The sequence below is a fragment of the Andrographis paniculata genome, unplaced genomic scaffold (assembly GCF_009805555.1).
Source record: "Andrographis paniculata isolate CXL003 unplaced genomic scaffold, ASM980555v1 Contig89END, whole genome shotgun sequence".
In the NCBI taxonomy this organism is placed as follows: Eukaryota; Viridiplantae; Streptophyta; class Magnoliopsida; order Lamiales; family Acanthaceae; genus Andrographis; species Andrographis paniculata.
Genome location: NW_026137627.1, coordinates 1,322,636 through 1,391,911, shown reverse-complemented (window position 1 = coordinate 1,391,911; position 69,276 = coordinate 1,322,636). Strand labels below are relative to the sequence as shown.

At 34.3% G+C, this 69,276-nt stretch overlaps 9 protein-coding genes across 15 annotated transcripts; 5 read left to right on the top strand and 4 right to left on the bottom strand.

The window, feature by feature from the left end:
• Window positions 1-23,372: 23,372 nt before the first annotated feature.
• Window positions 23,373-27,408, bottom strand: LOC127243097 (E3 ubiquitin-protein ligase SP1). Its single transcript, XM_051262961.1, has 11 exons — window positions 27,090-27,408; window positions 26,901-26,953; window positions 25,810-25,934; window positions 25,625-25,720; window positions 25,313-25,450; window positions 25,106-25,171; window positions 24,855-24,967; window positions 24,632-24,742; window positions 24,493-24,536; window positions 24,304-24,412; window positions 23,373-23,705 (listed from the first exon to the last, which is right to left on the bottom strand). Exons 1-11 carry the CDS (start codon window positions 27,161-27,163, stop codon window positions 23,603-23,605), a joined length of 1,032 nt encoding a protein of 343 aa, XP_051118918.1. The 5' UTR covers window positions 27,164-27,408; the 3' UTR covers window positions 23,373-23,602.
• A 437-nt stretch (window positions 27,409-27,845) lies between these two features.
• Window positions 27,846-32,014, top strand: LOC127242885 (elongation factor Tu, mitochondrial-like). Its single transcript, XM_051262603.1, has 12 exons — window positions 27,846-28,147; window positions 28,404-28,479; window positions 28,594-28,686; window positions 28,769-28,843; window positions 29,074-29,178; window positions 29,254-29,344; window positions 29,423-29,628; window positions 30,203-30,286; window positions 31,069-31,131; window positions 31,214-31,276; window positions 31,414-31,654; window positions 31,741-32,014. The coding sequence occupies exons 1-12, from the start codon at window positions 27,966-27,968 to the stop codon at window positions 31,809-31,811; spliced, it is 1,350 nt and encodes a 449-aa protein (XP_051118560.1). The 5' UTR covers window positions 27,846-27,965; the 3' UTR covers window positions 31,812-32,014.
• Window positions 32,015-32,093: 79 nt separating this feature from the next.
• Window positions 32,094-35,050, bottom strand: LOC127242886 (uncharacterized). The gene is made up of 5 exons (XM_051262604.1): window positions 34,646-35,050; window positions 34,076-34,253; window positions 33,496-33,895; window positions 33,122-33,190; window positions 32,094-32,832 (listed from the first exon to the last, which is right to left on the bottom strand). The coding sequence occupies exons 1-5, from the start codon at window positions 34,727-34,729 to the stop codon at window positions 32,358-32,360; spliced, it is 1,206 nt and encodes a 401-aa protein (XP_051118561.1). The 5' UTR covers window positions 34,730-35,050; the 3' UTR covers window positions 32,094-32,357.
• Window positions 35,051-37,306: 2,256 nt separating this feature from the next.
• On the top strand, window positions 37,307-42,539 carry LOC127242895 (BTB/POZ and MATH domain-containing protein 2-like). 3 transcript variants are annotated; one of them, XR_007836901.1, is made up of 5 exons: window positions 37,307-38,067; window positions 38,968-39,316; window positions 39,835-40,111; window positions 40,224-40,320; window positions 42,107-42,255. XR_007836901.1 is itself a non-coding variant. In XM_051262615.1 (4 exons), the coding sequence occupies exons 1-4, from the start codon at window positions 37,640-37,642 to the stop codon at window positions 42,277-42,279; spliced, it is 1,227 nt and encodes a 408-aa protein (XP_051118572.1). In that variant the 5' UTR covers window positions 37,309-37,639; the 3' UTR covers window positions 42,280-42,539. The 3 variants fall into 3 exon arrangements, 1 of the variants encoding a protein (XP_051118572.1); XR_007836900.1 differs by having other exon boundaries at window positions 40,215-40,320; XM_051262615.1 differs by lacking the exon at window positions 40,224-40,320 and having other exon boundaries at window positions 37,309-38,067; window positions 42,107-42,539.
• A 1,509-nt stretch (window positions 42,540-44,048) lies between these two features.
• Window positions 44,049-45,800, top strand: LOC127242896 (sm-like protein LSM2). Of its 2 annotated transcripts, none has more exons than XM_051262616.1 (3): window positions 44,049-44,172; window positions 44,250-44,408; window positions 45,491-45,800. In XM_051262616.1, the coding sequence occupies exons 1-3, from the start codon at window positions 44,170-44,172 to the stop codon at window positions 45,629-45,631; spliced, it is 303 nt and encodes a 100-aa protein (XP_051118573.1). In that variant the 5' UTR covers window positions 44,049-44,169; the 3' UTR covers window positions 45,632-45,800. The 2 variants fall into 2 exon arrangements, with proteins under 2 accessions (XP_051118573.1, XP_051118575.1); XM_051262618.1 differs by having other exon boundaries at window positions 44,050-44,172; window positions 45,512-45,800.
• Window positions 45,801-47,247: 1,447 nt separating this feature from the next.
• On the top strand, window positions 47,248-57,041 carry LOC127242815 (mediator of RNA polymerase II transcription subunit 33A-like). 4 transcript variants are annotated; one of them, XR_007836893.1, is made up of 15 exons: window positions 47,249-47,713; window positions 47,887-47,997; window positions 49,041-49,388; window positions 49,875-50,188; window positions 50,264-50,355; window positions 50,811-51,171; window positions 51,616-51,826; window positions 52,334-52,448; window positions 52,699-52,860; window positions 53,059-53,728; window positions 53,834-54,040; window positions 54,119-55,243; window positions 56,393-56,561; window positions 56,653-56,720; window positions 56,961-57,041. XR_007836893.1 is itself a non-coding variant. In XM_051262512.1 (14 exons), the coding sequence occupies exons 1-13, from the start codon at window positions 47,439-47,441 to the stop codon at window positions 56,521-56,523; spliced, it is 4,122 nt and encodes a 1,373-aa protein (XP_051118469.1). In that variant the 5' UTR covers window positions 47,248-47,438; the 3' UTR covers window positions 56,524-56,561; window positions 56,653-56,721. The 4 variants fall into 4 exon arrangements, 2 of the variants coding, with proteins under 2 accessions (XP_051118469.1, XP_051118470.1); XR_007836894.1 differs by lacking the exon at window positions 56,961-57,041 and having other exon boundaries at window positions 47,248-47,713; window positions 56,383-56,561; window positions 56,653-56,721; XM_051262512.1 differs by lacking the exon at window positions 56,961-57,041 and having other exon boundaries at window positions 47,248-47,713; window positions 56,653-56,721.
• Window positions 56,625-59,664, top strand: LOC127242857 (protein PALE CRESS, chloroplastic). The gene is made up of 6 exons (XM_051262568.1): window positions 56,625-56,720; window positions 56,961-57,155; window positions 57,332-57,418; window positions 58,878-58,928; window positions 59,095-59,274; window positions 59,434-59,664. Exons 1-6 carry the CDS (start codon window positions 56,625-56,627, stop codon window positions 59,662-59,664), a joined length of 840 nt encoding a protein of 279 aa, XP_051118525.1.
• A 286-nt stretch (window positions 59,665-59,950) lies between these two features.
• LOC127242816 (CSC1-like protein At4g02900) lies at window positions 59,951-64,143 on the bottom strand. Its single transcript, XM_051262514.1, has 11 exons — window positions 63,830-64,143; window positions 62,841-62,990; window positions 62,627-62,762; window positions 62,287-62,388; window positions 62,082-62,201; window positions 61,929-62,009; window positions 61,482-61,822; window positions 61,152-61,397; window positions 60,669-60,993; window positions 60,341-60,574; window positions 59,951-60,221 (listed from the first exon to the last, which is right to left on the bottom strand). The coding sequence occupies exons 1-11, from the start codon at window positions 64,141-64,143 to the stop codon at window positions 59,994-59,996; spliced, it is 2,277 nt and encodes a 758-aa protein (XP_051118471.1). The 3' UTR covers window positions 59,951-59,993.
• Window positions 64,144-65,884: 1,741 nt separating this feature from the next.
• LOC127243035 (EID1-like F-box protein 3) lies at window positions 65,885-67,054 on the bottom strand. Its single transcript, XM_051262873.1, has one exon. The coding sequence runs from the start codon at window positions 66,953-66,955 to the stop codon at window positions 66,131-66,133; it is 825 nt and encodes a 274-aa protein (XP_051118830.1). The 5' UTR covers window positions 66,956-67,054; the 3' UTR covers window positions 65,885-66,130.
• Between the last annotated feature and the right edge of the window lie 2,222 nt (window positions 67,055-69,276).

The following is a 69,276-nucleotide window of genomic DNA, read 5'->3' as shown; positions in this document are numbered from 1 at the left end:
ACTGTGTATTGTTGTAGTAAGCCGACAGGCGATGCTGCTAAAAAGAGCCGCGCACTTTTGTTTCGTACCACTCACCTCTGTTCTTTTTGTACTTTATTAGGGTTTCTAATTATATTTTTTTTATTCAAATATTATTTTAATTTATTATTTTTACAGAAAAATATTTTTCCACTCTATCATGTACTACTAATATAGTTCATGTGATAAATTTTATAAATATTAATAATTCAGGTTTATCTGAATTATAGTAAAAAAAATTTGCAGTAGATTAAATTAAAACTCTCTATCCGTCTTTAAAGGTAACATTTATTTTTTGCATAATTGCATTTAATATTAAAAATATTTTTATATTTATATAATTTTTTTTTTAATAAATATCATCTATTTGTATTACAAGATATTAATAATATATTTTTGTATTTTTTTCATAATTTGTTCTATATTTTGATATAATAATTAATATTTAAAGATCAACAAGTAAAAAAGTAAATTGGACCCTAGAGTCGAACGGATGTAGTATTATATTAATGGATTAGTTGGCGCTAAAATAATAAAAAAAAAATCTAAAATAAATTTTAGTTTAATGGATCAAGAATCAAGCATTTTGATAAATATAAGTTAAAATAAAAATAAATTGTTAATTAAGTGAGTACCATATAAACTATAAATGAAAAAAGAAATATTTATATGAAATAATAAAAAAGATTTCTTAGAAATGACTAATGTAGTATATTTCAATATTCTCTTTTCCAATTTATTCTTTTTTTATTATTATATCCGCTAAATTTATCTCATTATTAATTTTTTAGTAAAGTTAACAAATCAACATTTAATTATTATTCTCAATTCAACACTTATTTACAGCAAATACCACCAACTTTATTACATTATCTCTATATTTACTTTAATTTCTAACTAAATTTTTAAAAATATTTCCAACTACCTATTATTTTTTCAATAAAATATTTATTTTTCTTAAACTCCGGACCAAGTGTGCTAATTTTAATGGACAGAGAGAACAGTAATTAACCACTATTTTTAAAATTTTAAATCTATTATTTTAGATATAATTAATAAAATATTAGTCCATAAGTAGTTAAAATTATTTAAAAATATGAAAATCGGACTATTAAACAAATCAATAATTTTGACAATCAATTTCGAGAAGATGAAATAGTACTAGTTGTCATGGAAGGTTTAGTTGAGTTGTAACGGCTATTAGCCGAAAGCCGACATGAGCCGAGCCAATGATGAGATCCGGCGTGATCCTCTAAGCTTATACTTCTAGAAGCACGCACATGTTCACCCACTATTTCCAACACTCCGACTATTATTTATTTATTTATTTATTTTAAATAGGATTAAATTATAAAAAGAAAAAAAATTATTTTTTTTGTCGACAATAAATATATTAAATAATATAAATGACTATCTTATTTAAAAAAAAATAAATTTGTAAATAAAAAATGATGAACGGAGAACAAAGAAATTAGATCAATAATTTTGACATCATCTTAGATGACATAAATAATTATCAAAATTTTTAGGTGATTGATCATTTACATAATTTAATAAGATGTATTAATTGTTTGTAGATTATCCTTACAATATTATTTCCTCCATCGCGGCTATTTGTGTTTGAATTATCGCAAACACGAAGAATATAATTAGTAAATAAGTTAAAATATATTAATAAAAGTAATTATATTATTATATAAATAAATATAATCTAATTTAAATTTATAATTTATATACTTTTTTTCGTCCCATAACAAAATATTTATTTTTTCATTTTAGTCTGCCTCGTAACAAAGTATTCATTTCTTTTTTTTAGTAACTGTATTATCCACCTAACATTACAAATAACCTTACAACTTACAATACATTACACAAATGCCATTACCTTTATATCACACATACTAATAAGTTTATTTTAGTTATTTATACTTTATTCCTACTATATCCCAAATAATATTAATATTTTTAAAATTACGTGCAAAAAATAAATGAATATTTACTTATGGGATAGATGAAGTATTTAATTTAAATTAAAAAAATTATAAATTTAAATTAGATTATGATGTGTAATTTTATTATTATTTTTTTTAAAAAAAAATTGATATAAAATATATAACGGACAGAAACTACATATGCATACAATAATTGGGATACGAAAAGTATAATTTAATTTCATTTAATCATATAAAATTTGTATACGCATTATTAATTGATTACATTACTATCAATTGACATGAGGGTATGATTGACCAAAATAATAATATAAAATTGAGTTAGAAAAAAAAAATCAGAATATTACTTTAAATTAAAATTCAAACTAAAATATAAATCAACTCCCTCCGTCCCAAATATCATGTTCACGTTGTCATTTCTGTCCGTCCCACATACCATGTTACTTTCCTTTTCTAGAAAATGATTACACACTTTAATCTTATTTTAAATTTTATTTTTTTAAATTTTAATTAAAATAATTAGTTATTTTAATCTTAATTTATAATTATTTATATTATAGGATAATTATTTTCACCAATACATTCTTAATTATCTACTAATTACACCCCTCCTAAAATACCATGTCTACAGTATAGCAGACACGGTATCTGGGACGGAGGGAATACTTTTTTCTGTTTGGTAAGATTAGCATATTTGGATTTGACACAAAAATTAATCAATTACTTTTTTTTTTATATAGAAAATGTGAGAAATTTAAAAGATGATTGAGTTGTTTTTTTAAAATATAGTTAAGAACTAAAAGAAAATTGTTCTTAATTTGAACCCATGATCACAAAGTCATAGATCAATTCTCACACCATTAGGTCATCCATTATCGAGTTAATTTAAAATATTTAGTAACTATAAATTTGATGTTTAGTGTTTTAGTTTAAAATATTTTTTTTACTCCCTCAGTCTCATAAATATAGTCTTAATTGGGTCGGGCACAAAATTTAAAGAATATTGATATTATATTGGTAGTTGGTAAAAAATATGAATAAATGACTTTTTTGCCATTGTTAGTGTATTAGTGTAAAAAGCAGTGACAATTATGTAATAAAAATGAAAAAATATGGGTAGTTTTATGGTGATATGGTTATTTATGAAAATAAGTAAACAAGACTATTGTATTGGAACGGAGGGAGTATAAGATATAAAAATTTGTATCAATAATATGAAAAATAATATTTTATGTTAAATTACTCCATTTGTCTCATATAAGTTATTATTTCATTTTTTGGAAATATGACTATACACTTTAATTACATTTTAAATTTTAAATTTTATATATTTTAAATCTTAATTAAACTATTTAGATATTTTAATCTTAATTTATAACTATTTTTACTATACAATAATTGTTTTTACTAATACATTTTTTTATTACTTACTAATTATATTTTATTTAAAATTCAGTATCTACAGTAATAAGCTCATATTACATGGGACGGAGGGAATAATATATTAAAAATTATACTCCATCCGTCCCAAATCTATTTATTCATTTTCGTTTTACACGTAATTTTATAAATATTAGTATTATATTGGAATATAGTAAAAAAAATAAATTAAATTAACTTTATTAGTATTGTATGATATAAAAGTAATGATATTTGTGTATATTATAAATTGAAATGATATTTATAATGTTAGATAAATAGTACAATTACTAAAAAAGAAATTAAATAAATACTTTGTTATAAGATAAACCAAAATTAAAAAATTGATAAATTATTAAAAGATGAAAGAAGTATAAAAAAATAATATTGTGCAAACAAAACCCTAAAGAATAATTTGACAAAAAAAAATGACAAATAAGCAAAACTCACTTTTTTGAAATGACAAGTTGTGCTGATATAATAAGTAAGTTGGGTTGATATCCCTTCCCAATACAATAGTCTTATTTACCATTTTTGTTCGTTCTAAAATAATAGTCTTATTTCCATAAATAACTATATCATCATAAAATTATTTAAATTTTTTTATTTTTATTACACAATTGCCACTATTTTTTACACTAATACACTCACAAACTCACAAGGTAAAATCCGAAACAATCCGAAATCCGAAATATAACATTTTAATATATTTTTTTATTATATATATTTAATATTTTATTAGAAAATATTATATTTTAATATAAAAAAACTCAAAATTATTAAATATATTTTAATATATTTACTTTTATATATTGTATATATTTAATATTATAAAATAATAATAAAATATAAAAAAAAATTACAATTAAAAAAATAATTAAAAATATTTAAAATTTCGGATTTTTCGGTTTGGTTCGAATTTTTTAGTTTGAATTTTGGATTTTTGGATTTCGAATTCGATTATTTTGGTTCGTTTCGGATTATTTTTTCAAAAATTTCGGATTTTCGGATCGGTTCAAATTTTGCCAAATCCGAATTGAAAATCCGAATGTTCACCCCTACTTCTATAGTCAGTCAGCCTAAGTAATGTCTATTTCGGTGTGTTTGTTTGGATGTTTGAATTTTGATTTTGGGATTTGAATAGTAAAAATTTGAATTGTAATAGTTGTATGATATGATGTTTTAAATGTAAAAATTAATTTTAGTATAATATAAAAAATAAAAAATAAGTGTTTGATTGCGGTATTCCTTCCGTGCCACTTAATTTGTTTCATGTTTCTATTTTTGTCTGTTCTATATAATGTCATTTTTCTTTTTCGAAATATAATTATATACTTTAATCACATTTTAAAATTTTTAATTTATAAATTTTTATTATAATTAAACTATTTAGTCATATTAATATTAATATATAATTATTTTTATTAAATTATAATTATTTTTACTAATATATTTTTTAATTATTTTTACACATTACCTAAAGCTCTGTGTTTAAGCTAAATGAGATAATTTAACTGAGACGGTGGAAATATATATTTTTAAAAGATAAAAAACAATTATGTTTAATTGATATTAGGTGAAAAACAGCAATTAATTATGTTATTCAAAATTATATATATTTTTTATTTAGTTGTCATAAAAAATATTTTATTCATTTTAGTAAAAATAAATTATCTTTATTTTTTTTGTGTAAATCAAATGATGTGACGATATAAATTAGGGATATTTATATATATAAAAAAAGTGAGTTCATATATACTAAAAAAAAATGTATACATTAACTCGAAATGAACGAAAATAAAAATATATATACATTAACGTGGGACAAAAAAATACTCGTATATGTTTTTTTTTTTTTTTTTTTTTATAAGAGGTAAGGAAAAAAAAACTGTTATTACATGTTTACATTAAGATAAGATAAGCGTGTTACTGTAGATACGAGAATTTAGGTAAAGTATAATTAGTACGTAATTAAGAAGTTATTAGTAAAAATAATTATTATTTAATAAAAATAATTATAGATTAAGATTAAAATAACTAAATAGTTTAATTAAGATAAAAACAAATTAAATTTTAAAATTTAAAATATAATTGAAGTGTATAATCAATTTTCAAAAAAAAAAAAGATAAATTATGTGGGACAGATAAAAATAAAAAATGAGACAAATTATGTAATACGAAGAGAGTATAATAGAGACAATATATTTTTATTAAAAACTAGTAATGAATAATACTCCCTCCGTCCCACATACAATGTGTACGTTGCCGTTTCTGTCTGTCCCACATACCATGTCATTTTTCTTTTTTGAAAAATGATTACACACTTTAATCTCATTTTAAACTTTTTAATTTTATTTTTTCAAATTTTAATTAAACTAATTAATTATCTTAATTTTAATTTATAATTATTTATATTATAGGATAATTATTTTCACTAATATGTTTTTAATTATCTACTAATTACACTCCTCCTAAAATATCGTATCTACAGTGTAGAAGACACGATATATGAGACGGAAATAGTAATAATTAAAAAAAATATGTTTGTTTTTTGAAAAAATAAAAAATCAAAATTACAGTATTTAGCTCGGCATCTAATAAAAGTATAATGATATTTATTCTTACAAAAAAAATATATATATTAAAATATTATTTAAATTAAATTTTAAATAAAAATAGTGTACGTTTATTTTGTGAAATTGTTTAAATAAATATTTTTTATATAAATTATAAAAAAATATATAAATAATACTATCTTCTACCCACATACCGTGTCTACAATAGACACGTATTTTAGGAGGAATGTAATTTGTAGATAATTAAGAATATATTAGTGAAAATAATTATTCTATAATATAAATAATTATAAATTAAGATTAAGATAACTAATTAGTTTAATTAAATTTTTAAAAAAATAAAATTAAAAAGTTTAAAATGAAAGTGACATGTATGTGGGAAAGACAGAAACGACAACATGGACATGGTCCGTGGTACGGAGGGATTATAAAAATATTAAATGTGTAATAATTTTTTTTTTATTTAAAAAAAATATGTATGTATTTTGACAATGATACGTGGAGTAATAGATACAAAGAGACGCAAAATGCAAGTCAGTGTCAACAATTTAAATACAAAAGAAAGAAGGTTTGAGAGAAAATTATTCCAGTTGTCACAATATACACACTACAACGTGCACATCATATCACACACACACACACACATTTTATTTATTTTTAATAAATAATCGAGACAATAAATAATTTCTTAATCGAAATGGAATATTCGAAATAAATATTTTTATATTCTCTTCTATAACATACTCCTAATTTCCGATTGTTCTTCTTAATTTTATTTCGATTTATCTCGTATAATTTTGAACTTTTTTTTTTTTGTTTTGAAAAATAATTGTTTGATTCGATATCGAATTTTATTTTTATTTGATTAAGTATGAATTTTTAAAAAATTGGATAAAGAAAAAATTAAAATAATACTCCATCCGTCTCATAACAAAGTATCTATTTTTTTATTTTAGTCCATCCCATAACAAGGTATCAATTTCCTTTTTTAGTAACTGTACTGTCTACTTAACATTACAAATACCCTTACAACTTACAATATATTACACAAATGTCATTACCTTTATATCACATATATTAATAAGGTTATTTTAGTCATTTCTACTTTATTCCTACTATATCCCAATTGTTAAGCACAAAAAATAATAATAATAGTAAGTGGCAGTAGGATTCTGGGTAGGGTCTGAATGAAAGCCAAAAGGTCTGGAGGTCGGGCAGAATAAAGGTCGGGAAAAGGAAGAAAGGTAAGATCTCAAGAATTGATCCAAATCCAGACTCAGGTACTACCAAGAGATGGTTGTCCGTGATCAGCAGTTCGGGCTGTATTCAGGTCGGGCGGAGTCTAAAAAAAAGGTGTACCCAAGTCGGGTAAACCGTAGATCGGATGGAAGGCGAAGTCGGGCAGACGCGGAGGTCTGTCAAGATGAAGGTCGGGCAAGGAAGAGGTACGGACAGACGCGGAGGTCTTCGGTCAAAGACGGAGGGCGGCCCAAGTGAGGTCGGGCGAAGAAGCAGGTCGGGCGAAGGACGAAGTCGGGCAAAAGAAATTTGGCAGTGGACAGGCAGGTCGTGTAAGAGGTGTAGGAACACGCCGGTGAGGGCTGTTCATTCCCACGGATCGTTGTTGGATGCCAACGCGTACATACATGGTATTAAACGATCCTAAGCATGCTCCTATAAGAATGAACTAGAGATGTACCCTTTTTGGAACCACCAACAGCAATCACGAACAGGTTGATTCCGCTAGAGACCTTCCAGACTGTTCCCAAACCCCGCTCGAACACCGGATGGGCGGCGATCTATCAAACGGAGGGAGACGAATTTTGCTCTTCGTGAAACCCTAGAGCTGACGGCTTGCACCTGTGGTTTTCGCCTCTTTTTAAAAAAAACGTCACTAGGGTTTGACAAAGACCGCATATTAATAAGTCTCCCAACAGGTAATTGGGCCAGACCGGGGATCTTTAGAAGGTGTTGGGCTCGGGCTCCCTTATAGATCCAAATCTCTATATTCAGCCCTGAATATAATTCGAATCATAAAATATTAATTCATTCCATTAAAGAATTAATATTGCACTCCCAGCCCAACCCAAATTGAATCTGGGCTTCTATTAAACTTAATTAATTCCCCATGTTTAAGATGTTCCACATCCATTAATTAATTAAATCTTCTGACAATTTAATTAATTAATATCTTTTAATTCCTTAAGTAATACCACTCAAAACTTATTATTGTACGGATTAAATCCACCTGCAGGGTTTATACAATAATCCTTATTGAGTTCCTTAAGGGGATGTCATCAACCTGGATGTCCAGGACATGGTGCCTTAATGATAATAAATTAATTACTATGCGAATAATGTAGTTGCCCAAAATACGAAGCATGTTGAATCACTAAGGATTCTCACTTATGGTAAATTAAAGCAACGAACATTTATTCCATATATTTAATTTATTTCATCTAAGGTTAAGAATTAACAGAGTTACCGAGATCTTGGTTCTTCAATGTCAGAATAGAAGAACATATCTCAACTGTGATCCTTTCAATGTGACGCAGCACATTAGTGTAAACTAATAGTCAAGACAAACTAATTCCAAGTTTACACTACAACTTAAACCGATGGTTTTGTCCATAACCATCTCAGTTGTGAAACCCATTTATATTTAATAAAGAACTGACAACAAGATCTTCTGTGTGATCTCCACACACCATGTTGTCTACAATATTAAATAAGTGGACATGCTAATATATATAAAACATAAATAAAAGCAACACAATGTGAAATAACAATTTATTTATTCCAGTTAATAAGGAAATTGAATAATACAAAAGCGTACTAAAAGTTTGCTTTACAGTATAATCCAACAATCTCCCACTTATACTAAAGCTAAACTTTTAGTATACAATGCAAAAACATGCTCTCCCACTTATATTAAAGTCTAGCTGCAATGTATCGTAAACCAAGGCCCTCTACGTGTTTCTCGAAAACCTTAATGGGTAAAGTCTTCGTGAAGGGATCTGCCAAGTTGTCCAACGATGCAATCTTAGTGACAGCTATGTCTCCTCGCTTTACGATGTCTCGTATGATGTGGTACTTCCTTTCTATGTGTTTACTTGCTTTATGAGCTCTAGGTTCTTTTGAGTTTGCCACTGCACCAGCGTTATCACAATAAATGATTACACGCTCAGGCAAACTCTCAGACACCCCTAAGTCATACAAGAAGCTCCTGAGCCATACAGCCTCTTTTGCTGCTTCAGAAGCAGCAACATACTCGGCTTCCATGGTAGAATCTGCGATGCATTTCTGCTTTACGCTTCTCCATGAAATAGCTCCGCCTCCCAAGGTAAACGCATAACCCGAGGTTGACTTTCTCTCATCTCGATCACCTTGAAAATCTGAATCAGTGTAACCCAAAGGAACTAGATTGTCAGACTGGTAAACCAAACTATAATCTCGAGTTCTTTTCAGATACTTGAGAATATGTTTTACCGCAATCCAGTGTCCTTGACCAGGTTTGGACTGATACCTAGCTACCATGCCAACAGCATAGCAGATATCAGGCCTCGTGCACAGCATGGCATACATGAGACTTCCTACAGCCGAAGCATAAGGAATGATAGCCATCTCATCTATCTCCTTTTGTGTTTTAGGACACATATCCTGAGATAGAGCAACTCCATGTCTGAAAGGTAAGAATCCTTTCTTGGAGTTCTGCATGCTGAAACGGGCAAGCACAGTATCAATGTAGGCGGCTTGAGATAAGCACAACATTCTTTTCTTCCGATCACGAGTGACCTTCATACCAAGAATGTACGATGCATCTCCCATGTCCTTCATTTGAAACTGTTCAGAAAGCCATACCTTTACGTCTAATAATATCTTGACATTGTTTCCAATGAGAAGAATATCATCTACGTATAGTATCAAGAATACCACTACGTTTCCGTTGCACCTCTTGTACACACAACTTTCACTTGGACATTGCTCAAATCCAAAGGATTTGATCACCTCATCAAAGCGAATATTCCAAGATCTGGAAGCTTGTTTAAGTCCATAAAGAGACTTCTTTAGCTTCCAGACTTGATGCTCTTGGCCTTTCTTCACATAACCCTCAGGTTGCTGCATATAGATGTCCTCATCCAGATTCCCGTTAAGGAATGCTGTCTTGACATCCATTTGCCAAACCTCATAGTCCATGTGACTTGCTATGGATAAGAGTATCCGGATTGACTTTAGCATGGCTACTGGTGAAAAGGTTTCATCATAATCGATGCCCTCTTTCTGGGTAAAACCTTTTGCAACCAACCGTGCCTTGAAGGTAGTAACCTTCCCGTCAGGTCCTCTCTTACGCCTAAAGACCCATTTGCTCCCAATGGCTTTCTTGCCTTTGGGAAGGTCTTTGAGGTCATAGACCTCCATAGCATGCATGGATTCTATTTCTGAATCCATGGCCTTATGCCAAGAATCTGCATCAACATCTTGGATTGCCTCTTTATAGGTACAGGGATCAGGTTCTTGTTCATCACTGGGGACTGAATCCGAGGACTCTCCCACTAACAAGAAACGACTGGGTAATCGAGTTACCCTCCCACTACGCCGAGGCAATTCATGTGTGGTGACATAAGGGTCAACACGCTGTGCAGTTTGTTGTGGTATATCTTCTTGTACACTTGGTACTTGATTGTCTCCCCTTAATTCGTAAAGAATAATTTCACTTGGGGTCTTATGCTCATGCATATAGTCTTCTTCTAAAAACCTGGCATTGGTGCTCACCACTACCTTCTGGTCTTTAGGACTATAAAAACAACCCCCTCGTGTTCCTTTAGGGTATCCTACAAATAGCCGTACTTCCGTCCTAGATGCCAACTTATCAGCTTCCTTGTCCAACACGTGTGCTGGACAACCCCAAATCCGAATGTGGTTCATGCTGGGCTTTCGCCCGGACCACAATTCTATTGGGGTTTTAGGAACTGATTTGGAAGGCACATAATTCAGGATGTACGCCGCTGTTTCCAAGGCATATCCCCAAAACGAGATGGGTAGAGAAGCATAACTCATCATTGACCTTACCATTTCTAAAAGAGTCCTATTCCTCCTCTCTGCCACGCCATTCTGTTGCGGAGTACCAGGCGCAGTCAACTGGGATGTAATCCCATTCTCTAACAAATATTGCCTAAATTCAGCGCTAAGGTATTCGCCACCACGATCAGACCGTAATGACTTGATACTTTTACCTTGACGGTTCTCCGCTTCTGCCTTGAATTCTCTGAACTTGTCAAAGCATTCAGACTTGCGGCGCATCAAGTAAATGTATCCATATTTTGAGTAGTCATCTGTGAAAGTCACAAAATACTCAAAACCACCCCTAGCTTGAATTGACATAGGCCCACATACATCAGAGTGAATCAATTCTAACACTTCATTAGCCCTATTTCCCTTGGCCTTAAAAGGCCTGGAGGTCATCTTGCCTTCCAAGCAGGACTCGCAGACTGAGAATGGTTCCACTTGGAGAGAGTCCAAGAAACCACTGCTCACTAGTCTTTGGATCCTCCTAAGGTTGACATGGCCCAATCTAAGGTGCCAAAGATATGTTTGATTCGATTTAGAAGATTGTTTTCTTTTTAATGATGAAGATGCATGAACTTGAGTATTGGTTTCAGTTTGATGCGCACTAGTAATAGTATAAAGATTGTTTTCCAATGTGCCAGAACAGATAACAGCTTTGTTTCTCATAATAAAAACGCTTTTATTAAAAACAACTGAATATCCATCCACAAAAAGTTTCGAAACTGAAATTAAATTCTTTCTAAAACTTGGCACATACAAAACGTTCTTTAAAACTAAAACTGAATCAGAAAAAGATAAATGCACATCTCCCACTGCAACCGCTGCCACTCTGGTTGCATCTCCCAAGCTTATGATAATCTCGCCCTCACTCAGCTGCCTTAGTGGCAGGAACCCCTGCATTGTACAACAAACATGATCAGTGGCTCCTGTATCTACTACCCAAATACTGGTAGAACTAGCCGCGAAACATGTTTCAACAAGCAAAGTAGAAGACGTACCATCTTTGCCCTTCAGAAGGGGACAATCAGCTTTCCAATGTCCTGTCTTGCTGCATTTAAAGCACTTCCCCTTTGGCTTCTTCACGCCACCAGAAGGCGCGACCGACTTGCTCCCACTATTTGCAGCACCCTTTTTCTTGGCAGGCTTTTTCTTCTTCCCGCCTTTCGACGAAGAAGGTCCAGACTGCGCAGAAAACAGCGCCTGTGGAGTCCTACCCATGAGTCCCTCCGCTGCAACCAAATCCACAAGAAGCTCGGCTAAAGTATAGTCCTTCTTGGTCAGGATTGTGTTGAGACGGAAATTCTCGTAGGACTTAGGGAGTGAGTGCAGGATCATATCGATCTTGGTGTCAGCATCGATTTGACCCCCGAGCAGCTCTATCTCATTCAGATTTTCCATCATCTTGAGAACATGCTCACGCACAGAAGTTCCCTCTGGCATGAAGGAAGTCATAATCTTCCTCATTGCCTCAAATCGAGCAGCCCTATCTGACTCACCAAAGAGCTCCTTGAGGCTCAACATCATGTCAGTAGCAGTAGGCAACTTTTCAACCTGCAATTGCAACATATTGGTTATTGACGCCAATATGTAGCAACGGCTCATTTGATCAGCCCTATGCCACTTCCGATGAGCCTCCCTTTCCTCTTCAGTGGATTCCTCAGTTAAGTCTGCTGGAGCAGGGGTGCTTAGGACGAATTTATAGTCATCCGCAGCAAGGACAATGTCCAGATTTCGTTTCCAGTCCAAATAATTCGGACCAACGAGTTTGTTTTGATTGAGAACAGTCATAAGTGGATTGAACGACATTTTGATAACTGAAATAAACAAACAGAAACATGCAAACACGTAAGCAGTAATTCACATTAACACATAAGCATAAAATCATGGGAAAACCTCAAAAACCACGAGATTATACATATCACGACAGCTCAGTAAATCGCACATGCAAGCCATGTTATGACGGACGTTTACACATGCATTCACCAAACAGGCAGCTAGCCTATAATTTCATTATCTCATCAACTTATCCTTATGACGAATGAAATTAATTGCCGATACTTTAGAACTGGCCATGTGAATTAAAACAGGGACCCCGTTGGGGGGTTATATTTAAAATCCACATCTAAGTAATGACCATAATTTAACGCCAAGGACAACTATTTACAGTTAATATGCAACCGAAGGGCAGTCATATTTAATGCAAATAATCTCCTACAGTTATCACGAATTAATTTATCTAGTAAACTTATGAGTGACATATCCGTTAGGGAGGAGACCCCATGGATCCCACGTATGCCACACACTTTACTTAAAATTAAATCACTTTAATTGAAATCTTATCTAGTAAACTTGTGCATGTTAATATCCGTTAGGGAGGAGACCCCATGGATCCCGCGTATAACAAACACTTTACTTAAAGATCAATTATGGAGGCCCATGAATTAATAATAATTCAACTTAAATACTTAGTCATTTAAACTTTAAGGTTTTGACAGCATGCATAGAATAATTAAATTCCTAGCATGCTCCTAACATGCTTGTAAATTTAAATCATGCCTGTCACATAATCATGCATATCACATAATACTTTGGCAAGCATTAATTTAAATACATCCACAAAGCAATAAAAGGCAGAAAATTAAAAGCACACCCACGCAGCCCTTAAAACCCTAACCAATAGCCTAAGACAACCATTACAGGATTAAAAGGGGCGCGGACAGATGCTAGACATCGGCCTCTCACGCAATGGAAAAACTGGAACCGGGCCCCCTCGGGAAGAAGTCGCGAAAACTTCGTGAAGACGATCGAATTTGGCTGCGGCATTCGCCATTACGGCGTAGCTGTAATTCGTGTAGATCTCGTCCTCCCGTTTCCGAAAAGGTATCATGGGCTGAAAACGGACAACCGAGGCAAAAGTTATGGCCAAAACAGTTTCAGCCGACGGAAACCCTAGATTTTCGGCCCAAAAGCCGAAAACCTAATTTCCATCACCAAAAATTGTTTCTTGGCCGTCACTACAAGCCTCATGTCCGCCCTTACCTCCAGCGCCACCTCTGCTTCGCTGCCCCACTGCGTTCGTGGCTGTTCTGCGTATGCGAACTGCTTCCAAATCGCCTCCCTTTTTCATGTCTTTTTCAGAATTACGCAGTATAACTCAAAACAACATGAAAAGCCCTACATACATGGATCTATATACAAAACCGCCTATCTACCCACACTTATTATCTGGTGGGAAAAACGATTACAACAAAACCAAAAGGGCTGCGAAGGGAAACAACATACACGCACAAAAAAAAATTCATTCCATACATTACATGCGAAAACGTTAAAGACAATACCAACTACACGTTTTCTGGCAGAGCCAACAATCCACGAAACCTTGCTCTGATACCAATTGTAGGAACACGCCGGTGAGGGCTGTTCATTCCCACGGATCGTTGTTGGATGCCAACGCGTACATACATGGTATTAAACGATCCTAAGCATGCTCCTATAAGAATGAACTAGAGATGTACCCTTTTTGGAACCACCAACAGCAATCACGAACAGGTTGATTCCGCTAGAGACCTTCCAGACTGTTCCCAAACCCCGCTCGAACACCGGATGGGCGGCGATCTATCAAACGGAGGGAGACGAATTTTGCTCTTCGTGAAACCCTAGAGCTGACGGCTTGCACCTGTGGTTTTCGCCTCTTTTAAAAAAAAACGTCACTAGGGTTTGACAAAGACCGCATATTAATAAGTCTCCCAACAGGTAATTGGGCCAGACCGGGGATCTTTAGAAGGTGTTGGGCTCGGGCTCCCTTATAGATCCAAATCTCTATATTCAGCCCTGAATATAATTCGAATCATAAAATATTAATTCATTCCATTAAAGAATTAATATTGCACTCCCAGCCCAACCCAAATTGAATCTGGGCTTCTATTAAACTTAATTAATTCCCCATGTTTAAGATGTTCCACATCCATTAATTAATTAAATCTTCTGACAATTTAATTAATTAATATCTTTTAATTCCTTAAGTAATACCACTCAAAACTTATTATTGTACGGATTAAATCCACCTGCAGGGTTTATACAATAATCCTTATTGAGTTCCTTAAGGGGATGTCATCAACCTGGATGTCCAGGACATGGTGCCTTAATGATAATAAATTAATTACTATGCGAATAATGTAGTTGCCCAAAATACGAAGCATGTTGAATCACTAAGGATTCTCACTTATGGTAAATTAAAGCAACGAACATTTATTCCATATATTTAATTTATTTCATCTAAGGTTAAGAATTAACAGAGTTACCGAGATCTTGGTTCTTCAATGTCAGAATAGAAGAACATATCTCAACTGTGATCCTTTCAATGTGACGCAGCACATTAGTGTAAACTAATAGTCAAGACAAACTAATTCCAAGTTTACACTACAACTTAAACCGATGGTTTTGTCCATAACCATCTCAGTTGTGAAACCCATTTATATTTAATAAAGAACTGACAACAAGATCTTCTGTGTGATCTCCACACACCATGTTGTCTACAATATTAAATAAGTGGACATGCTAATATATATAAAACATAAATAAAAGCAACACAATGTGAAATAACAATTTATTTATTCCAGTTAATAAGGAAATTGAATAATACAAAAGCGTACTAAAAGTTTGCTTTACAGTATAATCCAACAAGAGGCAGGTCTGAGTTCTGTGACTGGTGGGAACGGTTGAAGGAAGTTGTAATACGTGTCAATAGAGGAGAAATTGGTGGTCGGTTGACAGCGGTTGCTGTAACCGACCAGACGGCGGTTCAAACCGTTTTCTCTGAAAGGCTATTTTAAAGGATTCAAATCCGTCAGAAAAGACATCTTCAATCAACTTCAACAAAGCAAAGTCAGATTTGGGGATCACCACTTTAAATTTCAGTCTTTTATTTTCCAGTTTATTTTCTGTACCATACAGTGTTTAGAGATTCCTAATCTCAGGCACTAATTAATCAAGTTTAAGGATATTTTCTATATCTTTGAATTTTACTTTATTTTTGTTGAAAAATTACATCAACAAATTGGCGACCACAGTGGGAGAAAGACAAGATTGCTGATCCTACATCAATACAAAATGTCATACAACTGAGGTCTGGCCGAATCATCAGAAAAATCAATATGGCAGGCACACAACCTCGATCATCATCAGCACCGGTGGGAGAGAATGTTTCACCACCAGTCATGCCAAATCCAGGGGAGATTCCCCCACCACCTACCGATTGGTTGTCTTATGTTCAACAAATGAACAACCAGCAAACTTTGGTTATGCAGAACATGTTGCATGAGCAACAAATGAACATGTTGCGTGAACAACAAAATTTAATACAGAACATGGTGGATCAGGCATTCTCCAGATTCACCCTGTATCCAAACATGCTTCCAGTCATGTCACCTGCTCGTTTTCAGGCGATTTTACCAAGATCAACGTTTGCAGGGCCAACGTACGTTGACAGTACGTTTCCAAGCGTCACAACTTTCAACCGAACAGATATGGGGAAGATTCCTCTAACTTTCCCAGATAATGTTCCTTTGGGACCGAGGGTTGATAATACCCAGCCGAATGAGAGATTAGGAGGACAGACTCATAATCCCATTCCAATCGAACCAGCCTTCTCTAGAGAAGAAAGGTTGGAGGGACAGACTCATAATCCCATCCCAGCCGAACTAGCCTTCTCCAGAGAAGAAAGATTGGGAGGTCAGACTCACGATCACATTCCAGTGTTCGACCATATTCCACCCAGAGTAGATCCGGAGGATATTGCTCAAGTTCTGTGGGTGCATTTCGGAATGAATCCGCAAACGGTGAACAGGCCGGTTTACCAGAGGCCATTTCCAGAAAGGATCATTAACGATCATCCTCTCCCGAGAAATTATAGGCCACCAGACTTCTATTCTTTTTCGGGAGAAGACGGAGCCTCTACCATTGAGCATGTGGGTCGCTTCACGGCTCAATTGGGAGAAGTAGGCAACAATCCGTTTCACAAGTTACAATTGTTTGGGTTGTCGCTCACAAGAACAGCTTTTTCTTGGTATGCCAGTCTGCCGCCTGGACAGTTGCAAACTTGGGAAGATTTAGAGGCAGATTTTCATGCAAGGTTCTTTAATCCTCTGCCGACAGTCTCACTGATAGACCTTCTGGAGATCACGCAGATGCCGGAAGAGACCGGCTACCAATTCATAGAGAGGATGCGATTGATGAAGGGACGATGTCCTACGATGATCAATGAAAGCGAAATGACCAATTTGGTGGTCAGGAACATGCATACCAGACTTCGCGAGGCCCTGACAGCCCACGACTTTCAAGATCTGGCCAGTTTAGCATCCACGGCAAGAAGGTTAGAATCCTTTTTTACAGAAAATAATCATGACTTCCGTCAAGGGGGAGATGCTGAAGCAATGTTAGTGCAAGATCGACCAACGTCCAGGCCAGCACCATTCCGCGATAAATGGAGGTCGGGTCCAACGTAGCCTCGAAGGATGGAGGTCGGATCTGAGGCTGACGTAGCCTCGGATGCCGGCCTGCAAACTCCTAAAACATCACTGGAAGTGATGTTTAGGAGTCTTGAGGAGGAGGCTTATTGTTAAGCACAAAAAATAATAATAATAGTAAGTGGCAGTAGGATTCTGGGTAGGGTCTGAATGAAAGCCAAAAGGTCTGGAGGTCGGGCAGAATAAAGGTCGGGAAAAGGAAGAAAGGTAAGATCTCAAGAATTGATCCAAATCCAGACTCAGGTACTACCAAGAGATGGTTGTCCGTGATCAGCAGTTCGGGCTGTATTCAGGTCGGGCGGAGTCTAAAAAAAAGGTGTACCCAAGTCGGGTAAACTGTAGATCGGATGGAAGGCGAAGTCGGGCAGACGCGGAGGTCTGTCAAGAGGAAGGTCGGGCAAGGAAGAGGTACGGACAGACGCGGAGGTCTTCGGTCAAAGACGGAGGGCGGCTGATGCGGAGGTCGGCCCAAGTGAGGTCGGGCGAAGAAGCAGGTCGGGCGAAGGACGAAGTCGGGCAAAAGAAATTTGGCAGTGGACAGGCAGGTCGGGTAAGAGGCAGGTCTGAGTTCTGTGACTGGTGGGAACGGTTGAAGGAAGTTGTAATACGTGTCAATAGAGGAGAAATTGGTGGTCGGTTGACAGCGGTTGCTGTAACCGACCAGACGGCGGTTCAAACCGTTTTCTCTGAAAGGCTATTTTAAAGGATTCAAATCCGTCAGAAAAGGCATCTTCAATCAACTTCAACAAAGCAAAGTCAGATTTGGGGATCACCACTTTAAATTTCAGTTTTTTATTTTCCAGTTTATTTTCTGTACCATACAGTATTTAGAGATTCCTAATCTCAGGCACTAATTAATCAAGTTTAAGGATATTTTCTATATCTTTGAAAATTACGTGCAAAAAGTAGATGGATACTTACTTCTGGGACGGAGAGAGTATATTTTTTACGTAAAAATATTTATAAAAATTTAGTTAATAACAATAAATAAAATAAATACAAAATAAATTTGTATGACATGAAAAATATATATTTTAATCTTATTTTATACTCCATTCGTCCACGAACTAATGTCCTGTTTTTTATTTGGAATATCGAATAACTATTGTCCTATTTTTCTTTTTAAACCCAAAATTTAGTTTTTTTTACCGTTTATTCATTTATTATTTTTAATCTCTACCATACCATTAAAGGTAAATTTGTCGATTCATAACAAAAAAGACAATCACATAAAAATACTGTGCAAATATATTTTAGGACAAAAGAAATTAAACAGAGGGGGAGTATTATTTATATTTAAATTTTAATTAAATGAATTATTTTAAATATTAATCTATAATTATTACTAATATATATATAATAAATATTTTTATAAATATGAATTTTAATTATTTATTAATTATAATTTTTATATATTTTCGTATTTGTAAGAAATCAGACAACCAGATGGACGGAAATAGTATCCTCCCAAACGTTGACTGCTTTGGTACTTTTTTGCTCTCCCATACATGTCTGATCATCATCATATTATTATTATTATTATTTTATTTATTTATTTTTACCTTACCATTTTAGACCTATTTACTCATTTAGAAAATATATAAAATTATCTAACATATTGTTATTTTATTTTATATATATATATATATTTTTTTATCTGCTAATTACTCATTTTATTTGTAATTTATAAAGAGAGTGAACATTAAATTAACGAACATACAGAGAGAATAATATATTTATAAAAATATTTTATAATATAATTTTATATATTATTTATTGGCGGCGATTATTATATTGATTAAATTAAATCAATATGATGTATAGATAGAATTATAGAAAAATGAGGTATATAAGTTAGTATTATTATGTCAAAATATGTATTGCATATTATGTGCCGCCACAATATACACTGTAGATTATATTATCATATATATTGTCAGATAAGTATTGTCTGTCTTATATACATATACCGATAACGGATTGAATCAAATTAATATTATAAGCATTATTTATAATAGAAATAATATTTTTTTGTCATAATTTAAAGTACATTTCTTTTCATTTTTATTTATCTCATTTCAAAATATCAATTTTTTATTTTTAAAAAAGTAATTATACAGTAATACCAAAATACTATTAATTTTTACTTAAATTACAAATTTACTCTTAAAACACACAATTACTTTATATATAAAATTAATTGACAAAAATGTCAAAAATCCTTACATACTTTCTATTAACAAATTAAATATTATTATTTGTTAATCTACTAAAAAAATCTCAAAATGCCTAATTGAAATGAGCGGAAAGGAATAATAATAATAATAATACTCCATCCCTCCCATGGAATATGAGCGCCATTACTGTGTATACGAAAATTTAGGTAATGTATAATTAGTAAATAATTAAGAAATGTATTAATAAAAATAATTATTATATAAATAATTACATATTAAGATTAAAATAACTAAGTAGTTTAATTAAAATTAAAAAAATTATAAAGTTTAAATTTTAAAATATGATTAAAGTGTATAATTATATTTTAAAAAATGAAATAACAAATTATGTGAGACTGATAAAAATAAAAAAATAGGACAAATTATGAGAGAGTAATAATAATAACAATAATAATAATAATACTCCATTCTTCTCATAACAAACTATCCATTTTTTCCATTTTAATATGTCCTGTAACAAAGTATTCATTTTATTTTTTTTTTAGTAATTGTACTATTTACCTAACATTACAAATACTCTTACAAACTTACAATATATTACACAAATGCCATTACCTTTATATCACACCATACTAATAAGGTTATTTTAGTCATTTATATTTTATTCTTACTACATCCAATATAATATTAATATTTCTAAAACTACGCGTAAAAAATAAATGGATACCTAATTATGGGACGGATGGATAAATAATAATTGTTAATTTACATGGAGACACATATGATTACTACCTGAAATGAATGGCAAGTAAAATGAAGCAGTTGAGAGGGGTCTAAGGGCAATACAATAAAGACAGCACATAAAAGTGTCCTTTGCAAGGCACAAAAAGCACATAATAATAGTAATACATTATTATTTGGGGACACTCAACTCAACTAGAATAACTCTGAATTATTTAAATTATTTCTTCTTGTTTCCTTGTCATTGAATTGGTTTATTCATTAAATAAAATACAAGTGTCTTACACACACATTTTTTTATTTTTATTTTTTAATGTGGTCAGAGTTTAATATATCTAAAAATTTTAAACTGAAATAAAATTGTCTAGTTATGTCTGAACTTGGAATTTTAATATAATAGAGTATTCTTTTCGTCTAATTTCTATTGTCTTAAAGTATATTTGCACTATTTTTAAGTGATTGTTTTTTTTTATGAATCGACAAATTTGCCCTTAATTGTAGGGTAGTGATTAAAAGTAAGGCCATCTCCAACCCATCATCTCTGTTTATCCAGTTTTAACTCTAAATATGCAGTTGCTACAGTAATTTTACTTCAACCATAACTCCATTTTTCACTATTATTCTTCAAATATTCAATTTTTCTATTATTTTAAACAACTTTTTATTTTCATAATTTAAAATGAAATTTTAAAAAAAATTTAAAAATAAAAATTAAATTTATAATTTTAAAAAATAAAAAAAATTAAAAATAAATAAATAAATAAATGGCGTTTGCTTGCACTGTAGCAAACTCTAAATTTGGTGCATGAAATGGCGTATGGTTGGAGCAGCATCGCGGCAAAAATGAGGTTGAAACACCATAAATAGAGGTCGATTGGAGATGCTCTAATAAATTAATGAAGGGTAAAAATGTAAAATTTGTATTTAGAAAAAAAAAAATAGGACAATAATTGTTGGACGTCCCAAATAAGAAAGTAGGACATTAGTTTGTGGGCGGAAGGAGTATTATTTTTTATATTTTTTAAAAAATTACTTATGATAAATAATGATGATTCACATTTGAAATAATAACCAAATCCTAATTTTTTATTATTTGAAATTTTTATTTTTTTAAAAAAATATATATTTTTTAAAAATTATTCTATTATATATTATTTTAATAACAAATTCAAACGAAAATTTTTCAAACTCTATAACAGAAACACAAATCGCATTGGAAACCCTTTATGCTGCTCAACAACCTTCCTTCATGACATCATTAAAAAAATTGTGTATATATATATATATATATATATCTCTATAAAAAAAAATTGATGTGGCTCATTTGAGTATTCAGCGGTGGTAAACACTACTACATTTAAATATATTTTCGACTTTGTTCAACAAATTCTCTATGATTATCACTAATATTTAATAATACTATTTTTTTTTTTAATATCATAATTCAATGATCCAGCACTTTATTGATATATTTATATATGTATATGATGCAACAGAGTTCCTACGTAATAACAATTATTTTATACTCCTTCCATCCCATGTAATATTGGTGTATTACCGTAGACACGAGAATTTAGGTAAAATATAATTAGCAAGTGTATTAGTAAAAATAATTATAGATTAAGATTAAGATAAATAAATAATTTAATTAAAATTAAAAAAATTATAAAATTTAAAATTGAAAATGCGATTAAAATGCATAATTATATTTCTAAAAATAGAAAGAACAAGTTACGTGGGACGAACGAAAATAGAAAATATAAACAAATTAAGTGGGACGGAGGGAGTACTGTTTTTTTAATTAATAACACAATAATGAAATTAATTTAGACACGATCCAATCCTGTGTGTGCATACATATATATATATATATATAGAGAGAGAGAGAGAGAGAGAGAGGGGCGGGGGGGAGAGAGACAGGTAGCTAGCTAGCTAGCAAGCAAGCAAGTCAACTATGATATATATATAGTAGTTAAGACAACATGCTTACACGCGCATGCCTTATGATCTAAAAATGGTCCACTCCCACTCACCCTATACAACCTGCAATATCTCTCTTTTTTATTTTATTTTTATCTTATTTTTATAATGAGGGAACCCGTAGCCGCTATTCGAAAGTGCGCATTGGGTAAACCTCAGACCGAACCTAATACCCTGCAATATCTCTCTTAAACATGTTCGCATTGTGTGACTTGCCATGTCGATCTAGTTTGCAGATATTAGATTCGATTTACTTTGTGTGTATTTTCGTAACAACTACAGATTTTCATATCATATAAAAAAAAAAAAAAAGAAAAAAAAGAGTTGGGCAGGGGTGTCAAAATTAAAATAAACAATAAATTTTTTCAGGTTAATTAATTCTTTTTTTATAAGTTTTTGGATCTATGTTGGGTTTGTTCAAATTTCGAGTAACCTAAAACTAAATCAAGTCAATTTGAAAACTCATATTGGGTCTAGGGTTTCATGTTCGGATTGACAATTTTTGTTACCCTATAGCTTAACCTGAAACAAATACAACTCAAAAATACGAATTGACAGTCCTAACTTGGGCTCATTTATAACACACACAAGATTTCTAAAAAAAAAAAAAAATTATGTACAAATATAAAGGACTACAAAAACCACTCCGTAACCTAATATTTCATAAAAATGAGTAATTTTTTTTTTTTTTTTTTTTATATAGGATAAAAAAGGTACAAAAAGTAATGTTTTTTTACTTAAAAAAAATTAAAATATATATATATTTTTATGATAATAAAAAAATGCATAAAATTTAAATGACAAAAGAATTATTTTTGCAAGAATAAATATTCAACATGGTACCTTTTAAAAAAAGTTATAATTGATGAATATTAATACAAAAGCTTCTAAACATAATCTTATGTATTCATTGATGTATCTCAAATTGAACTCTTAACTATATCTGTTCATTTCAAGTGTCCCACAGGCAAAAAGGAAAAGCCCAACAATTTGAAGATAGACTTGTATTGTTCAATTTACAGAAAAACATGTTAAGAATTGCTACTTACTGCTACAAAAGTCGGGAATCGTCGAAATGAACCAACCGCCGCCGGTGAGCTACGTATTCCTCGAACTTATTCAGCATACAGAAAACAGCTTGGCCGGAGTCAGTGCCGGAATGTCTTCACAACTTGGTCAATCCGTCTTCGACACAGGGGGCAGTTTGTCAAGTGCGACGAGCACATCATACAACAGCACATATGACCACACCTGAAACCACATCAAGAATGACGGAATCAAAACCAAACAATTTTTACTCGATTTCCATGACTCACTTGAATTTAGGATTCTAGAGATGGTACCCCAAATAATTTTAGGAAGACTATTGAAAAAAAAAAAAAAAATTTGGAAAATTGCTTATAGCCAACATATGGTTTGAAAAGTTAGCATCATTCTCCTCGTATTACGAATTTTAAAAAATATTGCACATAATCCCTTATGGGCAATGTTTAGGGGATTCTCTAAAGTGTCAATGTTCTTCAAAATATGAGAAAATCTCATGCAAATTTAAAAATATAAAGTATGGTGCTGACTATTCAAACTACATGTCGGCTATAAGAATTTTTTGCCTATAAAATATAATATGTCATGCCTTGTTTACAGGATCAGTAATCGAAGCTCTAGGGACATCGTGATAATTTATTACTCAGATAATCAAAGAAAATGTATCGCAAACTAAATAATTAAGATCCATCTGCTGCTTGTTCATATACGAGGCTCAATTTGATTTATAAATTTGCAACTATATCATAGCAGTCGTTTATAAAATCATTCACATGGACAAAATGGAGAGGATCACAGGACTTACGGAACAAAAACTGAATTGTACTCCTGCTCCAAACATATCACACAAAGATCTGGCAGCAGTCTGTCCTTATTAGCAATATATGATACTCTATCAGCTTTTCCGTTTGAATCTACAAGGATGAGAGAGATTAAGCAGGAACAACGAGCATTTTGAAAACAGGAAATATGAGCCATGGATTCTGCAAGTTACCTCCTTCCTCTTGTCCATCTCTTTTCGCTGCAGCAGCAAGCACCCTATATGCAACGTTGTTTCTCAGAATAGGTTCTCTGGAATGAACAAAAAGAGCGATGTGGCAGATGCTGCTAATGATGGCATGTAAAGAAGTTACCTTTTCCGCATTTCCCAGTGACGCTTTCTCTCCATGAAATATTGGATTGCATGCTTAGCAAGAAGATAGATCCCAAACACTGTAAAACCCATCGAGGCATACTTGTACAACCTGAAGAAGCAGAAACATAACAAATGAATGGAAAATATAAATTGGTAAACATAATTGGGAGAAAAGGGTTTATCATATAACTTAAGTAGCATAAGAATTGAGAAAAACGAACCTTGACCATTTACCAAGGTTTGCAATCAACTGATCAATGGCTTTGTCAGAGACATAAAATGGCCCTTTATGGGGTCGCTGGATTCGAATAGATCCAATGTCATCCTTGACAGCCTGAAAATCGAAATAACATAAGGACTTACGGCTAAACCAACTTAAAAAAGATAAACCTCCGGAAAACTTATAACCTTTATCAAAATTAATGAATGGAATATCTTCAATGTATCAGTTGCCAACAATCATGATCCATACCTCACCAACAATTGTCAAGGGTGTACCGGTTGGAAGAACACGTTCAATTCTCTTGACTCCAAGCATCTGATAATAAGAAATCATTACAGAAATTCAAGACTCAAGAGAACTCAATCCAACAGTTAAAAATTGGAGATCATCGTAGGATCTCATAAACACCCACACACTGACATATATATATATTCCAATATGAAGCATAATCCAAACCTTTAATCCCTGGAGATAATCTAATGTCCCTCGCACTAGTGATCGCCCCGACTCCTCAAATACTTCACTTCCCACCGTTAGCACCAAACCCGTAGCACCTCGTGCTCCAACAACATGGATACGACTAGTACCATCATCCTAGCATGAAGGAAAACACACACAACATTATGTAGCTCTAAACCACAAAGGTAAAATGCATTTCACAAATAATAGATGTACATGTTGGCACCAATAGAGAAGTGTATTCATGTGCATTAGTAATAACAAGATCATATTGAGGAAAAACAGATTCAGACAAAATTCAGATCTTACAAGGTACCAAGGAACTTCTTTACACATGGAAAGCATCAAGGCTGAATCTTGTATCCATGATCCTGCGTCGTTGTGTTTCAAGAAGTGCTGCTCTGCCTGAGAACATCAAAAGAAAGCTTTTTCTTGAGTGAATGGTACCTTACTGCTTCACAAATTTCATTGTAAATTAGTCCTAGTTTGAGTACCGTTTGCTCCACAATTACACCTCTTAAACCACTGTACTCACAGTTGATAGGACTATCAGAACCAACCCTTCCAGATACTGAGACGACTAAAGGCAACACTTTGCTTGCAGCATCCAACAATTGAGCTGTGAAACAATATATGGGGACACAGGATACCATCTTGTTCATATGGATTTTATTTGGAAATTACGAAAATATATATAAACGAAAAACAGAATCTGCAATCAGCAATGAAAAGATGTGCAAATCATAAGAGAAATACCAGTTTTCATTGTGCAAGATCTATTTGAACAGACAGTTTAACATATAAAAATTCCATAACACAGTCAAATACTCAAATTGTTACATAAACTGCATTCACATTTTCCAAAAGACTTGGTGGCATAATGCATTCCCAGCAAAACAATTAATTAACGTTGCAGTAATTTACAAAGTATAAATAATTGAAAACCCCCACATTTCATACCATTTCAGTATTAATCATTCAAATATTGTTCAAAAATCCAAACAAGAAAATTTTGCAGCCTTGAATTAAAGCTTCTATTAACTTTTCAGTACATCCTCCAAATTTCAAAATTCCCAAGAACATGATAAGAGTGATTAAGCCTTGAGCATTGAGTTAATAATAAAAATAGGGTTCCATCACAAAATCAAGTTCAGTTCAATCCAGCACTTGCCGAATTAAATCTTTAAAATTGATTATGAAAACACTGAACATATGCTGCAAGGGCATTTTTTTCACACGAGTTTGAGCTAAATCTTCCTCACATTCTCCATTGAGCACAAAACTGTACATATTTATGACTCCCAATATTTCATATAATGGGTAACATGGGTATCATCAGTCACTACAAACCACCAATTTAGACTAATATTAGAGAAGTATATTTGCACTTAGAACAACTGAAGCCCAATTAAGGAAGTAAACGTACTTCCAGAAAAGTAAAATGGGCTAAACTCTAACTTGAGAAACAGAACCACATCATTAAGTCATTTATTATCTCACCAATCCATAACAAGAAATTAGTCAAAATTACGAACGTGAGGAAAATCAAAACATATAACCAAATCATCCACAAAATTTCGCTTACCCAAGTCCTTCAACTGGTTCACTCGAGTTACAGACTTCAGAACCTCAGCATCCCTAAACTCAAAACAAGATATACACAAGTTAGAAAGCAAAGCAGGTTCCTCCGCATGGTTAAAAAAATATGAGCTAATTATCCCCACAAACAAACGCTAGACGGAATAATCAAATGGCGTAGATAAAGCAATTAAACCTTCCACTGCTCCTGCCAAGAAGATACAGCGCGGCAGCGCTGAGGCAGCACGTGATTCCACCAAAAGGAATCATCCTAAACAAACTGACAACAAAAACAACAGCAAAAGCGCCGTGCTTGAGTTGATCAGACCACAATCTTCACACATAAACACTTCTCCGGCATCGAAACTCCTGCGCCACGAGTTTGCAAATCATCGATATCTACACATTTCCCAATTAGGGTTTGAGAACTGAAAGAAGAAATCGAAAAGGAGACAAAAACGAGAGGAAAAAGGTTGTAGTTTGTGAAAGGGGATTTCGAATGAGTGAGAATAGACAGATGAGAAAGGCTAGCCATTAAAGTAAATCTGAACCGTCCGATTGAAATAGAATCTGATTGCACAATTCTTGATATACGGTGAGTACAGAATCAGATCCCTGGAGTGAACCAGAGGACGGAATCACGGAGCAAACTTAAAAGCGCGATTTTGCTAGCACGATTTTGAAGAAAAGCGTGTTATTAATTTGGGCCTTTATTTTTCAAGGCCCAGCCCATTTTCTGCGGTTGCTGAAAACGACGTCGTTAACTGAGCTGGAAGGAACTCTGAAAAGTGAAAAGCCCTTGAGTAAAGCAGAGGACGAAGCAAACTTAAAAGCGCTATTGTTAAACACGATATTCAAGAAGCGGGTTATTGAATTGGGCCTTTATTTTGCAAGGCCCAGCCCATTTTCTGTGGAGGCTGAAACGACGTCGTAGGCTGTGCAGGGGGGAGCTCTGAGAAGCCCTAGTCATGTTTTGTCTAAAACCCTGAACCCTCCAAAGTCTGCTTTCCGGTCTTCGGCTCCAGAAGTTTTTCATTTCTCAGTTGCAGGATCTCATTAGGTTGCTGTGAGAATGGCGTTGGTGGCGGCGAGGAACTCCAGCTTGAAGCGAGTAATGATACTGTCGCCTCGAATTTACGCGGCGTGCTGCCGGGAATCGGCGGTTTCGTCGCCGTTTTCCCCGCCGGAATCGACGATCGCGCCATATCAGACTTCGAATCCATATTGGAGATCCATGGCCACTTTTACGCGCACGTAATTGATACACTCTTTGGCTGTGGTCATTCGTGTTTCTAGTCATTTCTGTCATTTGCTCGTAGTTTTATAGGGCGTTTTGGTTCCTTTAGATTCTGAATGGTATTAAATGAATTTGTTTCTTTTGTGAACTTCTGATCTCTGTTGTGATAGAGGAAATGGTGCTGGTCCTGGTCCTAATGGAATTGTGAAATCAAAACTAATGATTAAGAGCTGGTAATTTATATCAATTAGTTGGTGCATTACTTGGTGACAGGAAGCCTCATGTGAATGTGGGAACCATTGGGCATGTTGACCATGGAAAGACCACCTTAACTGCAGCAATCACTAGGGTAGGTTCTAGGAAAGTGTCATTTCTTCGTCATACTAAGTTATTAGTTTTTGTTACATCATATCTGAAATTTGTAAATTCATGTCCTTGAAATTCATTATTTGCGCATTTGAAGGTCTTAGCAGAGGAGGGGAAAGCTAAGGCTGTTGCCTTCGATGAAATTGATAAAGCTCCAGAAGAGAAAAAAAGAGGAATTACAATTGCCACGGTTAGAGTGTTCCCTTCTTTATTCCTGCTTTTCCTCCTAGATGGAGTTCTTTTAATCTACTTTATGTCTATGAATGTTGCAGGCCCATGTCGAATATGAAACCGCAAAGAGACATTATGCGCATGTAGATTGTCCTGGGCATGCTGATTATGTCAAAGTGAGATGTAAATCTACTTGTTTGAATTGAAGCATTTCTTCAAGAAATTTAACATGTTAAATTCTATTGAATATTGAAGTTATTGTACTTATGAATCTACTATACTAATGATGCTACTGGCCTATGATAAAACAAACTTGAAATCACTTTGAAAATAAATCTTGTTATCAATTCTGCAAGTCTTTTTATTTGTTGATGTGGGGCTGCACCTGACCATTAATAAAATGCAGAACATGATTACTGGAGCTGCACAAATGGATGGGGGTATTCTTGTTGTATCTGCCCCAGATGGACCAATGCCACAAACTAAGGAACACATTCTGCTTGCACGCCAGGTTCTCATCTTAACGTAAATTGCTTTTGTACTTCCATTTGGTATCAACATTTCCAATCTTTAACTATTGATGTAGGTTGGTGTACCATCACTTGTGTGCTTCCTTAATAAAGTTGATGCTGTTGATGACCCTGAATTGCTGGAACTTGTGGAAATGGAGTTACGTGGTAAGTAAATTTTTTAAATGCATTTCCATATACTCCTTTTCATTTTAGGATTAATCACTCCATTGGATTGGAATTCAGAATTGCTTAGCTTCTACAAGTTTCCTGGGGATGATATTCCTATTGTCCGAGGATCAGCTTTGTCTGCATTGGAGGGTACAAATGAGGAAATTGGGAGGAAGGCCATCTTAAAGTTGATGGAAGCTGTAGATTCATACATACCAGACCCGATACGGCAACTTGATAAATCTTTCTTGATGCCGGTTGAGGATGTTTTTACCATTCAGGTATTGAAAAATTATATTTTATTGTATCTCTAGTTTCTTATTTTAAAAATCTTCAAGCTTTGTGTGAACTAAGTTTAGTTGTGTTTCTGATGTAAATGTTCTGTGAATAGTTTTAAACTGATAAGTTTTTCATTGCTTCTTTGATGTTGTGTTTGCACATACTTTATTTAATATAATAAAATTATGAAAAGAGGCGATTATACTGACATTGGTGTAATAGTTAGGTTTTGGGTTAATGTGCATATACTTAGGGATATGGGCAAATTGGTAAAAGATTGGCAAATTAGGTTGACATTGAGTATTTCATAGAGATGCTAGTGGATTCATTATCAGTATGATAATCACATTAGTTTTGCATGTTTACTCTTAAATCTTTTTTCTCTGTTCATTTTTCATCAATAGTTTTTGTTTTCTTTTTGGTAGATACTGTATGATGGGACAGTGTTCTGATGTCATGGCTCACAGATATGATTACCTCCAAAAATATGAAAAAAATAAATTGCAGTTTTATTCATACAATAATATTAATATTGTATCTTCTGTACTTCTGATTCTTTCTATGTCGCATTCAAAGGGGCGTGGTACTGTTGCAACTGGCCGAGTAGAACAGGGTGTAATCAAACCTGGGGAAGAAGTAGAAATCCTGGGTCTGTCTCAGGTGAGTCATGAACTTTTTTGGAGCGTTAATATTATTTGTTTTTTTTTTTTTTTCACCATATATTACTGGTTTAAAATCTTGTTTGCCTTTGGGTGAAAATGAATGGAGTTATGAGCTTATGATTGTTGCACATATATATGTAAGTGCGAGGTTAAAGGCGATCCTTGATTAGTAACTTGATCTTATCTAAATCTAAGATTGAAACCAAGTGAGGTCCCAGCTTCATTTCATATATGTATGTAGTTCCATGATAATCAAAGAGCATCAGGCTGTTGTTGTGAGAGTGCATATTTGTTTGGAAGCTTTCTTTTCCAATAGTACGCACATCTCTATTATCTTACTTCACCTGTTTCACAGTGATTAACTTTAAGAAACCTGTCTTCGATAATCAATAATACAGTGTTTTGTATTAGTGAAGGCTTTCTGTACTGGGAAGCAGCTGTAATGCATCCTATCGCAAAAATTAGACAGTCTTTTAGATTGCTTGTTGTATTGACCCAGCTGGAATGTGGAATACACATCTTACAAGTTACAACAAAAATGCAGCAGTAACTTGGCTTGCGGCAGTACTGTCCAAGCTGGAATGTGAAATTATAATTGGCTTACTTTTAAGCAACCTGATCCACTCTCACCATTTGCATCAAGATTGTATAGCTACGTTTCTGTATTGTGATTTGTGGAATCTGTTTGTGTACTGTTAGTTTATGCTATCTATATATGTTTCTTCATCGGCATCCTCAGTTGGACTCATTCTGATGCTGTTGTGTGTTTGTCTGCTGCAGAACAAACTTAAAACTACTGTAACTGGTGTTGAGATGTTTAAAAAAACTTTGGATTTTGGACAGGTACGCATTTGATTTTTTGTGATTACTTTGAATCAATGTGTGGTTGCTTTACATTTGTTTCGACATCTTATCTTCTTGTTAGGCTGGTGACAATGTGGGACTTCTTCTACGTGGATTGAAACGTGATGAGATCCAAAGAGGGATGGTTAGTCCAATTCAATTGATCTTATCCTCCATATGAGACTAGCTCATAGTTTTACTTCAATCTACATATTGAAACTAAAATTCCACGTATGCGGGTTTATATGTATTATCTTATGTCTATATAAACTTCCCCTGTAGGTGATTGCAAAACCAGGTACAATTAAAACATACACAAAATTTGAGGCGGAGATCTATGTCCTCACAAAAGAAGAAGGTGGCCGTCACACCGCATTCTTCTCGAACTATAGACCCCAATTTTACATGAGGACCGCTGATGTCACTGGTAAAGTCGAGTTGCCTGAAAATGTTAAGATGGTTATGCCCGGCGACAATGTGACTGCTGTTTTCGAACTTATTTACCCGGTTCCTCTAGAAGCAGGTTTTTCCGAGATCTTTCTATTTTCCATGTTATATTATGACCCATTGATTTCATCTGGATTATAATCTGTCTTTCCTAAACGACAGGACAAAGATTTGCTCTTAGGGAAGGAGGTCGAACTGTCGGTGCTGGAGTCGTTTCAAAAGTTATTAGTTAGTTAGACAGTGATTTCTCGGCATTTCCGGTTTTGTCTTCCCCGTAACTTTTCAGATAAATTTGTGGCTTCAATATACTTTTCACTGGCAATGGCATTTACGGCGTGTAACGAGTAACATTCACTTGTTTGTCCATAAATTGTGTATTATGGATCACTTGTCATCTACATTAGCAATAATCAATACGTACCATTTTCGCTTTCAACTACTTTTACATGCCTGAGCTAATACATTTATGCATCTTCTAGTAGTCCTGTCCCGACAGAAAAGCTTTGCAAAACCAGTAGAGAAAGCGAAAACATCTTAGATGACAGACTTTAGTACATTATTGAGTCTGGTTTTGTTCCATACAACATTATTTCGGCGTGCATAAGAAACTAGAAACAAGTATGCTACATCAAAATTCAAAACTGATATCCACAGGTAAAGAACAGCAATCGAATGCAATTCTTGCTCGGGTGCTCATACCTGCAGCAGCTTCTCATCAACACCTAATGGCATCGTACAAATGCATATCAGGTTGTTGCTCGGGTCTTACACAGTATCGATCACGACAAACTCAGAATTGCGAGCGCCATCAATGTCGCCGCCCTGGAGTAAATATCCTTCAAATTTTTGTCGAGGTGATTCATCATTTCATCTTCTTTTTCGCTAGAAGTCTTGGTGATGGTGATAACAGTGTCCCTCAGTCTATAGACTGCCGAGGAGAGCCACACGAGGCCGAAACCCAGCCCGGTGCTCAAAAGCTTCGATGAAGAGAAATGGAATGCACCAAAAGTGATTCTGCAGAGGACGCATACAACAACGGAAATTCCAATCCCGGCAATGGTGGCGGAGCATTGGGTCAGAAATTGTGGCAGCTGTCTCGACCTTTTTAGGGAGATCATCGCACTACTCTGCCGATTCCTGTCGGCAATTACAGACAGAAGGCTTTCACATGCATGAAGGTAGGTGTTACTATAGGGAACCATCTCTTTACTGCTTCTCCTAGCCGCTTTCTTCTTTGATGGCGCCTTAACATTGCTGTAGAAGAGTGCTTAGAGTAAGTATTCGTCACAATGTGTTTTCATAAAAATCAATATCTTGTATGAAACAACCATAAGCTGCTTTGCCTATTTTTCTAATCTTACCATCGTAGGAAATCGAGACAAAAGGCATCTATTTCTAGAAGAATATTTGCAAGAAAATTCTTAGGAATATGCAGAATCATACATTCCATCCTTCAAAACAGTAAATAGACTGGCGGAACCATTAACTTATCCAATATCTTCATTATATCATACAGGGTAACTTATGATATATGCATTCTTACCGCTTTGAAGAACCTGCTCTTTCGGTCGCAGGCTTCGTTGCATCAGTTTTTGCACGTGGTCTTCTTCGCCTGAGAAATTATTGGAGGTGGATGAACATCCATCAGAAACAAGTAGGACAAGAAAATAAAATTCGAAGTTCAGACATGTTATACATGCTGTCCATGTTCATCCTTAGTTTTGTCGAACAATTTTACTTTTGTCAAACAATTCTACTCTGTTTAATATATGCAATGCCCATTGAATCAAAAGGCTTCCGGAGAGCTCAAGAACTACGTTAGTCAATTTAAAGGTAATACTTTTACCAAAACATACAATTTGCGGATATGAAATTTAGAAATAGCTGAGCAATTAAATGAAGGATGAAGCTTATTACCTCTCAAAGTAGGGGACCAACATCGTCTGCTTAGTGGATTTATTTGCATCTTTCGATGCGTGTAATTCAGATAACACCGAAACTATTTCTCTTATTTCATTGCCAGCATAAAATTGCAGGTGCATATCAGGTTGGCACGCTTTCTCGGGACAGGTGCTCCTATACCCTTCCAAGTCCAAGGTCGGTTCATATAAGTAGAGTTCGCTGCTCGGATATATAAGATTTGATTGAGGCAATTCTGCAATCATCCGCTGGGGTCCCATCATATAATAAAGTTTCGATAAAGCCAGTATGTCCTGCTCTTCATATGATCCAGATGCTAATAACTTCATGATCTTATCTTGCAGGGCGCATCGTTCAGCAATTCCAATGCTGAAATGAACAGATTCCGGATGATCATCTGCCGGAAAAAGAAACAGTCAGTGTTTAATTCAAAATCATGCAACAAAAAATTCCATTACTACCAGAAACAAGAAATTGATGAATTCCAGTTCAAACAGTAAGTATTTCATTTCATTAGCAAACAGAGCTAAGCTATTTGAACAGAAATGCAGAGATTAGCGGATTAAATATGTTTGACCTTGAAAGTCGAGCAGAGCTGATCGTTCATGGGCTGCATCGATCACGGCAGAGAGGCCAGATTCTCCTATACCAACGGTACGCCTTCGCTCTTCTTTCTGCTGCAAATTTGAATTTAACGAGAGGGGAGTTACCAGTTCTTGGTTCAATCCATGACAGGGGAGAAAGTGGCGAACGCCCTGCAACAGAAGAACACATAAACCAGGATTAAGATCTCCAGAAAGCACGATAATCAGGTGCATGAACAGAAACTCTTTTACTATTTCTGATATTTCTGAATTCTCCAACACTATAATTGCTTTACCATAGCAATAAGAACAAATCTATATACGTAGTAATAAAACCTTTACAGAACAGAATCAATCCAATTAATCCCTTAGAATCACAAACGAATCCCAATTCTATTCAATTCGATTGGATTGAACAATAAGAGTCGATCCAAAACGAAATCCGAATCCAAATTCAATTCAATCGTATCGAAGAATACGAGTCAATCCTGAACAAAATTCAAATCCAAATTCAATTCGATCGAATCGAAGAATAAGAAATCGATCGAAAACAAAGCTCTCACCTCCGACGCCGGCTCGGGATGGAAAACACCGCCTCCTAGTCCCGGAGGACACCCCTGTGAGGCCATCAAACACGGCTCCACCATCTCTTCCCGTCGAGCGAAACCCTAATTCTTAAAATCGCTCCGAAACTCTAATCCCGTCGGGTTCCCCCGACATCCTGTGAGGATTTCAGCATCCTGTTTGACATCTTCCTCTCCCACGCACCGCAAATGCGCACCAGATTTTTGTTCCTGAATTAGGCCCCCCTCAGTCTGTTGGCGTATTGTATAGAGAACGAATCAAATCAAAATTTTAGCTTCCCCGACGCAAAATTGAAGGGCGATGGAAAAGCCACATCAGAAATTACAGGTTGGATTTCCGAGTGGAGACAAAGATATCTCCCTCCCCCAACTTGATATGGTCTGGAATCTTCCGGAGGGATCGCAACCATCACATGAATCAAACCTCTTACGGGCCACTCGAATTACCCCAATTTCTTTAGCTTAATTATCCTTTATTTTTGCATAATTTATAATATAATTTTTCATTTTAGCTGGTTTGCTTCTCTTTAAATTCAAAATTTTTATTATTCAAATTTCAATTAAAAATTCAAACTTCCAACGGAATTGAAATTTAAATTTTTTTTCAAATTTTCGAATCTATATACTAAAATCTAAACTAATTCGACATGTAATATTTTAATATATTTTTTATTGTATTTTTTTAATATTTTAATATAAATGAAAATATTAATTATTAATTGTATTTTAATATACTTATTTTTATTTATTATATATATTTAATATAATAAATAATTTTTTTAATAAAAAAAAAAACCTAAAACTTTTGGATTATTTGGTTGGTTCGGATTTTCTAATTTGAATTTCGGATTATTCAAATTAAATTTTTTATAAAATTCGGCTAGAATGCTCGCCTCTATCCTGTAGGATATACTATTTTCTTCATGTACAAATGATCATTTTGTTTGGGACGCAGTTATTTAGATAGTGTAAATTATTAATTTATTAATATAAAATTATAATATTATCTTATTATGTTTATATAAGTAGAGTTGATATTTTTAAAAAAAAATATAAATTAATATATGATATAAAAAAATAAAATATATATTTACAAAAATTCAGAATTAGTACTTCAACAAAATTATACTCCTTTCATCCCATCAGAGTTAGGCCCATTTTAGTTTTGATATGGTATATAAGGTAAATTGGTTTAATTAGTTAATAATAGTAAATTATGATACTTTATCTGTTCAATTTCTGTTATCCTAAAGTATATTTGCACGGTTTTTTAGGTGATTGTCTTTTTGTTATAAATAGACAAATTTGTCTTTAAATGTATGATAGATATTAAAAATAATAAATGAATGAAGGATAAAAATGTCAAATTTGTATTTAAAAAAGGAAATATGACAATAGTTGTTGGACGTTCCAAATAGAAAATTAGGACATTAATTTGTGGACGGATGGAGTATTGTTTTATTATATTTTTATATAAGTAGTATTGTTAGTAGTTTTAAAATAAAAATTAATATATATATTAAAAAATTAAAATATTTGCTTAAATATTTTAAATATTATATCTCAACAAAATATATGCCATAGGGATATCATTTAGTAGAAAATAAAGTTTTAAATAATACAAATAAATAAATAAAAATATATATTTATTTTTAATTAAGATAAATCAATTTTATAAAAAAAAATAGAGTTTTAAATATAGATAAACATACTTGTTTATTGAAAATATATATATATATATAAATAAAGGGATTTTGAGTAGGTCATATGTAATATATGATGTTATATATTATAAAATTAATTAAGTTAGATTTATATTTGTTAAATATATATAAATTTAATAAATTTTACCAAAAACAACGAGGAAGCATATAATAATACAAATAAATAAATAAAAAATATATTTATTTATTTGTAATAAAATGGATTCCATTCTTATTTATCCGGCTACGAAACTAACGAAAACACTAAGATTAAAATAGATAATAGAAAATATTATACCTACTATTATGGTTAGATAATTTGACTATTTTCTGTAAGCGATAATAAATTATACCCTTCACTTGTGAAAAGAACACACATTTATTTTTTCGGATCATTACATTTAATATTAAAAATATTCTTATATTTGTAAAAAAAAATTTATACAAATATTTTTCTATTAATATTATAAGACACTAATATAAATATTTTTATTTTTTTAAATTTTTACTACGTTTTAATATAATAATTAATATACAAAAAATTAAACCTTTAAAGTGACGGGGAGAGGTAATATGATTGTTCTTTTTCTATTCTTATACTTAGAATTTACCTTTTTATCTTTACTTTATTTATCTTTTTTATATCTATACACAAGGGTTATTTTGTCAATTTACAACAAAAAAATTAATTACCTAAAAAAGCGGATAAATATCACTTAGAATATTAAAAAATGAATAATTAAAAAAAAGAAATGTTAACATGCATTTGTGAACGTGAAGTATTAGTTATGAGTAGCCCATATAGAGTGACCCAATTAAAGGCCCATAATAAAGGAGAGGTCCTGGACCAATTAAGTAATGATGGTCCAGGATTTGCCTTATGGTCTTCTCCGTAGGTTAATATTTCCCGCTGCAATAATTCACTTCTGCGCCAAGGATAAATACCCGCATTCGATTACAGGTAATCGTCTTCATATACAAAAGGAAGATCCGAAACCCTAGAAATCGAAGAATTGCTCTCGTAGATTCGCATAAAAGTCGATAATTCCGAGCTATCGCACCGATCAAAAACCCCATTTCATTTCTCTGGCCCACTCCAGTCTCATTCCGTTGAAATATTATCAGATCTGAGATTAATATTCACCCAATTTACCCTTTTCCGAATGTCACGGTTGAACTGTCTCTAGAAGCTCCATCTCGATTAGATTTTTGTACGAGGAGATCGTTTATTGTTTAGGAATTTAGATTAAAGCATAATCCGATTGGTTTAATGGTTGGAATGGGTCGGATTTTTCAGGAGACGTCGAAACCCTCGTTTTCATCAGCTCCCCCTACTTCGCCGCAACCGACAACTTCGACATCTGTAATAGAGACCGTCAACGGATCTCACGATTTCAAGATCACGGGTTATGCTTTGTCCAAGGGAATTGGGATTGGGAAATACATAGCGTCGGATACGTTTATGGTCGGCGGGTATTCTTGGGCCATTTATTTCTACCCCGACGGGAAGAGTGTGGAGGATAATGCTACTTATGTTTCTCTTTTTATTGCGTTAGCTAGCGAGGGGACAGATGTGAGGGCCCTTTTTGAGCTTACGCTTCTGGACCAAAGTGGAAAGGAGAGACACAAAGTCCATAGCCATTTTGGTAGGGCGTTAGAGAGTGGGCCTTATACTCTTAAATACCGAGGCAGTATGTGGTGGGTTTTCTGTTCTTGATTCTTTGAGGTGGACATTTTCTTCTCATTATGTTTAAATTTAAGCTATGGTATGAGTTTTGTTCTGTTTCCTGGTTATTGTGAATTGAAAAGGCCAATGGCAGTAGGTTTTAGTGTATAATCATGTTGGAAATGCTGGAAATGTATGAATGGAAGGTTCATGTGTTAGTTGGATGCTGCTGCTAAGTTTTTACTGTAAAATCTGTGATTGATGAATTTTCTTGCAATTTTATTTGACATTGGGTGTTATAGATTAAATTGATGATGTTTAATGCTAGAAAGTACTGTTTTACAGACTAAATTGATGCTGTTTTGTTTTGAGTTGTGTTTCTGGAGGGTTGTTGGAGGGTCAAGTCGAGAGGTGGATCTCTCTTGGTTGAAATACCTGTTTTGAAAGGGCTTCTTTTTGCATGGTAACTTCATGTAGTTCTCCACACCCTGTATTGATTTAAGAGATTTGCACTTTTCTTAAAGATGGCTGGTTCTAAGCAGGGGGGATTGTGTGTTCTATTGTGTTATAGAGGATGATATTTTAGAATCTCTTGAAATTTTGTTAATGGATTATTGTAGGTTCGTGAGCCTTAATTTTGTTGCTCCCAACATTATTGGCCTTCCTATCAGAAAGCATGGTCTATGCAACATAGGGGAATATACACTGGTCATATAGAACATTATACAGAAATGTTTTATTTGTATATAGTTCCTTTGGTTTTATAACTTAAAAGCACTAATAAAAATATCAATCTTGCATTTCATTAGATATTTTTATTGTGTGAATTCAAGGAACTATTTCTCTTCCTCCTTATTTTTGTTTTGTTTGACTAAAGAATCTGTTATAAAGGGAGAATGGTCACCTTGTTGTTAGGATTGTTCTGGTTGCAGGGGATACAAGCGTTTTTTCAAAAGAACTGCCTTGGAAACATCGGACTACTTGAAAGAGGATTGTCTTCATGTTCATTGTTGTGTTGGTGTCGTTAAATCTCACACAGAGGGACCTAAGATCTACTCAATACCATTTCCACCATCAGATATCAGTCAGCATTTTGGGCAGCTCCTGGAAAGTGGAGAAGGGGCTGATGTGAATTTTGAGGTTAATGGAGAAACCTTTTCTGTTCACAAATTGATTCTTGCTGCTCGTTCACCTGTGTTTAGAGCGCAATTGTATGGTCCAATGAAGGATGAAGATACAAAGTGTATAAAGGTTGAGGACATGGAGGCACCTGTTTTTAAGGTATATACTGAACACCTCTTTCCATCCACTACTGTCAATTACATCACGCAGTGTTCTTTAGTGGATCGCACGTTGCACGTTTAATATTGGCGCTAGATGTTGAATATTAGCTCTTGAACTATCATTTTGCATTTTTGAATATATATGTAACCTATACTTTTTGGAGTTGAAATACTGGGGATGGATTTCAATTTTGTGGCATGCGCTTTACCAAGGTTTGATAATCGTGAACAACTGTGATAAAAGACCTTAATTATTGCCTACTGCTGCAGCCTCATGTACTTTGTGGGTAAATTGTTTGCTGATGACCATTGCTTTTCCTTGAGGCTAAAGAATTGATATAACATATTTTTCTGAGTTCCCTTTCATCTATATTGCTCTCTTGTGGCACAATGAGTAGCCGTGGTAATTAAATGTACTACCTACTGACCTGAGTTTTAGTAGTTTTTTTCTTTCTTACTGACCTGACTCTTAGTAGTGTTTTTTTCTTTCTTCCGTACTTCTTTGTTCCCATGTAGGCTCTTCTTCATTTTATATATTGGGACATGCTACCGGACATGAAAGAGCTCACCGGATTGAACTCAATGTGGGCTTCAACCTTGATGTCGCAGCATCTTCTTGCTGCTGCTGATAGGTACGGTCTAGACAGGCTTAGATTGCTCTGTGAAGCTAGCCTCTGTGAGGATGTTTCTACAAGTACTGTCGCAACAACACTGGCGTTGGCAGAACAACACCACTGTTTCCAGCTGAAATCTGTGTGTCTAAAATTTATTGCACAACCTGAAAATCTTAGAGGTATGTCATTGTCTCTCTCTCTCTCTCTCTCTCTCTCTCTCTCTCTCTCGTTTAATTTATTTTAACTATGCAAGATTTGTAGATTAAATGTTTTGTTTCCAAGTCTTTGAAGGATTGAGTTTGGAATGTTGATGTGCTATCATCATCACAATCCAAGTCTTTTTTCCCATGGTGTTGCCTATATCGATCACGGTGGCCGTTCTCACCAGGCAAAGACTCTTTATCTTGATTTATGCAATATACGTCCTTTTATAGTTTAGTTTCTTTCAATTCTTTCTACACTGCCCTCTTTTTACACTTCTATAAGCCAAGTGCTTTATTTTCTAACCAATACATTTCACTGGGCATCAAAAAGTCTCCATATAGATAACCAAAGCATCTTTGTGCACCATCCAGTTTCTCATCTAGTGGTGTGAATACTATTTGGTTTTTCTTGTTTTTTTAGTTTCTTTGTGGAGGAAGTAAGCTACATTTAGTCGTGAATATAGCTTAGCTACAATGATAACTATAGCAGAACATTACTAGCACCATGTTTAGTGAGGAAGTTTGCCAAATTATTTTCATTTTGGGTTTAGGGTAATGGGCAATCTCTTCTTGAATAAGATAGTCAACTATTTGATTGATGGCAAGAATTTCTACTTTGTTTGAATCTCTGCCATTGCCTATCATTTGAACATCTATAATATTTAATATGTCCGTGGATCTCTGGTAACACTATCAATGCTTAGTGTTTCTTTTCCCCCACCCTTTGTGCAGTGACGGAACCAGCTTTGCGGCTCCGGGGTGCAAAGTTGTCATGTTTATTTGTTTCATTTTTTTTACAGTTTATTTTTAGTTTCAACCTATTTCGAGCTTGTTTTTTTATTTGAAACAATTAAAAAGAAGAAATTGGGAAGAGCCTGGGGGCTCTGACCCCCCAAGCTCCAATGTAGATCCGTCACTGGTTGTGTGTAGCAATCCCCTTCCTATAGAAGGTCAATTTCTGGCACTTGTATTGGAAATGGGATAACTGTGTAATAATTGTATGGTTGGGTCGTGACAAAGAATTTTGCTCTAGCCATTCCCCAACTTAGAGACATGTATGAAATTCTGACTCCGTTGTTGAAATGAGAGCATTTCTAGCATTGAAATTTTCCAAAGAGAGCTTTGCAAAATCTGTACCAGATTTCTGTATCTATGAATTTGTTCGCTAGGTGCATCCATCAATAGATAAGACTTCACCTCTACAGGGACCCCATCCTCCAAAGCTTAGGAAATCGCTCCAAGTATGCATTGAAAATGACCTAGGTAGACATGGCAGATAGGGAAAAGAACTTCTAGTACCTAGCGTCCTGGTGATTGAAGAACTTCCTAATAGGGAGGTCCCTGTGGAATTTCTCATTTGAATTATTTGCTTTTTTATTTAGGTTCTCATGTACTCAGCCCATCATTCAATTCTATAGATTTTCGTTTGTCTTATAATTATCTTGTCATTTTTATTTTTATGAGTGATTTTACTATCATAAGTACAATTGATTGTACTGTTTATTATCGAACATTTTTTATCAGTTATCTCATTTCCTTCAAGGACAGATTTTGGATGTTTATAACTTTTAGATGCTTCTAGTCCTTGCCTAGAAATTTGTGCATTTTTATCCATTTGTCAATTACGGTATAAAGGTGTAGTATTGTGCATTTATTCCTGCTCTGCACCTGCCCACAGTGTAACTTCTCAATTTTTACTTCTGGGAAATCTATGGAAGCATCATCTTATTGAACTGTTTCTGAATGTTGGGTATCATCATCGAATATGTTAAATGAGTTAACCATAAACCGTCAATTTTTTCTAGAAACGTATGTTTTCTTGTGGTACCTTTTAGTCATTGTGGATTGGCGGGTACCAAAACACTCAAGAAAATAAAAGAAAGAAAGAAAATGTAGGATTGGTGATTTAAGAAATGATGTCATATATCGATTGTTTTGAATCTCCACTGATGTAAAATCGAATTTCTTCAGATGTGATGCAGACAGATGGTTTCGAGTACCTCAAGGAAAGCTGCCCCCAAGTGCTGACCGAATTGTTGGAATATGTTGCCCGGGTCAGTGAACACTCGATACCTGTAGGGATTGAAAGTGGTATCCCTGATGGAAGCGACGCCAATGGCAGACGAGTGAAGCAAAGACTATAAACAAAGCAGCAGTAGTAGCAGGTACCCCATATCCTTTCGAATGTAAATGATTGGTCTTTTGATGGTGTTGTAATATTGTGTACATCCATCTATCCATCCATCCACTTCCACTCTCATCTCATCTGTGTGTAAAATTGGATGCTGTTTTGCCTACGTTAGATCCTCACTCACTGGTCTTGTGGGGATGTAATGTTTTGTTTTGTTTGTAAGTCTGCTAAAAAAGCTTTTCAGATTGGCAATGGCTTTTCTTTGTGCTCTTATTTTCTTCTATCTTCTGATCAAAAAAACTCCATTATGCTTCTTTTTTTAAAAAAAATAAATAAATAAAAAATTAAAGGGTTAGCAAAAATAACTTGCTCTGTCCATCAAATTTTTTAATGGCTGTCGGTTGAATTTATTTTATTATTATGGGTCATATTTATTTATTTATTTTTTTACTGAACATTCAAAATATCTTTATATATAAATTTTTTACTATTAGTATTATGAGATATTAATAAAAGTATTTTTGTAATTTTTTCTTAATTTGTATGATATAATAATTAATATTATCTTTAGAGCCGGACAGAAATATAGTAGTATTTAATTATTATTTTTTGTTGAATAATTATTAATAAAAATATTGTTATTTTTATTATATTATTTTATTTATTTAAAATTTTTAATTAAATTTTCAAAAAACTTTCAATTATTATTTTTATTTTTTTATCATTTTTAAATAAAATATTAATTTTTTAAATATTGAACTTAAATGTGCTAATAATGGACGAATATCTTTAATTACTACATCTTAAGACTAATGAAAATCAAAACATACAAAATAAAAACTAAAAATTGTGCAATAAAAAGTAATAGAAATCTATCACAAAATATATCTATAATCTATTATATTTATTCATATAATTTGAATGAATATTAATAGTTGTTTACCCACATAGCCGTAGATAAATTTTCATATTATAAAATATATATATATATATTTATATTATTTTATAGAGAATTTTTTATAATATAATTAAATAAAAAATATTATAATTAATATAAATTAATTTTAAAAAGTATTGAATTTTAAATTCAAATAAAAATATTAGATTGAAATAAATAAGTTTGAATGATTCTATACATATTATATGTTAATTAGATTGATTATATTTTCATTTTTATTTTCTCTTTTTCCATTCCATTGCATGCAACTACGTTAAGGTGATCGGTGAGTTTTATACTCCCACCGTCCAGAACTATAGTCTAAGTTGTGTTTGAGAGTCGATAAAAAGTACGGGATAAAATTAATATAAAAAATAGTGGCAATTGTGTAATATTAATGAAAAAAATAAGGGTAATTTTATAGTGATATAATTATTTATGAAATAAGACTATTGTTTTGGAACGGACAAAAATAGTAAACAAAACTATTTGATTGGGATGGAGGGAATACTCTATTTCTTTTTTTCCCAAAAAGAAAAAGAAAAAAGAACCGGCGGTTCTAAAATTCGATTTTAGATGGCGGTTTCGGTTTGAAACAACGAACCGGTGGTTCGGATGGAGGGAATACTGTATTTCTTTTTTTCCCAAAAAGAAAAAGAAAAAAGAACCGGCGGTTCTAAAATTCGATTTTAGATGGCGGTTTCGGTTTGAAACAACGAACCGGTGGTTCGAACCGCCGGTTCGGAACCGATTGGGTCATTGGCCAAGGATTCCAAACTTTGTGTAGGATATTTGCTAATTGAAGGACGTCATTGGGTTTAAAACAAATTTGAGGGACTTTCCTGCAAAATCAGAAAAGTTTAATTTAAGGGTTCTTGAATCTTGAGGCGCACATTTGGCATTCCATCGCTTCGGTAGAGCGCCCGTCGACTGTTGGTGATTTCGAAGCTCTCCGCAGCAGCGAAAATGGTACTGAATGATTCTCGTCGTCTTCCACTACTTCCCTACTTGGTCTAATCGCTTGTTTTCTGCTTCATTTTGCGCAGTTGTTTTTCTCGTATTTCAAGGATTTGGTGGGGAGAGAAGTGACGGTGGAATTGAAGAACGATTTAGCAATTAGGGGAACGCTTCATTCGGTGGATCAGTATCTCAACATTAAGTTGGAGAACACCAGGGTTGTTGATCAAGATAAGTACCCCCACATGGTAAGGATTCTGCTTCTTTCTCTTCGATTTTTGGTAATTAAATTCTCCGTAACCCTCGCGCTTAGGGTTTAAGATTGAAAATGGCATATACTGCTAGGTTTTCCAGAATTCTAGTTTTTAGGTTTTTTTATCTTCTGTTTAATTTGGTTTCCATGATTTGCAACTTTGTGCGCGTTGGAATTGAATTCAATAAACACCGTCGCTCAAAATTGGAAGACAAAATGGTTGGATGCAGCCTTTTGGTTGTTCAATGTTAGAATCTTGGGATAGGTTTCAGATTATAGATAAACCTTGATTTCGGTTTTCAAACACAAAAATCTTCAATTTACCTTGAATTCAGTTTTCTTGCACAAATTGAATCCATTTTTCATACACAAATCTTCAACTTCAAATTACATTGAATTCAGTTTTCTTGCACAAATTGAATCCATTTTTCATACACATAAATCTTCACCTTCCATTTGCCTTGAATTCAGTTTTCCTACACAGAAATCTTCAATTTACCTTGAATCCAGTTTTCATGCCCAAAAATCTTCAACTTACCTTGAATTCAGATTCTATACACAAAAACCTTCAATTTACCTTGATTCTAGTTTTTATGCACAAAAGTCAACAATTAAAAAGGCTCTTGTATCATATACAAATTTTCCACATTCAAAGCATCAGCAGTTTGCCTCAACACTAATATTTATTTACCTTCAAATGGGATCAGATGTTAGACTATTCAAGTTTGTTAGATTGAAATTCAGAGATTCTTGAATGGCTTGGACGAATTACAGTGTGTTTGCTTGCAACTTAGTAGTGTTTTCGAGTGTCTCAAATTTGAAACTTGTAATAAATGATAATTTCTTGATTTGATGCTTTAAACGTAAAATATGTGTTAGGATGGGATGTATTTTTGGTCAAAAATATATTTTCCAAAAAATTGGTGGAAGTATCAGTTCTAGGGTTTCATGTGCATATACTTTTTTGTTGGAAAACTCTTTAATATCTAACTACACGCCACTTAACAAAGATCTGTAAATTTTGTATCTACTCATTCTTGAATGTCTTAATTCTCTTTGGCTGCTGTTCAATGACAGAGCAATTTTCTTGTCTGTCAGCTCTCTGTGCGGAACTGTTTCATCAGAGGATCTGTGGTCAGATACGTCCAGCTACCGCCTGAGGGCGTCGATGTTGAACTTCTCCATGATGCCACCAGAAGAGAAGCTCGGGGCGGGTAGCTCTCGAACGCCAAGGCTGTTCATCGAAATGGCAATTAAATTTGAAGGCTTTAATTTTATTCACCTGGAAAATTTTCTTGAAAAAATTCCAGTTTGTGCTGTGTTAATCAAAATAGCCATTTTGAAGGTGACATGCTAAATGTAGAATGGAAGATTAATAGTTTGTTTTTTTTTTTTTTTCTCTATTATTTCGGGTTGCTCTTTTCTTGTGTTTTTGACATGTTTTTTAAGATTTGATTTGATTTTTTTTTTAAATGTTTAAAGGAAATGTTTAAATATGAAAACTCAAAAAAATTAAGGGTGTATTTAATTCTGTTTTTTTATGGTATAACTTATTTGGAGTTATGTGAGAAATGATTTAGGGAGTGTTTGATAAATAGCTTTTTTGAAGAGGTTTGGCCAGTCAAAAAGCTAATTTTAAATTAGCTTTTTGGAATAGTTTTTTGGACTCGTAAAAATTTTTTTATTCCTTATATGTCCTTAAAAATTTATTATAAATTTTACACAAATAAATATATTTTGATTATTTATTAATTATATTAGAATATTTTATTATATTATAGTTTTACTTTTATAAATTTAAAATAATTAATTTTTATATAAAAATTATTTTAATTATAAAATATATAAATTTATTAAAATCAATATAAATAAAAAATATAAATATTAATAATTTATTTTTTTTATTAAAATTACATTATATAAATTTTATACTAAAAATAAATTAAATTTATTGAAAATTATAAATATAATGAACTAATCGATAATTTACATAATAAATATATATATATATATGAAAAATTTATTATTTTTTACAATTTTCAATAACTAATAACAAAACATTTTAAACATTCTAAACTCAAAAAAACATAATATACGTATAAACGGCTGTTTTACCAAACATTTTAATACAAACAACCAATCGAATCAACTAGTCAAACCAGCTAATTGAATCAGCTATCGGACTAATTGAATCAGCGTCTCTTAGAGTTTTGGATTGTTGAATTTCTATTTTTAGGATAAAAAAACAAGAAAATCAAAACAAATACACAATTAGGGGAAATATTTGTAATGATTTTTTAAAGTAAAAATTATTGTTGGATTTGATAAATTTAGATAAAAACAAGATAAAAGATATCTATGGAACAGTAAAATAATATCATAAAGGTAAAAAAATAAAAAATAATTAAAAAAAAAATCTAGGTTTGTTTGAATGTATTAATTTTGCATTCTAATAAAATGTAAATTTGATATTTATAAGTGAAAATTGAATGGTAGTTTGACGAAAATCTCGTAGGGAGTATGGGTTTGGTTTTTTTTCAAAAAAAATATTAATATATTTTTTTAAAAAAATTAATATTATTTATATAATTTTTTATATTTCATTTAAATTTTTTTTTTGTTCAAATCAAAACACAGAACAAAGGCACCTAATCACCTATAGCTTTTATTTATTTGGAGTTGGAAAATAATAAGGGTATATTTATCTATTTATTTAATTTATGTTTTCGTTTACTCTACGGAGGAGTATATATATTTTCATTAAATAACTCTCCACAAACTTCCAAATACATTGACTGAAGTAAGCCTACGTTTCACATATACATACATACATACAGAATGGTACTCAAAAATTGACTTCCTTTCGATGCTGATTGAACCTTCCTGCTCATGCTCCTGATTCGCAGTTTCCCACTCTTCTCGCCGACCACCGGAGGACGCTTTCACGTCGCCGTTTTCATCTCCGACTTGACCTCAGTTTCTTCAATTCCACGAGTAATTCAAACAAATTTGATTTAATTTAGGGATGGGGGCGGAGGTGAAGCACCGATGGTTGGATTCTGTAATGGAGTTGACCAAGTCCGCGCAGGAGAGGGGCGCTGACCCCCTCATGTGGTCGATAGAGCTCTCCTCCAACCTCTCCGCCGCCGGAGTTTCCATGCCCTCCGTCGAGCTGGCGGAGGCTCTCGTTTCTCACATCTGCTGGTCGAATAATACTCCCGTTGCCTGGAAGTTTTTGGACAAGGCGTTCGCCATTCGAATTGTTCCACCTATGCTCGTCCTCGCCCTTCTCTCTCACAGGTTTGCATTTAACGTCGTCGCTAATCATTTGGGTGCTCCTTTTCTGATCGAGTAAAAAGTTTATTATATCTGCGTGTAGAGGCAGGATCATTTCATGTCATGCTTATCGGATTGACCTTGCAATTGTATTTTCGAAATGGTTTGATGTGAAGTGATGAGGGAGTATTGTGCAGGGTAATACCGATGCGGAGGAAGTACCCTTCTGCCTATAGACTGTACATGGAGCTTCTTAAAAGATATGCTTTCTCACTGCCATCTCTGATCAACGGTCCCAACTATCAGAGGTATGTTCATCTGCGTTGAAATTTTACTATTGTCGCTGTGGATACTTACCCTGAGCTCTCAGTGTATCTTACTTATTTCGTAAGTGTTTCTTAGCTGAATGATTATGTACTGTTGAAGCCTTATGCGTGGTTATTTGTATATTTGTTTATTTTTTTTCATTCCAAATGAGTTCGAGGATCATGATGGATGTATGTGAGAATACAACTGCAACTTTTAATGTAATTGGTGGGATATATTGTTGAATGAGAGGGAGTTTTCTCCCCAGGTGAAAGATTAGTGTGGAGATACATCAATTTGTTCATGGTTTTAGTTGGTTACGGGGTTCTGACTGTTGAAGGGACAGCAGGTCATGTAGCATTCGGAACAATTATCATTTCTTGAATCTTGTGTCATTTAGCAAAATTGTATGCGGTTTGATTGGGGTTGGTTTGATTGTGGTTGAGTTGGATTGTATATAATCTTTTGGATTTCTTCCCATTTGTTCAACCATATTTAACCTGTGCTGGTCGGTGGGGTGATTTTTCTGGTTTCACGCCTCAATAAGATACAGTTTCCACACATAGTCAATGTTTAGTATGCGGAAACTGGACGAATATTATCTTATCGTAGAAGTCATTGTGCGTGTCTTTTGTTAAGTGTGACTTTCCAATTTACTATATGTGTGTTTTCATGCAAAATCCATCGAATCCTACAAAAAGTGCATATGCTTCCAAAGTAATATGTAACTATAGTGTTCAACTCTATCATTTTCCTTAGATTTATTGAATTATATGCATTGCATTCAGTTGTGTTTGTGTGATATGTTAGCAGATGAACTGTGAGTGTCGAGTTCTACAAAAATCTAGTATAAGTAGTTCCAAGTGTCGTATCTCTATTTCATTTCTTCTGGCAATCCGACGATCTTATGTTTTGACGAAAAAGTTGATGTTTAAATGAAGGAAATGCGATTTTCATTTTGCTTTTAATTATTGACTTTTTTAGCATCATAATTTCTGAAAGAGTTTTGTTGCTAGCATTGATTCCATCAGCTACCTAATTTCAGGATAATGGAGTCTATTAATGATGTGCTCCAGCTATATAAGATATACGGGATGCATTCCTCTGAACCAGGGATCATTGTTGTTGAATTTATATTTTCAATTGTGTGGGAGTTGCTTGATGCATCACTTGACGATGAAGCTCTGTTAGAACTCACTCCTGAGAAGAAATCAAGGTGGCCAGTCAGGAGTCAAGACATGGAAGTTGACTCTCTTGATAATTTTGAAGGAAAAATAATGGAGTATCAGGTGGCATTGAGTAAGAAAAATACTGTTATGGCTACTGAAATAATTGGTGAATTTTTTCAAAACAAAATGACTTCCCGGATCCTCTACTTGGCCCGCCGGAACATGTACGCAATTTTCTATAAATATATGTATATATATTTTTTCCTTTATTTTTTTTTTTTTTTCGGAAATACAGTTTTGACTCTTAGATAATCTAAGCTTGATTTATAATTGCCAGATGCATTTAATACACAATAGTATGCTTGTTTTGGACTTCCCCACAATCATATATAAGTTTCACAAAAAAAAATGTTGAGCTATCTATCTGGCTGTAGCTTGGGTTTTTTCTTTTTTCTTTTTACCAATTTGTGCTTAATTTATAGTTGAGATGTATTTAAGACACAGTTTATGCTTGTTTTGGACCTACCCGGAATCATATGGAGTACAAGTTTTACAAAAAAAAGAAAAAGAAATAAAATAAAATAAAATGTTGAGCTATTTATTTGTCTGTAGCTTGATTTTTCTACCGATCTCTTTCTCATAAAAAACTATTTCTACTTTCCAAAAAAATATACTAGTTTTACAATATGCATTCCTCATTTTCTCTATAGGCCAAAGGACTGGGAATGCTTCACTCAGAATTTGAGATTGCTTGCAACAAATTCATCATCCTTAAGGAACTCAAAATATATATCTCCGGAGGCACTCTTGAAATTAGCGTCTGATACTCGCCAAGTGCTGTCACATGAATGCAAAACAAACTCAAAACAATTTCATGTTGTAATAGCTAAATCTCCCTCGGAATATGTTGGTAGTTATCGTTGTAATGTTCAATCAACCCTTTGGATCCCCATAGAGCTTTATTTAGAAGATGCAATGGATGGATGCTATATTAGGGCCAGTAGTGCTGCTGAAACTCTTACAGGTATATTTCATGAAACCATGGCTCACAAGTTGCAAATGTGGTTACCAATTTTCTGATCCAAAGTGCATATTTCAGGTTTGGTGAAGGCTCTCAAGGCTCTAAATCAGACCACTTGGCTGGATACATTCCTTGGTTTGTGGACTGCCGCTTTACGTGTTGTTCAGAGAGTAAGAACTAACACAATTACTTTCCTTGCAAATTTGCTCTGGTATATTATTAACACAAGGCCTTTTTAATGACATGAAATTTCTATCCATGAAATGATGGTACGAAAATAATTGCCAGTTTCCTTTTATGTTGGCATTTTCTAGACAAAGTAAGTTATTCCTTCTTTTTTACATAAAACAAAAAAAGAGAGAAAGAAAAGAAAAAAAGAAACTTAAGAGTGTGATCATAATCTGACCAAAACCCTATGATTATCTTTTGCCTCACAATTTATATGATTTGAGGCTCTCTTCTTACACCTTGCACAATATGTTACAAGAATTTACTAATCAATTTCCAGTTGATATGTGTTCAATAATTGTTAATACAGCTCAATATTGTGGCCTTTTTGCTTTTAGAAAGCTAAATTTTATGCAATATTAACTCTGTTATTTTTCCCCCGTTTGGATCCATTCAGGAGAGAAATTCAAGTGATGGTCCTGTTCCTCTCCTTGACACTTGTTTATGCATGTTATTGTCCACCACAACACTTGCAATTGTGAATATTATTGAAGAAGAAGAGATTAAATTGGTTAGTGAAGCTGAACAAAATTCTATCAGTCAAAGAAAAGATATCCAGCCGCAGGGAAAGCGCCGTCAGGACTTAGTGTGCAGCCTGCAGTGGTTGGGTGACTTTGAAGGCTTGTTGGATCCACCACCACCTGTAAGTTCATTGGCTAATCAAGCTGCTGCAAAAGCAATGTTGTTCCTTTCAGGCGTAACAGTTAGCGGTGGGCACCTAGATGGCATGAGCTTGAATGACATGCCCTTGAATTGTTGTGAGTATTTGATATTTGCGGAGTTCCATCATTTTTGTTTATTGGTAAAGTCACTGATTGAAACTTGAAAGTTCTTCTTTTTGTATTGTTGGCTTGCTTATAGACCAGTATAGGGTTCAGGGTGGAATGTGTTGGTATATATATTATATGGTTACCCGTGCAATGATGATTTCTTTGCATCGCCTGTTCGTTCTCTTTTCTTGTGTTTCTCTTATTCACATGCTGAACTTTTAGTCGCCTTTTTTGAGTTTCTGTCTTCTCTTTGTGTGCCTATATTAGCTTAAGTTTAATTTTAATTTGTTTTTGTTATATTTAATTTTTTGTTTGCAACTGAGATGGCTGGGCGGGAGTGTGACATGTAGTTCATGAAGGATTGTTTATTATTTGTCACCGCATCATCTTTACTTTTATCTTCTATATTTATCTAACTTATGTTAATTGCAGCTGGGAACCTTCGCCATCTAATTGTTGAGGCCTGCATAGCCAGAAACATTTTGGACACATCAGCCTATTTGTGGCCTGGATATGTCAAAGGCCGCTGTAGCCAGATTCCTCGAAGCACTCCTGGCCAAGTGCTCGGTTGGTCATCATTATTGAAAGGGGTACCTTTAACTCCTCCCATGGTCAGTGCATTGGTGTCAACTCCAGCTACTTGGTAGGTAAAAGAGTTGCTTTTTTAATGCTATTTATCTGTTTTCTAACTTGTGTTGATGTAATAAAACATCCTAAAATATTAATTTCTTTTTAACATTTTCATTGGCTATTAACACCGGGATACATTGTGGTCTATTCTAGAAATTTGTAATTCAAGAAATAGGGGGGTTTTTTAGATATGTTTTGGGGGTTTTTTGTTGTTTTCGAAATAGTAAAATTAAAATTGAAATAGGTTTTTGAAGTGATGTTTAAGTAGAAAATTATTTTGTATGTCATTGGGGGAACTATTAGTTCTCTTTCTATGTATGTCATCGGTCATTTTCTGTTTGAGGGAACTTCGTTGCAAGTGTAAAACATGTGCTGGGACTTAGTGCAGTTATCCAGTAGACAGGAAGGAGCCTAAATAGACCCCCTTTTTTCTTTATAGTATTTCGCACTATTGTACTGGATTTTTCTATATATCCATATGGTAAAGCAACTGAGTTTAGGCTTATGGATTTGACATAAGCTTGGCAGAGATAGAGAGGCTGTATGAGATTGCTGTCAGTGGTACAGATGATGAGAAGGTTTCTGCTGCTACAATATTCTGTGGAGCTTCTCTTTGCCGTGGTTGGAATATACAGGTAATCCTTATTATTGTTTGTGCCTGTAAATGTATTTTATATTATTACTCAAGAGCCCGAAACATTTTGGTTGCTTTTCAATTTGGCTGTTGAATTATTAATTTCCCTTTAGCACCCTCCAGTAGAGATTAGAGGTGGTAGGAACTCTAAAAGAAGGCAGTTGTTTTGTATGGGATAATACACGAGTTTCACTTTTGAATGGCTTTACATCGAAAAATGATACGGCATAATTTTTTGTCTGTGTTGACAGGAACATACAAGCCTTTTGATCACAAGATTGCTTTCACCAGCTGTTCCTAAAGATTTTTCTGGAAGTGAGAGCCATTTGATAGGCTATGCTCCACTTCTGAATATTCTTCTGGTCGGAATATCGTCAATTGATTGCGTACAAATATTTTCTTTGCACGGATTGGTAGGCCAAGCTTCACTTCTATTGCCACTGCTTCATAATTTACATATTGTTGCCTTATAGTGCTCTGAACAAAACATGTTCTCTTTCGACCATCAATTTAATACATATTCTAAACTCAACCCATAGATTATATATACGACTTTTACCCGTAGTTTTGCATTACTTTCTGCCGTTTAACTCTTGTTAAATATATTCCAGGTTCCTGATCTCGCAGCTGCACTGATGCCAATTTGTGAAGTTTTCGGTTCCTGCACGCCGAATATGTCGTGGAAAGTTAGTCCAACAGACGAAATTTCTTCTCACGACGTATTTTCAAATGCATTCACTCTATTGCTGAAGCTCTGGAAATTTAATCAACCACCTTTGGAGAATATAATGGGGGAGGTGACTCCAGTCGGGTCCCATATAACACCTGAGTACCTCTTACTGGTGCACAACTCCAATTTAGCACTGCACGAAAACCCTCCGAAAAATCAGCTTCGAATCAACCGGCCATCGAGATATTCAAATCCCTCTTGTAGGGATCCTATATTCATGGATTCCTTTCCAAACCTCAAGCGTTGGTACAGGAAGCATCAAGAATGTATTGCTTGTGTTCTTTCTAGTCTGGTTCCCGGGAATCCTGTTCATCATATTGTCGAGGCGCTCCTGAATAAGATGTTCCGAAAAATCAACAGAGGAGGTCCTACTCCTACCTTGTCTGCTACAACTTCCGGAAGCAGCAGCTCGTCTGCATCAGGAATAGACGATTATTCTCTCGGCCTTAAGATACCCGCATGGGATATCCTCGAGGCTGTTCCCTTTGTTCTTGATGCCGCCCTTACTGCGTGTGCTCATGGGAAAGTGTCGCCGCGGGAACTGACCACGGGTTTGTCTATGCTATATAATCAAACATTCGTGCATATCGTTTTCATAATTTTATTTGTCCTTCGCAATATATATTAACAGCTAAACTGCTTGGAATGTGTTTTAGGGCTCAAAGATCTTGCCGATTTTCTCCCCGGTTCGTTGGGAACTATAGTCAGTTACTTTTCAGCTGAGGTGACTCGTGGGCTTTGGAAGCCTGCTTACATGAATGGAACCGACTGGCCGAGCCCGGCTGCAAACTTGTCGAGCGTTGAACAGCAGATTAAGAAAATCTTAGCTGCTACTGGTGTTAATGTCCCGTGTCTTGCTGCAGGTGACCATTTCTTGCAACGGATTGACTAATTAGGATACAAATTAAACTCCTCTGCACTGATAATCGATTTTCTTGCAGGGGGAAATTCTCCATTGGTACTTCCATTACCCTTGGCAGCTCTTCTCAGTCTCACAATAACATACAAACTCGACAGAGGCTCCGATCGATATCTAAACTTGATCGGTCCCGTTTTGATCAACCTCGGGATTAGTTGCCCCTGGCCGTGCATGCCGATAATAGGCGCTCTGTGGGCGCAAAAGGCTAAACGATGGAACGACTTTCTTGTGTTCTCCGCAGCCCAGACTGTGTTCCACCACAATAACGACGCGTTAGTTCAGCTCATCCGCGTCTCCTTTACGACGCTCCTCGGTTTGAATTCCTCCTCCGTCGCTAGCAACGGCGGGGTCGGACCTCTCCTCGGCCACGGCTTTGGTTCTCACTTTTCCGGTGGCATTTCCGCCGTCGCCCCCGGCATCCTATACTTGAGGATTCATCGAGCGGTCCGGAACGCCGTATTTTTAACTGAAGAAATCGTCTCTGTTCTTATGGACACTGTGAAAGACATTGCGAATTGCGGGCTGCCGGTCGAGAAATTGGAGAAACTCGGCAAGACAAAGTTTAGGATGAAGTACGGCCAGGTTTCTCTCTCCGACTCAATGACTCGAGTCAAGGTTGCGGCGTCATTAGGCGCTTCGCTCGTCTGGCTCACCGGAGGTTTGGTTTCGGTACAGTCACTAATCAAAGAAATACTCCCGTCGTGGTTCATATCCTTCCACGCCTCGGATTTAAAATACGGCTCCTCCTCCTCGTCGTCGGGAGGGATTGTGGCGATGCTCGGAGGATACGCGCTCGCCTACTTCACGGTGATCTCGGGAATATACGCGTGGGGGTTGGACTCGGAATCGCCGGCGTCGAAACGGCGGCCGGGTTTTCTTGGGAAGCATTTGGAGTTTCTGGGTAGCGCGATGGACGGGAAGATATCGTTGGGGTGTGATAAGGGTACTTGGCGGGCTTATGTGACTGGGTTTTTTAGCTTGATGGTGAGCTGCACGCCGGCGTGGATGGTGGAGGTTAATGTGGAGGTGGTGAAAAGAGTTAGCAGAGGGCTGAAGCGATGGAATGAGGAGGAACTTGCTCTTGCTGTTCTTGGAGTCAGCGGGATTGGCGCCATGGGAGCTGCTGCTGAAATGATCATTGATGCAGGTATTTGAATTTAAATTTAAATTTGAATTTGAATTTGAATTTGGGTTTTAGGAGAAAGAATCATACGTTATTGAAATGGTGTGTGTTAATACAAATAGAGAATATATGTTGAAAAATGAAAATCAGATTAGATCTCCTACAAATTTTGCTACGGAAAGATATTCTGTGATACAGGGTGTGTTGTTTCTTGGTATTTCTTAACATAAATTATACGTTTATCACGTTGTGTAGATATTTTCTTTTCTAACAAAAAATTATATAAAGTACTAATTTTTATCATTATTAATTTTTTTTTTTTTGAAAAAAAAAATTCAAAACTCTTTGCCGGATCCAAACTATTATGAATAAAAATACAAAATACAAAAATAAATTAAATGCACCAATTAGAAATTCACGTGGGCCATTAGGCCGACAACATATCAGGCAGTTGGAAGTTAGCTGTTGGTCTCGGCCGGCAAGAAATGTGCCAAAATCGCATGGGCCGACATTTAATTTAGCCTGTTCTATATGGGCTGATGGTATTTGGGCCTATCTGATATGGACCAGTAGAATTTAGTCCGATCCGATATGGACCGACATTAAATGAGCCTGTCTGATATGGGCCGACAACAAATGAGCCTGTCTAATTTGGGCCAACAGTGTCGTACATGGGCCTGTACGATTTGGGTATCACTAATTGTGTTTTTTAATGGGCCTATCAAATCTGGATCAACTGAAAATGGGCCTATGTGGGCCGGATAATTGGGCCTATCGAATATGGACAGGTTTGCTTGAGCTGAATAGATTTGGATCTATTTGATCATTTGCCGATAATAATTGGGCCAGTCTAATGGAAGAAAAACATAGGCTCCATTGTATAAAACTCTTGAAAGTTGTAATCCCTGTTTAATCAAGTAGTCTTGTATAACATTATATGTTATTATTTTAAAATTTTTAGATAAGTATTTTTTTTTTATATAATTATTTTGGAATTTGAGATTAAAAAAATAATAAAAAAATAATAAATTATAAAAAATATATTTAATGAGATATTTTTCAAAATTGATAATGTGGAAAATGTTTTTATTATTGTTTGGATATATGTTTAGGTAAATTATGATTATAAAAGTAAAATATATTTTATTTTATTTATTTTTTAGTGGTTTGCAGGGGTTTTGCGGCAAAACCCAGAGAAGGAGGAGGGGAGAAAGGATGGAGGTGCAAGTGGCGCTCCATCTCCACCTGCTAACGTGCGCCTCACTTCCGCCGCCGGTGAATTCTCCTTCCGTCGCTGCATTTAATAAATCCAGAGCTTTTCGAGCAAAGCGTTCTATCAGAAGTAAGCATCTCAACTCTTTCTATAAAAACTTTGAGGTTTTCTTTTGCTCAAAATTGAAGGTTGATGTGGTTGTTGGCGTTGCACTCACCAGCTTCTTGTAGAAGCAAGAAGATTGAGGATAAAGACTTGTATGGACTTCCGAAAGAGTACTACGACGATGTACGTCGCCTTCGCTAGATTTGCTCGGATACTTTATTTATTTAATTTTTTCCTTCCAGCGATTTCCTGGTTTATGTTTCAATTAATTATGCGCTGTGAAGTTATTTTGTTGAAGAATGTGTTGAGTAGACAATGTTCATGGCGTCAGTATATTGAAAACAAGTACACTCCTCCATTTTTTTTCTTAGATATGTGGAATCAGAAAATAACAGTTGACAGTATTAGCCATTTTGATGTTAGGAATGGCAAGCTAAGCAGAGGGAAAAGACAAAGGAGCTCCGTAGGAAGCAAAAAGAGGAGGAAGAGGAAGAGGAAAGGAAGGTTGACGAATACCGTGAAATTGGAATGAGGCTGAAGGCTTATCCAGATGAAGAGCTTCGAAAAGCTAAGAAGTTAGTTACTAGCTTTATAAGAGCAGCCGAAGAGATCGAAGAGGTATTATAACTGCATTAAAATGAAGACCAGAAACCATAATCCTTGAAAGTTATTTTAGCCATGATTAAAGCTGGAGGTGAAAGAAGATAAATTTTTGGCACTTCACTGGATGCCCAACCCTGCAATGAACAATCAGTAATTGTAATAATAATTGTTATCCCCACCTTTATCCACAGAGAATTGAAGAAGCTGCTGAGAAAGGTGAACTGAATGAACTAGTGCTGTTGGTGATATGGAATCGCCTTGATCTCGCTCGCCGAGATGTGAGTTATTTTACAGTTCCTGTGATGAGTCTTGAAATTATTGATAGTACTGTTTTGATGGAGGGATATGGTGGGTGGGTGATCTGGGCATGCTTTTGTTCTCATTCTTATTCCAGAAATTAATTCATACTCCGTTGATCGGGTGTGATTATAATCTTATAAAATGCCATTTGAGAATTTCCTTGCCTTGTCAAGGTTGCAGAACTTGCATGATTGGAAATGAAATGCAACCGAAATGAGATGTGTAGGATGCTGGATGTGAGGTCTTAGTTTTAATTCATGTGTTAAGCTTGGTAATTATTGAACGGTAGAAACTAGTAATTTGATATGATACTAATAATCTAACTTTATTTACTTTTGTATATTATATCAGCATCCTTGATATCTCAACCTTGCAATTTTAGTCATGCTTATAAATGAAATAAGACTTCATAGTATATATTACGTGCACAATTGAATTGGATGGAATGAATATTGAATAAATGTAAAACTGGAGATAGACATTATTGTTAAAATATATTTAAAAGCAATATATTATATTTATGGTAGTTTTCTTATTTAAGAGGTTTATAGGATCTTTGTCTTATTTATATGATTTGTACATCACTATAAATATGTTCGTATTCTTATGATTGAAATAAAGAATTTCAGTTTTATATTCTAACATGCTATTAGAGCCAAATTCTTTCTGGGTACATCCATGACCCGTTATATCTCATATATATTTTAATATTTTATTGATGTATCCGCTTCTATTCACAGTCATGCTCGGTCATGCTGTTATTTCCATGTCATCTCTGTCTTTAGTACTCCACTGATATAGTCTACTTTTGACTCTAATGCCGTTGAGAGTCCTGTTTTTAACTCTAACTCTATTGAGAGTGGGGAGTCTTGTTTATGACTCTAGCTCTGTTGTGAGCAAGCGAGTCCTGTTTCCGACTCGAGTTCTATAGAGTGAGCGAGTCATGTTTTCGACTTTAGTTCCGTTGAGAGCAAGTGAGTCATGTTTCCAACGTGTTGAGACTTCTACTTCTGACTCTGATCCAGTGGACGGATACACCATTTTCAGTCAATCTTAGTGAATTCAAATTCGTATGTGGAAGATCTCGGCTATATCTTTTTTGGTCACTTCTGGCAAAATCAAGTTTGTTTGATCATATCTTGAATTTGAGGAGGGGTGTTAAAATATATTTAGAAGCAATATATTATATTTATTGTAGTTATCTTATTTAAGAAAGGTTTATAGGATGCTTGCCTTATTTATTTAGATGATTTGTATATAAATATAAATATGGGGGAAATTGCATAACAAATTGTTTCATTACATCATGCCTTTGTTCAAGAAAGTATTAAAACCGCTATTAGGAGGTGCCCTGTGAGCCTTGGAAAAAACCTATTTCTCTCATAATTTGTTGTAATTTCGATAGTGTAACTTTAGACATTTGAATGCTTGTTTCAGGAAGAAAAGGATGTCATTAGAAGCCTTGATCTTTTGTACAGGAGGGTTGAGGTATTTTATTTCTGAATACTGTTTGTTAGATTTCTTCATTGTAATTATAATTGCCCTTTTCTTACCGTTGTATTTTATCTTATTATTTTTGAGTTTTCCTACTCGCTGTCCTCCTTTACGGGCTTAAATCCTTGCTTTGATATGTATGAATCATCTCTATGTTCAGACTGAGATTTTGAAACGGGAGGCGACCCCAGCAATGAGCTTACTTAATGAACTATTAAATATGCATGATGGGTTTGATGAAGAGGGTTGGCTCAAGGTATGTAAGAAGCGTATGATTCAAAAATTTCCCAGAGAGGATCCATTCAGTATTCTAGTACCTGCTGGATTCGACATTGATAAGGTAAATTCCTCACAGTCCATTTGAGTTCATAAATCTAATTACATGACATAATAATAAATTAATGTATGGGTTGTGTCCACATTAACTTCTAAACATGACTGTGCTTTGCAAGTGCATCAATCTGCTGACGAAATTGTTTTGTTTGCTTGTTTGTCCTAGCATCAAGGACCAATGAGACCACCCGTTGAGACTGATGATGTTCTTCTAAGAGTAGATTTTGTAAGGGAAGTCGATGCACTGCTGCAAGAGGTCCGATCTGAACAAGAGGCGGCTTCAAAGCAAGCCCTTGATCCAGAATCAGTTGCTAGTAGATTAAAACAGCAGGAGAAACAGCGTGCCATTCGCCAAGTAGAAGCACTATTGGATTTGGCCATTAATTTGACATGGTAGCCCAAGAGTAGTGAATATCCAACTGTACTACACAGTGCTTCAGTGTTTCGTCAACAATACCTTGGTTTATTATATTATCCAGAAGACATGTTTACTTATGTATACATACATACGCACGATTAATTAGCACCTGTACATTCTCTACTGTTCACGCCTTAACTTTGTCATATGAAAGGATTCACCATGACAGTTGTTAGTGAGGTTCAAATTAAACTTTTATTTGATCAATCTTGTTGTAATAAACTTGAATAAATCAATATTTGTGCATTTACAGTGTTATATCCAGAAGCACGGCGTAGGAAGGAATGCTGCCAGGTATGTGGAAATACTCATGGCTGTCCTGCTGTTTCGTCTGATACAGTTTCTGCAGTGAATCTGCTCTGCTGTGAAGTTCTCTTTGTAGGAACAAGTGGACTATTCTCCTCTTTGTCCGGTGCTGTTTCCCCTTCAATCTCAGCTGATTTGAACACCGGATGTACATAAGCATCATGTAGGTAAGCTTGTAAGTTCAGGTTTGGCTGCGTAACTCTTTCTAATATATCCTTCACTGTTGCATCCTGTTTCATCGGAAATAGTTATAAGTTCCTAAGCTAGTTTGATTAGTTGTACTTGAATATTGTCTAATTAAAGATAAATATAGTTCTGAGAACTTTTCAGTAAAATAGCCTGGACTAACCTGCAGGGGGAACTTAACAAATGCGGACTCAAACCGTCCTTTACAGAATCGATGAAACCAGATGGTCAGGATAGGAAGTACGAGCATCAATGGAGTTGATTGTGCAGCATCCTTTGTGCTCAGCAGTCCCAGCAGAAGTATTTGTGAGATTATTAGGCTGATGATTACACGAAAATGAACATCTGGCCAAAATGCAGCTGCACTCTCATACTTCTGTTCGTAAACATTGATGATCTGTTGGATTTCGAAAAGCAAATGCACACACTTGAGTATTGATTTTGTCATCTTAAAGTATAGTTAATGGAGACCTGTGGAAGGTAAACCTGACCTGGTGCCGGAAAACCACATAAGCAAAAGCAAAGAAGACAATGATGAAAGGTAATATAAATGGTGTGATGGCTGAGTACACGAGCCCCAGTAGAAAGTACAGCTGTATGCGAGGTTCGTAGGAGGCGAAGTTTATATAGCCAGGATCCATTGCCTGGTCCCTGTCCTGTTCTGTCTTGACCAGAAATGTGTTCTTCAGATGGAAAATGATTAAAGGAACCAATCTGATAATTTCTGCAGCTACCCCAGCCCAGCCATCGACCATAATGTAGGTAATGAAGAAAGTGGCTTTCATTGGAATGGCAACACCCAATGTTTCTGGGATCCTGCAAGGTAGCAAACACATGGATACCATCAATTTTTTTAATTATTCAGACGGAAGTTTCTAGTTCTGTGCAGCAAGACTATATGTGTGATTATTTGAGTCGATAATGACGTATATAGGCATTTGATTGTTGCAGGGAAGAACTGAAAAGCAACTCACTTTGATGGGGCCTGGTTGATAAACTTATGGAGCTGTTCGAATGCTGCCCCTGTGACGATACTTCCGCCAAAGACATTTACAAGTACAAAAAGATGATATTTTGCAGCTGATCGTCTGTCCAGAGATGAAAACGACGCATGCCCTTCGATTTTGGACATTGTCATCAGGATCGTTGGAAGAATGATCAAGAATAACTTCAGTGCAATGCCGGGAAGAAAGCCTTGAACAATGGACTTTATCTTCCCCCTGAAGAATTAAGAAGAGAACCCAATCATGAAAATTGCTGAAGAGAAGAGACAGACCTCACTTTAAAGTAACAAGCTTACGTACGCTTCAATCAACGGTTTGAGAAATGGAAGGACCTTTTCAATGCCATCAATACTTGCCACAGACTGAACGATTGCAATGGGGATCATGAAAAAGAATGTGAGGAAGAACAACGAAACAGCCACAAGGAGTTTCTTGACAGCTAGCTCGAAATATGGTACTGCAAGATTGTTCCAGTAGATGTCTCGTGGCTCAGGCGCCCATTCCGTCAGCCAAATAGTTGGATTTCTTGTTTGTTGAGTTTGAGCACATACGGCTGCTCCCCAACGTGACTTGAATGAAACAAATGCAGCTGGAACTATGTTCTTCGGATCACTCATTACCTTCTCCCTCTCTGCAGCTTCCTACATTCGGTGGAAAGACAGTAATTACAAAGACGAAACTCATCAAGGTATGATATGAATCAAAAATCATATGGATGCTTGACATGATTCTTAAGTAGCACCTTACTCGCTCACTTATCTTCTCAATTTCTGATGTGTAGTGATCAATGGCATCGACAGACTTTCCCCACATGCCCATAAAACCTGTCTGTAAATACGAGTCGAAAGTTTACTCTCAGGCTATAGAAGATCGAAAGTTTTTGGGGTAAGAAAATCGAACCTTGGTTCTAAGTCTCTTCTTTGGATTCCTCTCGTGTCGAGTTTGATAGTAAGTTCGCCAATTCAGTAAGCTCTTCTTCTCCTCCACCAATTTAGCAAGTTTATTTGCATTATACACAACCTGCAGTTCTTTGATTGATGAACTTTACAGAGAATCATACAACTTCACTCAGATTAACTTGAAGATACTGTGCAACGATTCACACCTGATGTGAAAGATAATGATCGGGATGATTCACAAGAAAGAAATGTTCAACGTGCTCGCTGACGGATTCATCCGGATCGTGTGGAACATTTCTCACAAGAACCTGAAAAATGAATCTTGAAAAGATCAGTTGCAAGGTAATACTATTATGGAGATTTGGAAATGTGCACTAAATATAAATTTTAGACTTCGTCTACTTCTAAAGTTTCGAATTTTTATAATATTGTAAAAAAGTTACGATTTGATGCAATGTTTTGGAAGAGAAAAATAGTTATTTGATGTAATGTTTTTTAAAAAAATTGATGAATTGACGTTGATGAATAGTATTTAAATGAACTTACTGTGAACTGATCAGGGCGACGTTCCTCTGCAGCTAGGAATTGGAGCCTCTTGTTGGTTACAATCTGGTACTCTTTGTAAAGGACGTAGAACGTCCAAAATGTGAATATATACGCCATTCCGATGTGCGCAACGAATCTGAAAGGAAATGGGCATTAGAGAAACACACAAAAGCACTAAAAGAGAAGCATTCATGGCCGCCATATGTGACCTCACCTTAAAGATCCCGGAGGAACATTGGATATGGAAAGCTTGTCGACATCACTGTATGTTATATCTTTGTCATTCGCCAGCGCTTTCCCTGTCCAGTTAACGGGAACCAATACCCCGAAAGCAAGAAGTGCAATAGGTACGAAGATTTTCAGCCTATATTCGAAAATGAAATTACTTCACATTACTGCTAAAACTATTAAATAAATCGAGTAGCTTTTGAGCCAAGCTCGATTTGGCTCGTCAGCACCTTGACTCGACTTGTTTATATAGAGATAAACAAGCTGACCACGAGCTTGGGAATTTGTTATTTCTATAAACGAGCCAAGCGTTGGTAGCTCGATTGAACTCGTTAATAATGACATATTTGTATTATTTTATATATTATTAAAAAATTTAAATCAAAACTTATACTCTCTCTGTCCAATTTTTATAATTTTAAAGTATATTTGCACGGATTTTTCGGTAATTGTTTTTTGTAATAAATTGACAAATTTACCTTTTATGGTAAGGTAGAGATTAAAAATGGTAAATGAATAAAGAATAAACAAGTAAAATTTGTGTTTAAAATTTGAGATAGGACAATAGTTGTTGGGTATTTCAAATAAGAAGATAGAACGTTAGTTTATGAATGGAGAAAGTATTTATTAATAAAATTTAAATATTTTATTATAATAATAAATTGGGAATAAAATTATATTTATTTAATTTATATATTAAATATATATATATATATATATATAGTATGCATGAAATTTGAGTCGAACTCGAGTTCGAGCTTGAGCCTGAGCTTGAAATCGAGCTTAATGACTAATGAGCCAAGCTGAAGACACCATTTTAGCTTGAATCTTAAACAAGCTGAGTCAAGCCTATACCAATGGCATGTTCGAGTTGAGTTCGAACAACAGATACTCAAACTTGTTCGGTTCGTTTAACAGTTCTAAATTTTTCTGCAATAGATATCAATATTGTCATTATTGAACAGTCTCTCTTACCCGAGAAGGTAAATCCTAATATAGACAGCAGAATCGAGCCCGGCGTGCTGTATCAACTCGGGCTCCGGCATTCGCAGCGCGGCGGGCATCCAAGTCCAGAACTTCAAATACGTTTTGGCGTCTAAGTTGATGAACTTGCTGACCAACGGCCCGGAACTCTTGGGGCTCGCTCGCACGCCCTTTTTGTACCATTTCGGAAAGTAGACTCTGTCGTTGATCGGCTGGAGGCGCAGGAACGCAAAGGCCATCAGAAACGCCACCGCCGACACAAGATTGATCACGGCCGACGCGGTAATGTCTTCTTCACTAGCCATGGTTTTTTTAAATTACCTGCAGAATTATGCCTACAAACTTGCCTGCATTTAGTTTAGAAAAGAATGAACATAAAAATGATCGAAGATCTAATCTAGTATAGAGCTTTTATTCCACATGAAGCATGTTTTCGATTATAAAGTAGAGAATCTTTAGTAAAAATAAATAAATAAATAAAATCATTGACCTTAGGATCATCGAAAAAACCATTCATTAGAATTATATATAATAACCCTTTTGAGACAAAACTGTGGTAATTGAGGAATGAATGAAGGAGGAGATATTAGGAAAAAAGAAGACTATGCTAAGCTAAGCTGTAATACAGCACTTTGTTGTTTTAGATATATTCTTGTTAGTGGAATGTGCTATGATGCTCTTTTAGATTTATTGGGAAATTATTTAATATAATGAATAATTTACAAGAGATTTAAGTTTTAATTTAAATAGTATTTTTATTAGAAATTGTGAAATTCTTTTATTTGAAATTTAAAAACAAACACATCCTAGGCTTGTTTTAGATAGAAGTTTTTGAATATTTTTGGAGTTTTGGAAAAGTTTCAAAATAGTTGACCTTCTGAACAAATATTATACAGTTTAATCATATTTTAAATTTTATATTTTATATTCCCTCTGTTCCAAATACCGTGCAATATTTGTGTTTGGCACGAGAATTTAGGTGGGGAATATTAAGTATGGTAATTTGAGATAATTTGTATATTAAGTAATGTGATTGGAGAGAGAAATGATTATTTATTTTTTTATTTGAGCGACGTAATGAGATGAGATAAAGTGAAGTATATATTAATATATATATAAATATTATTAATTATTTCTAAATTTAGAAATATTGGAGTGAGTCTAGGACAAACAAAAAAAAATGTTGCAAAGTGTTTGGAACGGAGGGAATAATATTTTAAATTTTAATTAAATTATTTAATTATTTTAATATTAATTTATAATTATTTTTATTAATACACTTTTTAATTATTTTTCTAATTATTTATGTTATGGCGGAGGGAGCAAGGCGATAGGATGTCTGTCATTTGGTTGGGGGTAACGAATGGATTGTGGAATGACAAAAATGCCCCTGGATTCTAATTCTAGTCTGCATGTCAATGCGCCATTGAATAGAATTTTTTTATTTCATTATTATTGGCCTTGGCCTGCATGCCTAATTAAAAAATAATGGCACCACATATGGCAGAGCCGAAGTTAAAGTTAGGATAGTGCTACTTATTACATTAATTTTGTTTTATATGTGTGACTTTTTAGAATTCTAATTCTTTTTTTTAGTTAAAAATGATTTTTGGATGTTTTCATTTAGAATGACATTTGGTTATGAATGTTTTGTTTATAGACATTTTTTAAAATTTTGATATTATTTATCAATATTTTTTTAAAAATAAATAAATATATTACATCAATTTTTATTTTTTATTTTTTCATAAAAACTTCCGAAGCATCTATGTAAACGGAGCATTAAATTTTTTTTATTAAATTTGTTGGGGGTGCAAATTCAAATTTCATCAAAGAACTCATAACCTTATAAAGTCCTACATCTAATTCATTCAAAAATAAATCAGAATTCGGCATGTTTCCCAATCCTAGCTAACAAAATTTAAATTTTATTTTATAGTAAAATTTTCAAATTATATTTGAATACATTTTAATTATTGATTTAAATAATAGTTAAATATTGATATATTGAAAAGAAACGAAAAAGGGAAATAACAAAAAGCAAAATACAAACAAACAAAGCCTGCGATCCATTTCATAGAAAACCGAATAAAGTCGAAATACAAGGGACAAAACTCAAACAAACAAAACTTAAGCACATAAATGAATTGCTGGTGCATGAAGGACATGCAAAGCAAATAAAAAGTGTCCTCCAGATTCCCCAATCCATCACCAAAAAAATAAAATTAAAAATAAAAATAAAAGACAAATATTCGTATACAGACAGATGCAGTAACTAACTAAACTTCAACTTTAACCGCTGCTGCTGCTACTGCTCCCGGTAAATCTGGACCGTCCATCACCATCGCTGATACCGTCATCATCATCCGACGACGATAAACTCACCAGCCAGCACATCCCATGTAGATGACCGTTAAGACACACAAAATACTCCAACCCGCCGGCGCCGTCCCTCGAGCCGAGCCGCCGCGCCGCGCTCTTTCGTGGTATCATCCGCGCCGCCGTCATGCTCCACACGCGGGTCCCGCAGTACGGACAGCGGATCCCGTCCTCGAACTCCACCTGTCTCCTTACCAAACATTCCCGCGTCCTCGACCTCTGAAATGACCTAAATACCCCTCGGTATATTCCGACGTCCTCCCCCTCCCCGCCGCCGCCGCCCCCCGACCGGTGCTCGCACGGGTCCGTCACGTACAGCACATCCTCCCGGCAGTCTTTCCTCAGAAAACTCAAACCGGACGTCTTAGAAAACCGGCTCGACTCGACGAAGTGACCCGGCTCCGGTCGGCGTGGATCGAAATGCCGGACTGGCGACTCGCACCCGCCGCAGAAGAATAACAGTTTCGCCATCGCCGGCCAGCCGCCGATCACCCGGCCGCCTTCCGCCACCGCCGACATCATCCTCCTGGCGCGGTAGATGCAGAGCTCCCGCCAGAGAAGGCGCTTCGCCACCGCCCGGAGCCGCCTGTCCACGGAGGCGGTCCGGCAGACCGTACGGATGTCCCATTTCATTGACTCGAAAACCAGAAGTAGAATCTTCTCGTTGTGTATTCCCGGTTCGGCTGACTCGGTGAGTCTCGCCGACCGAGTTGAACTCGACCCGGCTCCCAAACTCATTGGATATATAAATTATATATAATAGAATAGAATTTTCCGGTGAACGACGCAGCCCGGAGCCGCCGTGCCGGCGAGCCGTGGGTATATATAGCGGCACGTGCTGGGGGAAAGGGAACAGTTTAGGAAGAAACATGCCGGGTTCTGATTGGTCCACGTCGCGTGAAATGATTGGTAAACATGGATCAATCGTACGGCAACAAATGGCATTCAGGTAAATTTTAGGACATCTGAGAACACGTGGCGTGTGTGCTTTTGGGGATACCCTACACGTGGGCCTTCCCTGTGGACGCCGCGTGTAACGACCAAATTCGGATTGTTTATTTGTTTTTGTCAAATCCTTAATGCTTATGTTAGGTTTTATTTCAATTTCATTTATATATATTTTATTGTTGTATAAATAATCTGGATATATTTTGAGTCGCGTAAATTTGCTTTTTTTATAGGATATTTTGACTCTATTGACGCTCCGGGTTACACAAAATTCATAGAAGGATAAAACAAAGCAACACTCGAATTTTAAACAAAAAATCGAGCAAGTAAAAAGTTTGGAGATTATTTATCTATGTAGATTAAGTTACAGAATTATTCAGTGTTACCACATTTTTTTTTTTCCAAATTTGAGAAGATAAGTTTTATTTAATAAACATTGAAGTGTTTATTCAAATAAAAATGCACATTTCATATTTAAATCTCTGTCAATTGAAAATTTGTAACTTAAATTTCATTAAATCTCTTCCATTCAAATATTTAATTTACTCTGAATTTGGACAGTTTTATTCGGGAATTAATTTAATTTAACTCCTTTGAAAATAATAATTTTTAAAATATATTACAATATTTAAAAAATACTTTATTTTAGTATATAACCCTCTTTTAGTCATGGACATGACTAAACCATCCATCCTTATACAAATTCATGTAATTATTAAACACTTAATTCAATACCGTATAGGCATTATCGAGCGCGTACCCCACGACATCCTTCCCGAAAAATAGCTCGATACGACATTTTTTATTTTCGAATAAATCCAATAACAAAAAAATAACCAACATTTACTAGCTCGGTTGCATAAAAATTGTTCTTGTGTGGGTTTTAACACAAGTTTTTACTGTTTAGATTTTTTTTTCCCCCAAAAATATCAAATCAAACGATTATTTTTCTTTTTTTATATTCTGCTGCAAATTTATTTTACATTCAAAATATTACATCAATATTTATTTATATCACATCAAATAACTATTCAAATTCAACTTTTTACTATTCATAAATCCAAATCCAAAACCCCATACCCATAAACAAACACACCCATAATATTTATTTTTTTTCCTGTTCATTCTATATAATCGGTATTTTAGATAGTGTAGATAAGTAAGTTATTAATAATAAGTTATGATATTATTTTATTATTTTTATATGAGTAGCGTTGTTGGCATTTTAAATATTTTTAACATCATATATCAATAAAATATATACAATATGGATATCATTTTGTAGAGAATAAAATTTTATATAATACAAATAAATAAAAATAATAATTTATTTATTTATAATTAAATTAAAACTAATTTTATTAAAAATAAGAAGTTTTAAATATAGATAAAAATATTTATTTATTAATGAGAGATATATAAATAAATGAGTTTTGAATGGTCCTATGTGTAAGAGGTTAGAAATTTAATTAAATTAATTTATATTTATTAAATATGTTTAAGATGAATAATTTACTAAAAAAAAATAGAAATGAATCATCTTTAATGGGACAGACAAAAAAAAAAAAAAAGTCATCTGTCGCGAGAGCAGAAGGAGTATTATTTAATTATTTAATTTTAATATATAATTATTTTTATGATATAATAATTATTTTTATTAATATATTTCTTAGCTACTTACAAATTATATTTTATCTAAAATTTTATATCCACGCTAATATGGTTATATTACATGGGACGCGGGAGTAATATAAATACTTTTTTCTTTCCTTGTCATTAAACTCGTGCTCATTTGTTTTATTTATCACTTAATATTATTTTTTTAAGTAAAAAGTTATAGTACTGTTTTTTATATTATTTTTATAATATAAAATAACTAAAAGTATGTGCCCGTGTTAAAAATTTGAACATATTTTTAAAGTGTGTTTGTTTGGGGGTTTGGATTTTGAATTGAGATTTGAATAGTAAAAATTTTGAATTTGAATAATGGTACGATGTGGTATAAATAGGTGTTGATGTGATGTTTTGAATGTAAAATTGATTTTTAGTATAATATAAAAAGTGAAAAAATAGATATTTGATTTGATATTTTGGGATAAAAAAATAGGATG

What these genes read in the sequence shown, in the direction of transcription:
- LOC127243035 (XM_051262873.1), bottom strand. Translation starts at nt 66,955, where the DNA reads ATGAGTTTGGGAGCCGGGTCGAGTTCAACTCGGTCGGCGAGACTCACC.
- LOC127242857 (XM_051262568.1), top strand. Translation starts at nt 56,625, where the DNA reads ATGTGGTTGTTGGCGTTGCACTCACCAGCTTCTTGTAGAAGCAAGAAG. An exon ending in CGAAAGAGTACTACGACGAT is followed by an intron (nt 56,721 to 56,960) that starts GTACGTCGCCTT and finishes TTTTGATGTTAG; the next exon opens with GAATGGCAAGCTAAGCAGAG. An exon ending in CAGCCGAAGAGATCGAAGAG is followed by an intron (nt 57,156 to 57,331) that starts GTATTATAACTG and finishes CTTTATCCACAG; the next exon opens with AGAATTGAAGAAGCTGCTGA.
- LOC127242886 (XM_051262604.1), bottom strand. Translation starts at nt 34,729, where the DNA reads ATGGTGGAGCCGTGTTTGATGGCCTCACAGGGGTGTCCTCCGGGACTA. An exon ending in AGCTCTGCTCGACTTTCAAG is followed by an intron (nt 33,896 to 34,075) that starts GTCAAACATATT and finishes TTTTTCCGGCAG; the next exon opens with ATGATCATCCGGAATCTGTT. An exon ending in TTGGTCCCCTACTTTGAGAG is followed by an intron (nt 33,191 to 33,495) that starts GTAATAAGCTTC and finishes ATAATTTCTCAG; the next exon opens with GCGAAGAAGACCACGTGCAA.
- LOC127242895 (XM_051262615.1), top strand. Translation starts at nt 37,640, where the DNA reads ATGGTTGGAATGGGTCGGATTTTTCAGGAGACGTCGAAACCCTCGTTT. An exon ending in AAATACCGAGGCAGTATGTG is followed by an intron (nt 38,068 to 38,967) that starts GTGGGTTTTCTG and finishes TTCTGGTTGCAG; the next exon opens with GGGATACAAGCGTTTTTTCA. An exon ending in TGGAGGCACCTGTTTTTAAG is followed by an intron (nt 39,317 to 39,834) that starts GTATATACTGAA and finishes GTTCCCATGTAG; the next exon opens with GCTCTTCTTCATTTTATATA.
- LOC127242896 (XM_051262616.1), top strand. An exon ending in AAGATAAGTACCCCCACATG is followed by an intron (nt 44,409 to 45,490) that starts GTAAGGATTCTG and finishes GTTCAATGACAG; the next exon opens with AGCAATTTTCTTGTCTGTCA.
- LOC127242815 (XM_051262512.1), top strand. Translation starts at nt 47,439, where the DNA reads ATGGGGGCGGAGGTGAAGCACCGATGGTTGGATTCTGTAATGGAGTTG. An exon ending in TACTTGGCCCGCCGGAACAT is followed by an intron (nt 49,389 to 49,874) that starts GTACGCAATTTT and finishes TTTTCTCTATAG; the next exon opens with GCCAAAGGACTGGGAATGCT. An exon ending in CTTTACGTGTTGTTCAGAGA is followed by an intron (nt 50,356 to 50,810) that starts GTAAGAACTAAC and finishes GGATCCATTCAG; the next exon opens with GAGAGAAATTCAAGTGATGG.
- LOC127242885 (XM_051262603.1), top strand. Translation starts at nt 27,966, where the DNA reads ATGGCGTTGGTGGCGGCGAGGAACTCCAGCTTGAAGCGAGTAATGATA. An exon ending in GGCATGCTGATTATGTCAAA is followed by an intron (nt 28,844 to 29,073) that starts GTGAGATGTAAA and finishes AATAAAATGCAG; the next exon opens with AACATGATTACTGGAGCTGC. An exon ending in AAACTTTGGATTTTGGACAG is followed by an intron (nt 31,132 to 31,213) that starts GTACGCATTTGA and finishes TCTTCTTGTTAG; the next exon opens with GCTGGTGACAATGTGGGACT.
- LOC127243097 (XM_051262961.1), bottom strand. Translation starts at nt 27,163, where the DNA reads ATGATTCCTTTTGGTGGAATCACGTGCTGCCTCAGCGCTGCCGCGCTG. An exon ending in GTGTAATTGTGGAGCAAACG is followed by an intron (nt 25,721 to 25,809) that starts GTACTCAAACTA and finishes TGATGTTCTCAG; the next exon opens with GCAGAGCAGCACTTCTTGAA. An exon ending in TACAATTCAGTTTTTGTTCC is followed by an intron (nt 23,706 to 24,303) that starts GTAAGTCCTGTG and finishes ATGTGGTTTCAG; the next exon opens with GTGTGGTCATATGTGCTGTT.
- LOC127242816 (XM_051262514.1), bottom strand. Translation starts at nt 64,143, where the DNA reads ATGGCTAGTGAAGAAGACATTACCGCGTCGGCCGTGATCAATCTTGTG. An exon ending in AGAAGAGACTTAGAACCAAG is followed by an intron (nt 62,010 to 62,081) that starts GTTCGATTTTCT and finishes TCGTATTTACAG; the next exon opens with ACAGGTTTTATGGGCATGTG. An exon ending in TTGTTAAGTTCCCCCTGCAG is followed by an intron (nt 60,222 to 60,340) that starts GTTAGTCCAGGC and finishes CCGATGAAACAG; the next exon opens with GATGCAACAGTGAAGGATAT.